This window comes from Panthera tigris, chromosome B4 (assembly GCF_018350195.1).
Source record: "Panthera tigris isolate Pti1 chromosome B4, P.tigris_Pti1_mat1.1, whole genome shotgun sequence".
Classification (NCBI taxonomy): Eukaryota; Metazoa; Chordata; class Mammalia; order Carnivora; family Felidae; genus Panthera; species Panthera tigris.
In genome coordinates, this window is record NC_056666.1 from 100,651,692 (window position 1) to 100,723,780 (window position 72,089).

Below are 72,089 nucleotides of genomic sequence, written 5' to 3' on the forward strand. Positions count from 1 at the left end.
CATCTCAGCATACATCTAACTACTTCAGTTAGCCTTTCTTGAGTTCCCTGACCAGTTTAAAATTCCCCACTTTGTATTTTCTTAGCACCATAGCCATTATATACTTCAGCAGCATTGTAGGCTTCTTGATAATGGTTTACATAGACTCAATAAAGACAGGGTTGCAACCACCTTTTTGCTCTCCATTTTTCTGATTGGTACATAGTAGGCACTCAAATATTCATTGAATGAATAAAGATTGAGTGCTTTCATCCAGGATATAACTGTTTCTTTATTCTTCTTTTCTGCCCCCAGACCTTTAAGTCCTGGAAAGGAAATCATTGTGTTCACTGAACTTAATCACGTAAGCTCAGCAGTCTACCAGTAAAGATAGGCTAGGTTTTGCTGCAGTAATAAATATTCCCAAATGATAGAAGCTTAACACAACAAAAGTTTGTTTCTCTCTTGTTTAGTACATAGCCCTAATGACTATAGCATATGGGTTCCAGTGTATATATGGGCTAGACACAAAGAAATCAGTTGACCAATAATTCACAGAAAAATCAGAGGAGAATTCTTTATTTAGGTAACAATCTAAGGATGACTTTCATCACTTTGATACTACAAAAGGTAATCACTTAAGGACATGTCCAATAGGTAACACAGCCATGTGGGAAAGCGCACAGGAGTGCAAAACCAGCACTTGGAAAATTACAGCTTTCAAGGAACTGCTAGAACCCAAGGAAAGAACTTTAGGAGTTACTCTAGACTTCCAGACAGCTCTAAATTGCATGTTGACAGCAATGTGAGTTATGCTGGCTAAAAATAAATAACAGTCCTTGGTCTTCTTGTTCTCTGCTCTTCATGGGTTATTAGACAAAACAGGAAATTAAACATAGGAACCAACCCAATGTTTTCACTTTACTGGATTCATCACACCAAAATGATTTTACCAAATAAGATTTGTTTTATTGTTGCTGTTGTTGTTGTTTTGAAATATTTGTGGGTAATAAAAAATTCTCAGTGTAGGTGGAATATTCCTAAGTGCTAAGAGACAAGAGGAAAGATACAGCATAGTCCTCACTTTTAAAATACCACAAAAGTGGGGCACCTGGGTGGCTCAGTTGGTTAAGCCACTGACTTCAGCTCAGGTCATGATCTTGCACTCTCTGAGTTCAAGCCCCACATCGGGCTCTATGCTGACAGCTCAGAGCCTGGAGCCTGCTTCAGACTCTGTGTCTCCTCCTCTCTCTGCCCCTCTGCCTCTCGTGCTGTCTCTATGTCTCTCTCAAAAATAAATATTAAAAAAAAATTTAAGTAAAATAAGATACCATGAAAGTACCAGAGAAAATGGTTATTTGAAGGTAACTTGTAGACAAAGTAGAGTGCTATGATTAGCACAAGAAAGGTAAAAAAAAATTAGTGCCAGGGGAAGAAAACAATTAAATTATAGCCAGAGTTTAAATTAATGGTTGCCAGGTCTACACCATCATTTCGTTTGTTGTTATTGGTTTAAGCTGAAAAACATACTTTTTAATTACAATCACATATTTATTCAGATGGTGTTTAAATCAAAGAAGATTCATACAAATATTAAAGCCCTTATATGATACCATATTTGCTTGTTTTTCTGTTTTCCTACAAAAGTATGAAATTCTGATGGGTGTATTCTCCTTTCTCTCTCTGTATATAATTTTCAAATAAATAAATGAACATTTGAGTGGAAAAAATGAGAAGGAAAGTCAGAACAGTAGATAAATTTCAATTTCTTCACAATTTGCCTAGTTCTGAACTAGTCCTAACTATCATTACATATGTTTGCATTCTGATACAGACCCACATCAGAATCAGGAAGTTTTTCTTGCGAACTGAGAGAGTCAGAAGGTATTTTAACTCTTATTTTTTAAAATTAATGCTGTTGAATCCTGGTGGAGATAGAGAGGATTGGGAGCCACAATAGATAGCGAGAGAGAGGCAGAGATAAGAGTGAAGAGAGAAATAAGCCAGAAAATTAGTGTTGAAGATTCACAATGAGGAAATAGATATTTCCAGTGAGTAAGCACCTCCCATTTGATATCACTGTTAGGTTTATATAACTAAGTACAGAAGAGGCTTCCAGGTGTAGTCACACAGGAAGTTGAGTCATGGCACGTTAAAATTGAAAGCAGTAAAAATTATTATCAAAAGCCAACTTCGTCTCCTATTACCATTTCTTCTGTCCAAATCCTTGTACTTGGAATGAAGAACTTCTCTAAATTTTAAAGCTTGTTTTAACTTTTAAGACAACAGGATGTGAGCATTTTACATTACATGAAAGAGAAAGAGCTCAAATAGAACACGCTTTAAATTTTTTTCTTTGAATACATTTTCCACTTGTATAAAGAAAAACTAAACCTTAAGAATAGATTTGAAAAGTTGTTCTTATAAACTAGCCAGTGTCAGTTATGTTTCTTTGATTACAAGCAAGCAGAACTTGATTTTGGTTATCCTGAGCAACAACAAATGTATTGGGTAGCTACCGGGCAGCAGGGCATTCACTCAAAAGAGAAGCCAAACAACCAGGAGTCTTAAAAAATAGATCAGAGGATAGTTCCAATACTTTGGGTTGCAAGAAGAAACAATAAGATTATTTTGGACATTGCTGTTGAGATAAATCAGAGCTCAACAATTTTTAAAAGTAATGTTTGAGGTAATTTCAGACTTACAATTTTAGAAAATTGGCAAAAATAGGACAGAATTTCCATACGTCTCTTCTTTATAGCTCTGTACCATACTGCATCTATTAAAACCAGGAAGTGAACACTGGTGTAGTGTTAACTGAATGAGATACCTTATTTGAATTTGACCGGGTTTTCCACTGATGTTGTGTGTCTATTCCAGAATTCCATTCAGAATCCCATTTTATTTTAAAATGAAAAAAACAACATTTTATTTCTCCTTAGTCTCCTCCAGTTTATAAGTTCCTTTGTCTTTTCTTATCTTTTATAAGTCTCTCCTTGTCCTTCATGATCTTGACACTTTTGAAAGTTATCAATTAGTGATTTGTCGAATATTCTTGAATTCATGGATGTCTGAAATTTTCTCATAATTGAATTGAAGTTATATTTTTGAAGTATACCACAGAAATGATATGTGTTCTCCTCAATACATCGTATCATGGAGTTCGTGATGTTGATATGTTTGATTACTAGGGATGCTGACCTTGATTGGTCGCCTAAGGTGGTTTCCGTTAGGTTCCTCCACTGTAAAATTACTGTCATTTCCTTTGTAATTAATAAATATCTTCAGGAGTTACTCTGAGACAAATCCACTTTCTCTTCAAATTTTTGACCAATAATTTTAGCATCTATCAGTTGATCTTATCTGCAAAATGTTATTACTTTGGTGTCTGTCAATGGTGATTTCATATTTCTCTCTATGTTACTCATTGAAATTTTGTGTTCAAGAGCTATCTTTTTTCCTAATGTGTTTATTTAATTGTATTTATTTGTATAAATATGGACTTGTGGATTTTTTATTATTCCACAAATATTTGTTTTATTGAAGTATATTTGACATGCAATATCGTAATAGTTTTAGGTGTTGATAATAGTGATTCAATATTTTACACATTATTAAAGGATCCCCATGATAAGTCTGGTCACCATCTGTTACCATGCAAGATTATTACAATACTATCGACTATATATTTCCTATGCTATACATTATATCCCCATAACTTATTTAAATTATAACTATATCCCCATAACTTATTTATATTATAACTATAAGTTTGTACTTCTTAATCCTCTTTACCTATTTTGCCCACCTCCCTAAACTCCTATTCTGGGAACCAACCGTTTGTTTCTAATATCTGTGAATCTGTTTCTGTTTTGTTTTGTTTTGTAGATTCCATATATAAATGAAGTCAAATAGTGTTTGTCTTTGTTTGCTGTGTTTCACTTAGATTCATCCATGTTGTCAAAAATGTGAAGATTTCCTATTTTTTATGGCTGAGTAATATTTCAATTTTTATATATACCACATTTGTTTTATCCACTCACCCATCAATAGACACTTAAGTTGCTTCTATATCTTGGCCATTGTAAATAATGCTGCAATGAACATAGGGGTGCATAAGTCTCTTCAAATTGAGGTTTCATTTTCTTTAGATAAATATTCTTAAGTGGAATTGTTGGATCATATGGTAGTTCTCCTTTTAACATTTTGGGGATATTGATTTTTTTATGGGTTATAATCTAATGTGTGTGTGTGGCCTCAAATATTTGGGCTTAGGCCATCAGAAACTTACTTAGATTGGTGCCTATGTTTTTGACAAGTCTCTATCTTTTTTTTTAAACACTTTCATACTATCTGTTAACATGTGTTTTTCAGGTCCGTCTTATATTTTCACTGCCCCGGTCCTGAAACCAACTATTTCTCCGAGGATCCTTGGTTCCTTTTATTGAAGGGAGTGTTTAGAAACCAGATCTGGGTGGGGCACCTGGGTGACTCAGTCAGTTAAAGAGTCAGACTCTTGATTTCGACTCAGGTCATGATGTCACAGTTGCTGAGATTGAGACCCATGTTGGGTTTTGCACTGACAGCACACAGCCTACTTGGGATTTTCTTCATCTCGCTCTTTCTTTCCCTCCCGTGATCACGTGCATTCTCTCTCTCACTCAAAATAAATAAACCAAAAAATAAAGAAACCAGGGGCGCCTGGGTGGCTCAGTCGGTTAAGCTTCCGACTTCAGCTCAGGTCACGATCTCGCGGTCTGTGAGTTCGAGCCCTGCGTCAGGCTCTGGGCTGATGGCTCAGAGCCTGGAGCCTGCTTCCGATTCTGTGTCTCCCTCTCTCTCTGCCCCTCCCCCGTTCATGCTCTGTTTCTCTCTGTCTCAAAAATAAATAAACGTTAAAAAAAAATTAAAGAAACCAGATCTGGGCATTATGTGTGCTCATTGTTACTGATACATCATTGCTTTCCACCTATTTTCAGACAGAGGTAAGGAACACATGTATGAATACTAATTCAGGCACACTCAAATATTTATGTATCTATCACTTGGACATATATTAAAGACCATGAGTTTTCACTGAGCTATTGAATTTTTAATCCAACAAAAGCTTCATTTTTGGCTTTCATCCTTTGCTTTTTATCTTTGTACTCCAACAGTGACAAACCTGGCTCTTACTACCTACCATATGTTTACTTATTTGTTTAAATCTAGTATACTTAAGAATTGTTTCTGAATTTCTCACTCATATCTCTGTAAGAAACATTTTTATCACTGGATCACAGCACTTATACACAGTTTTTTTGGCCTTGAAGTATCCCAAGTTATATACGTAAGTTCTTTTTTTCCTACCTCTCTCCTACTGCAAATAAATGTGGTTGGTCTTCATATGACTCATATAATAGAGTTCATTTGTTGTTATTCTATTTTGGGTTCCTCCCCAACCTCACTGGTTTTCATTTGTCTCTTTTTTGAGTATGTGAAACATTACTATGGATCTATACGTCAGAGCTATACCAAAAAATACCCTCAGAGAAGTGTGATTTAGTCCTGTTCCTGCTACCCTGTTGCTTTCCCACCCCCCTTGTTGCCATCCCTTTCCCTCACTCTTTATAGGTAATCAGTTCTTCTTAGTTTCTGGTTTGACCTTCCAGTACTTACTTTGCACAAATGAGCTTATAAATGTGTATTTTCTTAGATCCCCTGTTATCTTATGCTTTGTGTTTTTCACTTAACAGCATATCCTTGAAGTCATTCCATATCAGTTTGTAGATGTCTTCCTAATGCTTATATTACAGCTATACAGGACTTGCATCATGTGGATGTGCTAGAGTGTACTCAACCACTTTCCTATGTATGGATGGATGTTTATGTTGTTTCAGTATTCTGTCCTACAAACAATGAATGACCTGATGCATGTGTGTTTATTCTTGGTGGTGTCTTTTTACAGCAGATTTCTAAAAGTGTGATTGCTAGGTTGAAAGATGTATGCATATGCAGTTGTGTTGCGTATTGCTAAATTTCTCTCCAGAAGGGCTGTTACATATTTGCATTCCTACCTGGCAATTTCCCGTGACAGTCTCACTGACAGAATGTTCTCTTGTATTTTTTTTTTTGCAGTGTGATATATGAAAAATGATATTTTAGCATTGTCTTAATTTGCGATTCTTTCATTATGTGTGAGTTTGAACTTTTTTTCCTTGTGTTTGAGGAGAATTTGTGTGTGTGTGTGTGTGTGTGTGTGTGTGTGTGTGTGTGTGTGTTGACAATTGTCTGTTCATATCTTTGTGACATTTTTATTGGGTTGTAATTTTTCTCTCAATTTTAAGAGTTATTTATATGCTAGGGACATTAGCTGTTTGATATACATTGTGAATAATTTCTCTCAGTTTTCTTTATACTTCATTTATGGTGGTTTTTTTCATGCAAATTAGAAAAAAAAAGAAAACAACTACAGTCAAGTTTACCTATCTTATTGCCTCTGGATTTTGAGACACAGTCAGAAAGCCTTTGCTTATAATGAGGTTAAAGAGGAATTCATCTTTGTTTTCTCTTATTATTTTTTTGGTTTCATTGTTTAATTATATTCCTGATTCATTTGTTGTTTATTCTTGTTTATGGTGTGAGATACGGATCTAATTTTATTTTTTTTCCAAATGACCCCTTACTTGACCCAGCACTATTTATTTCAGAATGTCAAGCTTCACAGCGCTATCTTTGTCATATTTTAAGTTTCCGTTTGTGTTTGTGTCCAGTTATGGACTTTCTATTCTAATCTAGTGATCTATTTGTCTAGAAATGTACAGTAACACACTCTTAATTATAGAGACTCTATAAGAGTATGTTTTAATATCTACTAGGCTAGCCCTCTCCTCATAAATTTTCTTTAGCCATATTTTCCAGATTATTCCTGCATGTTTGCTTTTCCATATGAATTTTAATAGCATATTATCTAACTGCAAAAATAGCTTATTTGCATTTTTATTTGGATTGCATTAATTTTATGAATCATCTGACATCTTTATTCTGAGGCATTCTATTCAAGAACAGGACATGTCTTTCCATTTTTCATATCTACTTTATGACTTTTGGGAGTATTTTATAGTTTTCCTCATAGAAATTTTATACATTTGGTATTAGATCTATTCCTAAGTAGTCTATTTTATTTGATGCTCTTTTAAATGTAATTTTCCCTCTACCTTTATGCTTAACTTTATTACATGTGTATATGAAGGATATTGATTTTTCATGTTAATATTTTGTTTCTTCACTGAATTATCTAATTGTTTGAGTTAGTTTTATCTGATTCTCTAGGGATTTTCAAGTGCACTATTTATCTGCAAGTAAAGATAGTATTCTTATTTTTATCCTTTTGTTGACTTCTCTTGTCTAATTATTTTGGCTAATAATTCTAGTACAATATCAACTAACAGAAGAGATAGTAGAAATGCATGTAGTATTTTCCCATTTAAATAAGATAATAACTTAAGTACGGTATACACACACACACACACACACACACACACACACATTTTAAAAAAACATGTATGTGCAAATTCTTACTTGGGTTTTTTTTTCTTTTTTTTTAAATAATGGGTGTTGAATTTTGTCAAAGGTATTTGTAGCACTTATGAATATAATTTCCCCTAGAAATATTTCCCCTAGAAATAATATAATATCTGAAATTAATAGATTTTTTAATATTAAGCCAACTTTGCATTCCTAGAATGAATCCTACTTGGTGATAGTGTATTATTTTCTTAGCCCTAACCTCCAATATTTAGGATGTGATTCTAATATTTGGGCCTTTAAGGAAAAGATTAAATTAAAATGAGCTCACAAGGAGGATTGGCTTATCTCTTCTGTCACTAGACCCTCTTCCTTACCTCTCCGACCTCATATGCTACTCTGCTTACTCACTTCACTCCAACTATACTGGCTTCCCACCTATTCATTGAATACATGGGAACATAGATTTCTCAGCACTTTTGTAATTGCCATTCTGTGTTCATGGAGACATCTCCCCCCATACACACAGGAGCATGGCTTGCTTTTTTACTCTGTGGTAGTCTCAGTAATGGCCCCCAAAGATATGTGGTTTCTAATCCTTAGGACCTGCAAATGTTCTTTTACAAGGCAATGGAGTTTTTCAGATGTGATTAAACTCAGGATCTGGAGATGGAAGGATTATCCTGAATTATCCAAATGGGTCCTAAGTATAATCATGAGTGTGCTTATAAGACGATGCAGAGGGAAATGAGATGCAGAAAAAGCAATGTGATCACGAAAGCCACATACTGTATTTCTGGCTTGAGAGATAGAGGAAGGAGCTCTGAGCCAAGGAACGTAATCTAGAAACTGGAAAAGGTCAGAAAACAAATTCTTCCTTAGGGGCCCCAGAGGAAGCGTGGCCCTACTGACACCATGATTTCCTCCCAGTGAAACTGATTTCAGACTTCTGACCATCAGAAATATAAAAGAGTAAATGTATATTGTTTTAAGCCACTCGATGTGTGATAATTTGTTACAACAGCGATAGGAAACTCATATACCAGTATTTGCTTAAATGTCATCTTGTCACTGAGCTCCTCTCTGGCAGCCTAATTGAAAACTGCAACCTCCATACCCCCTCTCTATTCATTTTCCTGGATTTTAATTTTCTCTATAGCCTTTGCCATCCTATTAAATAATTTACCTGTTGTTTTGGTTGTTTCTGTCTTTCCCCAATGAAGGTATGTTATATGAGGGAAGACTTTGGTCTGCTTGGTTCACTGCTTTGCGTGCAGCACCCAAATAGTATCTAGGAAATAGAATTTTCATTCAGGAAATTACATTGAACAGATATATATCTCTTAGCACAGGGTGTGTGCAAAAGAAAAGGAACACAAATCAAGAATTTATCAAAGATATAGTAGACTCTGAACTTGAGAGTGTGGCAGTCCTGAATAGCCTAAAATGAAAGAGGGAATTTGCCTATAGGAGGATTGGATGGATGAATGGATGGATGGGTGGAGAGATGGTTAGATGGATAGATAAATCCTATTAATTCTGTTTCTCTGGAGAACCCGAGTGTGTGTGTGTGAGGGCGGGGGGGGGGGGGGTGTAAAATAGATCTAGGAGATCTGCGATAAGGACTTGTATCATGTGACTGAGGTTGAGAAGTCCCAAGATCTGTATTTAGCAAGCTGGAGACCCAGAAGACTGATCATGTAAGTTACATCTGAGTCAAAGTCCTGAGAACCAAGAGAACCAATGTCTCATCTCTACCATCAGGCCAAAGTAGTACCTTTTTACATAGCTTTTTTGTTCTATTTAAGTCTTCAACTGATTGGATGAAAGCCATCCACCTTAGGGAAGGCAATCTCTTTTACTCTATCTACTGACTCAAATGTTAATCTTATTAAAAAGCACACAGAGATACTCAGAAGAATGTTTGCCCAAGTGTCCAGGCGTCCATTTTTTTGTCCTTTGTTTTTTTGAAAATTCAAAACTGTGCATTGTATGCAGTGTTGGATATTGTGACCACAATCTTCCCAGTATTAAGAAAATCTAAAGATCTTAACGCAGCTTTATGTGGAGTACAAGCTATGATTGGTTTAAAAGTGGGTGTTTCAGAAAACATATTTAATTGAAATCTATTTAAAAACAGATGCAAAATATACTCAGTATTTTTGTTTGGGTTGATGAAAATTTGCTTACATTAAAATGGATAAAATTACATGTTAGTGAAAAGCTTTTTAAAAAAGTTGACACATAAAATTAACCGTCACAGGTTCATCTCTTTTCAAACTGGTACCCATACACATCTCCTTAAACCATATTTAATCTTCAAATAGAGACAATGACAAGGTCATAAATCTGACTAACATGATACAACTATTCTATGTCCTACATCTGCTTTACCCAGTCTACTGATTCAAATGCTAATCTCATTCAAGAACTCTCACAGACACACCAGAATTATGTTTGACCTAATGTCTGGGCATCCAGTGGGCTTGGCAAGTTGACACATAATATTAATCATCACAGGGTATAATAAACTCTCTGAATGTAGTGGACTAAGATGGGGTGGGGGACTGGATGTGCTCAAAACTAAAGGTCTCCACTTTTCCTTCTTTAACCGTTTTGTCGGGACTCCTTACAGAAAGATTAGCTCCAGATGGGGAGGATTAGGATACATTCTTTGGGGGCAAAAGCAAAAGAGGCAAAATAATTCCTTGTAGCTCCATTTATTTTTTATGAGAATGTGATGGGAGAAGTACATAATTTCCGTAACAGAAGAGCCCAGCATGCAAGTTCTCTTTTGAAGTAGCAGAGAGAGGAACAACTGCATTCCTTTCAAGACTGGTGCAGAACTCCTTCTAGGGAGAGAAGAGTCATGTTTGGTTATAAATATGAGGATGAGGCCCTTTAGGCATGAGCAGCTGTTTTGCAATAAAACAGAGGGCCAGCTAAATTGTTCTGCAACAGAAATTATCTAAAACATTGGGTGGGAGCTACAGCCGAGTGAGTTTGGTTTGAGGAAAAAGGGGGCAATATGGTGCAAAGCTAAAATCCTAGTAAAAAAAAAAAAATGATCACTGCAAATTCCCTGGATAAGCTCAATGACTTTTAGGGCTAGAGATGTCTAATAGTCAATGTTGTTTTTCCCGTGCAGCTAAGTAAACCTACCTCTCCCACTATTGTCTCTAAATTCTTAAGTAAAAACTGAAATATTTGTCATCTTGGGCTGGAGGAATTGGGGAGAATAAATGTAATCAGTCTGTGACTAGAAGAGGTTGTGGGGTATAGAACAAAGTATTATATACATGGTAGACATAATTTGGAATGGATATTGACAAGCAAGCTGAAATAATATGGAGAAATGTATCTTGCCCTCCACATCTCTACCCAAATAATCATAAGGGATTTGAGGAATTCAAGCCAATGTCCTACAAATAATTAAGGATCTAACCACCACAACCAGCTGGACAAATTAAGCATTTCTAGATGTTTATATTACAAGAAACATTCCTATCACAGTTCTTTATTTGGCTTTCTAAAAAACATTGTTGGCCTATATAGGAAGCCACACCTGGGGTGAAAGTCAAAAGGATTATGAAATCTTGCATGGGGTATTTTGGTCCCCATTCCTTTCTTTCCTATTAAAAACTAAGCTCTGGCACATTTGTTCTGGGTTGTTTTCTCTTCCTTTCTGTGGCTCTGTGTACATGCTGTTGCTTTTGTATTTGTGCTCAGTGCTGTGTTCTCTGAAACTTGTATCAGTCAGAGCCTTCCTTTCAAAACAGAACTGACGTGGAGAAGATCTGGAAGTCCACATTGGGGTCTCACTTGGAGACGTGCTTGGAAATCAAACAATCAATGCAAACCATGTTATTAATCAAAATAGGCTCAAAGGATATTTGCCTGGCAGCACTGGAGAGCAGTAATAAAATTATATAAATGCCTGTGGGTAGTTACAGATGAAAAAAATATTTCTTTACTTGTACAACGAGAGATAAATGGTAAAGCACATTAGGGTTTGAAGGGCCCTTTTGGAGAAGAGCTGTCAGAATGGCCATTTACATACCTCAGCTGGTTGTCAGAGTCTTCTGTGCATCCTAATAGCTCCTCTGCTGTGACTGCCAGGGACTGTCATTCACATCTCATAAAATAAGCTAAGAGTCGGCATCTCTTCATTGTTTCAAACTGGAGGCTAAACATTCTTCAAGGCAGTGACACCTGGAAATGAGAACTAAGTATTATGCCTAGGATTTGGAACACAGCTGGGTCTTAGTTTTTTTGAGTCTTTCATTGGTTCATTCATTTAGCCAACAGATTCTTCCTGAATTCATCATAGGTACACACTTCTGCAGGATACAAACGTGACTTAGATGCATATTCTTACATAAAGGAACTTCCATTTCAAAATGAGAGAAACAGTATGTACACGTATAGTCAAAAGTGCCACAGGTCAGAAGTTAAATGTTATGAAACTATCACTAGGTGTATTATTTTAATGACTGTCCTTATTTTGTCTTAGGGACTGCCATGGATAAGGCACTATAGATAAGAGGTCTATGCTTCCTGCCCCCAATTTTTCAACTTTTACTGATTCCTCAACCCACTGTGATCTGACATTCACCCTCACCAACCCATAAGAAATGTTCTTTACAAACATCATCAATGACCTCCTAATGCTAAAACCTTCAGTAGATCTTCACTCTTCAAGCAACTTGATATTCATATCTTCACTTCTTCCTTTATTTTCTGCTCAGTCAGTAGTTACAAGATGGACAGACCTTTCCATCAATAAACTGGTTTCACCCTCAGCTTCCAAATTGGGCCTGTCCTAGTATTTCCCCCTGGCTTACTGACTTCTTTTTTCTAGCTCTCTCCACTGGTTCTTCTCCCTAGGTCTGAGATGACAATGAAAGTGTCTCCCCAGTTTTTATCTTGGCATCCTTTCCTCCTCTCTACTCTTTCCTGCTCCCCTTTCCTTGGAAAACCTCACACATGAACACAGCTTCTTCTATCCGCTTTATGCTGTGGACTTCCAGATTTCTATCTTTAGTAGTAGAATTTTTGTGTATTCGCTATTTCTAAAGTTCCCAGTGAGTACATCCTCCTAGATAATTCTCAGGCATCCCAAACCCTTAGTTTTAAAATTAAACTCATTGAATTCTTTCTATCTGTACTCCCCATCTGCCCCAATCTGCCCCAATCCTATCTCCCTTATCTCCAAATGATTCTACCATAGTGATAGCAATGGTTAAGCCAGAAAGCTAGGGGTCACACTTCCTTCATTCTGCTTGACTCTTGTCAAATCATTATCATCTGAACCCACTGCATCTTCGTCTACAGAGTTAATCATGGCCCTCGTTATATTTTACTTAAACTTTTGAAATAGCTCGTAGTGAATCTTTTTATTTCTTAGCTTCTCCTCCAACCTGCCCTTCACACTGTAGCAGAATTATCTGTGAGAAATTTCAAATAGTTGAAGTGGCTGCCAAGTGGTTACCTATGTCCCTATGTCCTGGTGTTTCTTTCCAGAACAATACAGATCAATAAGGAGGGAAGAATAAAACTATACCAAAACAACACCTTCAGCATAATTTACAGAGAATAATAAACTTATTTATAATAAATAAATTCTAAGAAAGCCAAAACAGTAAATCCAAGTTGAGATTTCTAACACTGCCATTCAGTACCTCCTACCCCAAGGCCTTGCAGTAAGCAAAGGAGGCCATGAACCATTATGGAGGGAGAAGATGGGAACTAGAGTTAGCCTAGAGTTGATCTAAAGCTACTGTGGGAAATATCAATTCCCCCTAGAAGGTCTGAAAATACTAAACTTTTGCCCAATAGATCCGAGTGTAGACCGCAAGAAGGAGTTTGAACATTTGTGAGATTTTGGGGGGCAGTCTTTGAAAGGTATAGCTTCTGGGGAGAAAAAGGCAAAAGGGAAGGTAGAAGTGCCACTTGGCGGTTAAGTGGAGTCTTAGTTTGTTCAGGCTGCTATGACAAAATCCCATATACTGGGTGGCTTATACACAACAGACATTTCATGTTTATAGTTCTGGAGACTGGAAATCTGAGCTCAGAGTGACAGCATGGTTGGGTTAGGGCCCTCTTCCAGGTCACAGACTTCTTGTTTTATCCTTTCATGGTGGAAGAGGTAACATCTGTCTCTCAGGGGTCTCTTTTATAAGGGCAAGAATCCCATTCATTAGAGCTTTACCCTCATGATCTAATTACCTCCCCAAAGCCCCACCTCCTAATTCCATCACTTTGGGGTTTAAGATTTTAACATTGGTATTTTGTGGGGGACACAAATATTCAGTCTAAAGCAACATGTGTAAAAATTTCCTCTCCAAAATAGCTATCTTTTTCATCAGATTTTCAGAAACATCCATCAGCCCAAACAGCTTAAGAACCTTTGCTTTTGATAGAGGTAGGGAAGGTCTGTCAAGATATGTCAGTGCCTTGGGAAAAGAACTATTAGAAAAACACCATATGTGCTTTGGAAGGAAGTGAATCAGTGGGAGCATTTATTTCAGATGGTCAGGCAAAGAATAAATATATCCACGATAATTAGACTAAAGGTTTATCAGTGAGGACTGATACTGTGTAGATTACCAGATTAAGTCTAGATTATTCTGCCTGGAGAATGATGAACAATGAGGGAATAATTTCAAGATACAAGAAAAATACTGAGAGATGATTTATTTCTGAGCTAGACTAAATGATGGAAGGCTGACAGTAGGCATCCTATATTATTATACAGAAAGTGCATAATAGCATCAGCTATTGGACTATAGCCACAAGGACAGACTGGGCTATTTGTGGTATCCTACCAGGGAATGAAATTTACCCAAAAGATGAATCAAACATAGCATATTTGTTTTTGAGTTTTTGTTTATTTGTTTGGCTCCATGTGGAAAGTGCTCATTAATCTACCTAATAGCAGGGTTACTATTATTTCACAACAATATTTTGTAGATACCAGAGGCTTGGCTATAGAATTTCTGTATCTAGTTTCATTATTATCATCATTATTATCAGGGCTAACATTTATTTGCTCCGTGTTTCTTACTGTAATATGAAATTAAATGCACTATCATATTTAATCCATAACAAAAGTCCTCACGTGATATATGCTATTATATCAGTTTCAGGGAAAGGAAAACTGAGCCTGAGAATAAGTAGTTCAGTTTCCACAGGGAGCACACACCTAGGTCTGTGTTATGCTGAGACCCATTCTGCTATGTTTCTGGCAGTTTATTTCCATTTTACTTCTGAGGGAGCATTGGACAAGAGAATTAGCATTAAGAGAACTTGGCATCATCTCTTGCCTGGAAACAGTGATTCAGAATGATGTATACTCTAAAAAAGAATGAAAAACGTTGATGAGGATTTGCATCAAACCTCAAAAACATTGCAAAGTAGCACAACAGAGCAGTCCCAGGTGAAATTGCAAAGGGAGGGGGAAAGAATATGGAGACTTCGAGAAAAGGAGAGAAAGGAGGATGGAGAAAATAGAAAAAGGAGAGTCAGTGAGCAGGGACTGAAAACGTCTAAGAAGAACAGGAACATGCTGCTTCCCCTTCGTCTCCACCCACAGAATCACTTGTGCTGAACTGTGTGAAAATCTGTGAAGGATTGAGGAAAAACCCACATTTTATTATCATCTCTTCTAAGTTATTTATTGAGAATTATTATAGAAATCAAGAAAACCATTTCCTTTCCTATATAGTTTTCTGCAGTTTCCTAGCTTTTGGACCTTTTACTTCATAAATTTTTGTTCATTTATGAACTCTCCAAAGCATAATTGAGCATAATTTTTAACTACTGGCTTAAACTGTTTTTCCTACATATTTTGTGTGTAACTTTTAAAAATCATTTCCTTTAATATTTGATCAGTACAAATAGAATAAAGGAATTTGCATATTCCAGAATTATAGATAATTCCTTTGTCAATGAGTTTTAAATAATAGAATTTTCTATCCCTGGCAATTGGCTAGCAATAATAATGGCAGCTTCTGAGTGCTGACAATGTATCAAGCACTGTGCTCAGAGTTTAACATGTATTAACTCATTTAATGAGGAAATCAGCACTACAATCCTTTGGGGAACATTGTGGTAGAGAAGGCTGGTTGCCTACAAATCTACTTTTCCTTTTTTCCTTTGCATCCAAACGTTATCTAAGTGACACAGCCCTCGCTAAAGGACTCAATTTCCAAGCCCACCTTGCACCTTCACGCACCCACATGAATGAGTACTGACCTGCAGGGTGTGCACAGATCTGCTGTGTGAAACTTTAGGCCATTGGGAGATCCTTCTTTGTGAACACACCCTTTACCCCCACTTCCTCTTTTTTAACTCTTTGAAATGCAGCGATGATTGCTAATGGTTCAGTCGCTAGTATGGGCCATGGTAGCTTGAGGATAGAAGCCAGTGCTGAGCATAAGTGAACAGACAGATCAAAGAATTCTGGGTTCTGGATAACTTTCTGGAGCCATTGTACCAGTTGTAAACTGCTTATATCTGTACTTCTTTTACGAGAGAGATTTAACCATCGATGTTTAAGCCATTGTTGTTTGGGAGAGTCTTTTACGTGCTATCCCACAGGATTCTTAATTGCTATGCAGGTATTGTTATCTCAGTTTTATGGAAGAAGAATCTTATAGCTTAACCATGTTATGAGGCTTTTATAGTATTTGGGTTCAAACTAGAGTCTATTTGACTCTAGAACCCAACAATTTGCTACTAGATTAATATTGATAGTATTAATTTTATTAATAAAATTAATTTTAATGTCAATACCCACATCATGGACAATTCAACAGCATTCTTTTCAAACCAGTAATAGTACTTTATGCAGGGGTAGAGACCATAGCTAATCAAGCCAAGGTCGTGAATACCTTTCCCAAGGAAGTTGGACTTATTTCAGTAGCCACAATCTGTTGGTGCCTTTGGCTATTCCTCAGCCCATGCCACAAGCTGCCTAGTAATCACAGAGAAAGCTGGATTAGGGTGTGCACAACTGCTCACCACCAGTGAAAAACAACCTAGAGTACTGCCCATGAGGCACTGCATATGTGTGTGTTCACCAAAAGATATGTATTCTAGACATGTCAATCAGTTCACCTGCTGCAATCTACTTTTCTTTCTTACATATCCTCGACTGTAACCACAGCCATTTACTTCAAGACCCTCTCTGCCCTACTCCTGCTCCAGAGGCTAATTTGACTATGGCAGCACTTAATATTAGCCAAGCCCTCTGTAGATCAGGCTAAGTCAATTAGATTGTCCATTCTAACAAGAGAGACCATAGCCTTCCTTGTAACAGCCTAATGGTTGTGTAATTTCCAGATTTGAAGTCATCTGTATTTTGTGTCTCTGTAAAACATAAATAGCCGAAAGAAACTTCTTAGGCAGAAGAATGAAACACACATATAAAAGAAGGGGTTTAGACAACACACAGTTGTGCTAGTTGAAAGTTCATAGCACCACTTGCATGATTACCTTCCGTTTATTCTCAAGATTCCAACCTCTGCTTCATTTCTCAGAAGCCTTTACTATACGCTCAAAATCAACTGAGCTCTGCATCTAATATTTCTACTCTGTACAATTTTCCTACTTTTAAAGTATTTTCAATAACTGGCTAATGTCTCATTTTTCTGCTGCTTAGACAGTGCCTGGAACATAGAGGTTACTCAATATATATGTGTTGGAGACACTATGACCTGAGAGAATGAGGTAGTTGTCTTAATCCATGACGTTCTTGTCATGGTCCCAGTTAGATATAATCGTACTTTGGTTTCTATTTCTGAGTGTCCAATAAATTACAATGTTTATGATTATCATAATAACCCTACTTTCTCTTTCTGTTTTGGCTTAATATATATCTGTTTCTTGAAAACAAAGGAAATATAATTAGAGAAAATGTGTATAAAATAAATAGGCGATTAGGTAAACAAAGAAGGGAAAGACCAAAAATTTAGAAAGTGGAAATTGCATCATGTGAAATAGTAGAGATATTTGGTTCATTCATTAATACATGTTTAAGATGAGTATAATTATGATTCCTATGATAACATCATATCAAACTTCCATTTAACCAGCAGTTAAAGAATATCCTTTGACTCCACACTATTTTTAATAAATGGTGACATTCAAATTGAAGAATGGTGTAGATTTTCTTCATTGATCTTTTTTTTTTCTTATCCCAATGAGGGAGAGGTATAAGAATTAGCAGTGCCAGAAATAAGTGAGGAAAACTTATAGGAATTGATGTTTATTAGAAAGTTCATGTGGGTGACTGGCATGCCCATGAGAACTTCCTGACTGAGGAAAATAATGGTTTAAAAGCTTCTGTTCAACCTAGCAACTTAAATGTGAATTTCCATTATATTTTGTAAATTCATTTAGATATAAATGATAAATAATAAAAAGTCATAGATCAGGGTGGCAGACAGGGAATAAACAGGTTTGTGTCTAGCACTTTGGAAGAAGAGGTTGACTAGAACAATTTAAGCTAAGAGATGCCACACCATTGCTTTTCTTGAAATCATGCTTCATAGGTAACAGATGGCACAAAATCAATAGCTGATTAGAGAATAACACTTGGCATTCTATCTTGTGGGTGGGAGGAAAAGGGTGTTTAAATTTTAAGGAAAAAACAGCTCATAAGCAAGATTGGCATACAAAGACTGAGAAGAATGCTAAAGGAAAGAATCACTTTCTTTCCATTTAATGTCCAGAAAAGAAGTGAGCAGAATTCTGTTTGTCACAGCTTAAGTCAAAATAATTTCCTATGGGCTTATTTCCTAGAGCTTATTGTTTAATTTCAAATTATTGGTACTACTGGGGCCACATTCCCTCTTTCCTTGGGTAAACTTACATGACCATTTCTTTATGTGATATTGTATATGGAAAAAAAAAATCAAGGACTGAGGAGACAAATCGTGCTCAAGCCCCATTAAGGGACCTTATTGTCATTTCACTAGCCATCTTGTTATACTAAATTATACGTCTTCAGGGGAAAAGTTCCATGAACTCTTGTCTGTCTTCCTCTTCTCGTCTCAGGTTATTCATGCTGAGTTTATGTAGACCCGCTCTCTCAGGTGTGTTGTGTCCCTTCCTCTTCTACCTTTCATCATTGCCAGATAGCAAATATAGAAGAGAATGTTCAGAAATAGTGATAGATGGCCTGTGGACTTGCTTGTGTGTGTGTGTGTGTGTGTGTGTGTGTGTGTAGAGACAGACAGAGAGACAGAGATTGAGTTATGGACAAGGTTTGAAGTTAGTTGATACTAAGACTAAAATTCAGCAAAACCCAGGAGTTTATATAAGAACCTTGAGTTTTTGAAGATGTATATGGCAAATTAGCACAGACTTTATAAAGGAAATATTCATTACCTCTGGAAAAATGCAAAATCAGATTTCCAGTCTAAGAAATGTGGCAGGCAGCCAGACATTTGTCTGTAAAAGTACCAATGAGATGTTCATCTCAAACCAAGATCGGGGAGAACAAATGGACAAGAAATACATGGGTGTGTGTTTGTCATTACTGCCATTCCGTTTTCTTCAGAAAAGCTTTTATGACAAAACTTCTAATGCTGTTAATCTTACAGGCAGAGGACCAGAATGAGGGAAGTCATTACAAGTTACTAGAGCCAGATGGGGGTCCAGGGCCAGCCCCCCTGAAGATCTTTAGCTTTTGTTGGAGGGACCAAAAACAATGTTTATCATTTTGAAGTTGAAACTGTCCTGCTTGTAGGTCTTCTATTAATGGCCTCAGGTATGAGATCTGAGCCCATCTGTAAAGAAAGGTAATAGAAATTCCCTAAAAGAACCTGGAGCTACATCTTAGTGTGGGATAGGTTCTAAAGTTAAATTTAAAGTGAAATTCTCATATATCCAAATTTAGGCAAAAGTAGTTTTGGATTTTTATGTCAGTCAATTTAGATTATGTTGTCCTGCAGTAATAAGTGGCCCCAAATTTCAACCATTTAAACACAAAGATTTATTTCTTTTTCATGTTAGATATTGGTTAGATTTACTTGCAGGTTGATTCTATGGGTCTCCTTCATTCTGGAATTCAGATTTCAGGAACGGCTAACTTCTGGTACATGTTATTTTTCATGGTAGAAGATGAAAGAGCCAAGGGGAAACCATTTGATGACTCTTTAAATTCAGTTATAAAAAATTTCACCCCTGCTTGTGTCCCACTGGCCACAGTAAGTCACATGGCCAAGGATGAAGATGATGACAGTGGGAACTATATTGCTTCCACTGGGAAAGATGTGGCAAGTCACATGCACTGAGTGGGGGTGTGTGATGCTATTATTGGGAGTTGCAGAGAACAACAGAGAACAGAATGGAAATCTGTAGCACAAATGGGATCAACACAATCGAAGCACAATGTCCCTTTGGAAGGTGTCACTTTGGCGATATATGATGTCTTAGTATCGAGTGATGTAAGATGCCTTAGTTCCTCCATATGTATACCTGATGAAGCAGTTGTATTTGGGGAAGTGGAGCATGAGCCTTAACACAAGAACCACACCCACTTCTCTGGGAGAAGTGCTGGTTTTGGGGAGGCAATTGGGAACCAAGACTGACTAATTTATGGGAGATTCACATTTCTCACTTTATATTGATTCCAGGACTAATCTCCATTGATTGGAACGGCAGCAGAAAACTTCCACGCTATTGAATTTGTTTTCCTTTTCCTGTCTCCTCATTCTTGGTCCATGTTACTGCTTCTCTGTCTTGCCATTTCTGAAGCCAGAAATGTGGGACTCATCTTTTCTACTTCCTTCTTCCTTATTCTTCATTTCCATCTATTTTCCTCTATAAATAAGCATTTTTATCCCTCTCCACTCCCACTAAATTAGTGCACAGTGCCATCATCTTCCTGGACTAAGCAAAAGTCTACTTCATGGTCTCTCTGCTTCCACTCTTAACAATCAATTCTCCACACAGCATAGAGAGAGGTTTTCTTAGAGAGGTAAATGCTGTGATAACATCTCCTTGCTTAAAACCCTCAGTGATCCCCTATCACTCTTAGAGTATGGTCTGAGCTCCTTAATGCCACCAACAAAGCCCTCCTGATCTGGCCCCTCCCAGCCTCATGTCAGACTTTTCTTTGCCATTGCTTTCTCTAGCTTGGTCACAGTGGCTTTTAGTCCATTTTTCAAGGTCTTCCTACTGCCTCTTTCTTCACAGTTTTCACACCCAGTGTTCCCTATGGCTTGATCAAGATTTTCCTTACCCTTTCCACCTACTGCCCCCACTTAGCTGATTTATATTAATTGAGAAAAACATAGGTTAAAAGTCAGTTCCTTAGAAAAAACTTCCTTCCTTGCCAGCTACGATGCCCTTGGATAATTCTTATGATTTTCTTCTCTAGGACTTATGCAAGAAATATGCATTTAAATGATTTTTGAAACCTACTGGATATATGAGTGTGGTTATTTTTTGCCATGATTTAAAATAAAATAAAAGGAGTCCCTCAAAATCTACCTTCAAACCTTTCCCCTCTTGGATATAAAGCTCTTGTACGGACTCCTCAAAGAATTTGTCCTGAATATTGCAGGTTCCTCAAAACAAATATTTACTGGATGCCCAGATATAAACTTGTATCATTATATTTATTTCAAAATAAACCTTTTAACAGACCAGTTTAAAAACAATTAAGACATGGTAGCACAAATAATTTCTAAACAGGCATTTTCTGTTCTCCTGATAGTGCTTACGTGCTCGGGAACAGGGGAAAAATTAAAACGGATTTAACGTAGTAGCATTACAGCATCTCCTTGGCTTGTCACTGGGTTATAAAAAGGAATCTTCTGGGTACATTCTGAATTGTCTAAGGAATCAAGTGGAAAGAGACTCTTGACTGAGAGTCTCTAGGTATATGGCTCCATTGTGCTCCTTTTATAATTAGTAGTCACTTTTTTATAGGCTCCTTGTAAAGTATGAATTTATATCAATCAATAGTAATATAATTTATGGGAATTTTGGATATGCCTACATTTTGTTTCCCAAAGTAAGAACCCATTCCTCAGGTTTAATGCTAACAAAAACACTTTTAATAACACGCACTGGAAATACGGTGTGAACTGGTATGAATTAATGCTCATACCCTCTTTCTCCACATCCCCCTCATTTCTGTTTGTTTTTAATGAGAAGAACTATCAAGAAATATTGTTCTTCACTGTTCCCGTGAATATGGGAAATGGGTTCAAAAGTTGTTCTTTCCCAACACAGAAGTAGCAATATTTCTTTTTTTTTTAATTTTTTAATGTTTATTTTTGAGAGAGAGGGAGAGACAGAGTGTGAGCAGGGGAGGGGCAGAGAGAGAGAGAGAGAGACCCAGAATCAGAAGCAGGCTCTGAGCTGTCAGCACAGAGCCCGACGCGGGGCTCGAACTCACGAACCACGAGATCGTGACCTGAGCCGAAGTCGGACGCTCAGCGGACTGAGCCACCCAGGCGCCCCACAATTAGCAATATTTCTGAACAAACTTTTTGACTTCTGAGAAATCACTGTGTACCAAGATATGACCATAAAACCAAGGTAAAGCATACCAGAAAATTACATCTTTAAGACCTGAAACTGCAAGTTCTGAAGTAGAGTTCACTGCAGGAAAGCCGACGAATTAGTCATTTTAGGACATGCCCGGCAGACACTTGGTGAAGAGGTTTCATAGCCAAACTATATTGCCATTGTATTTGAAAATTATTATCCCCAATATTTACTTCTCATGGTAAAAGACTCACAGCATATGCTTTCTTCCCCCTTAAATAGAATATTCCGCTGATTTTCTTTCTAAGTACACAAGTCAAATGTTCTTGTAACAGAAAGTGACTAAAGCCTGCGAAATCTTTAATTGGTGCTTAAATTCAAGCAGCTGTCTTTCTGCAGATAGGCTGGGCCTGGGAGAACCTGACTAATGTAATGTTCGGGCTTTGTTCAAAGCAGCCTCCCCCACTCTATCTCTGGAGCTGAGATTTGCATGTTTTCCCCAAGTTAGCGTCCTCTTTTAGAAACCAAAGTGTGTGTGAGAAGCTTCTAATATAAAATGCCCATCTTGTTTCCTAAGCTGAAGTCAGTCTTGGCTGAAATATTATTTCTTGAGTTTGTACCTGTAAGCTGATGGTGGACAGGGTTTAGCCCTTAAGCCCAACAGATTTTAGAAATTTGGACGCTTACTGCCGTGTGACCCTCACTTTCACTGTAGAACAATCATAAGAAAGTGCTTCCTAGCGCTTCCTTTTTTTTTTTTTCATTTTGACAGGCTTTCAAATTATTATGCAAACCATGCTTTTGTTGTCTTTGAGCTATAAACCACATTGATTTAGGAAAGGGTTTCATGCAATCATAGGAATGAAAGGGATTTATTCCATCATGCTGGCCTGAAGTGAGATTCCAAATTACTCTGCTGGACTAATAAAGTTTCTCCTGCTTTAAAGATGCTCAGGGAGCCAATTTTAACCCCTTAAACCACAGACAGGATCAGCAGTATCAGCTCCACCTGATAGCTTTTTAAAATGCAAATTACCTGACCTCTAGAATGTCAGTGCTGGCTGCATTTGTGTTTTAACCAGTATTGTGAGTGATTCTTTTGTCTGCTTAAATTTGGGATGGATGGATCAGCTATACGTTGTGGATAGGTCAGAGTGTAGACTGTAGAGTTTAGATCATCTGAGTTCAAATCCTTTTTGGGGGTCTGAAGTTTTCCTATATGCACTAACATTGTATACATTGCCAAAATGTTCTGCTCTGATGGATCTTTTCTTTTTATTGAATCTTGGTAACCAAAAGGGCCAATTATCTCCTTTGGAAAGTATTTCTTAATAAGCTGCTGCAATCCAAAGCCAAGCAAAATGAAAAGTGGCAATGAAATATAATGTATTCTAAAGTAACAGTTATTAATAAATTCTTTGCTGAGATACATGTATCTACTCTACTCTTTTAGAAAAAAAATTGTTTGAAAACAGGATCTATTATTTGTTAATGGCATATAACTATCAACATAATTCACAACTAGTTGGGACAAAGCAGTTAAACCACTGCAACTGATAATCACAAATTTTAGAGAGTGATTATATCTATATAATATAAAATTTGTGATCACACACACACATATATACATATACATATATATATATATATATATATATTCATGCTGTAAGAGTATTTGTAAACTTATGGCAAGCAATATGGTTTTGGAGAAGAAAAAATTTGACATAATTTTGGTTAACTTGGTATACTGGTATTTGCATACGAACATTTTTTTATTTCTTTAAGTTTCAAGTGGAAAAATAAAAATAAACATATCATCTATATCTTTGCCCAAGCCACAAAGAAGAAAAACAAAAAACAAAGAAACCCAAACACAACAACATGTTAGTAGATCAAAGTAAAGAACTGAGTTGTGCAATATTCCCCCATAAAAGGTGTCTGTGTGTGTGGGGGGGAGGGGGGGCGGGATCCCTTAAATGAAATAAATGAAGTAAGCTTTAAATAAAGTTAGCCTGCTATGACTTGTTCCATTTTTTCACAAGTCACAACACTTAAACAATTAGGAAATTTTTGAATCAGAACCACATAAATTCTGACTGTAGGTCAGGTAATACTCAGAATATAGATACCATGTAAGCAGTGAGGGCATTTCTCTTCTCACTGATGTTGCTCTAGCACCTAGGACAGCGTCTGGCACAGAATGGAATTACAACAAATATTTGTTGAAAAATGAATGAAAAATCTATCCCTGTTTTCTTTTTAAAAATAGAAAATCGTCATTTGCCACATTTCAGATTTCCTGCATCATTCCCAATCTCTGTAATTCTAGTTTTTAATATTTATAATATTTCAAGGGCATGCACACAAAAGCATACAGTATGAACATCAGTGGGCTTACCGTCAAGATGATAAAATAAAACATTACAGATATTTTTGAAATTGAACTAACCGCTGTGTTGAATGTTTTTTTAATCTAATTCATCTTTTAAAAATAGTTTTACCAAATAATATGAACACATAAACATATATAAGTTATTTGGTTTGATTTGAATGTTTTATAATTTTATATAATTTGTATCAAATTATACAGGCCTCAGGCAACTTCCTTTTATTTTCTCTCTTTCAACATTGTATTTGTGAGATTTATCTGTGTTTATAAGATGGCTCTACTTTATTTTTTATTTTTTTATTTTTTTTTAATTTTTTTTTTTAACATTTATTTATTTTTGAGACAGAGAGAGACAGAGCATGAATGGGGGAGGGTCAGAGAGAGGGAGACACAGAATCTGAAACAGGCTCCAGGCTCTGAGCCATCAGCCCAGAGCCCGGCGCGGGGCTCGAAGTCACAGACCGCGAGATCATGACCTGAGCCAAAGTCGGCCGCCCAACCGACTGAGCCACCCAGGCGCCCCTAAGATGGCTCTACTTTATTAATTTTTACAACTATGTGCTATCCCATTGTATGGGTACTCCAAATATGCTTCTCCTTTGATAGATTGGACTTCAGTTTTCTGCCATTATAAACAATGCTGAAAAAACATTCTTGTCTCTGTATTCCAATGATAAGTGTGTGAGGGTTTCACAGGCATTTTTAAATTTATATTATTGCTAAATTACTCTCCAAATAAATGGCACCAATCCATACCTCCTCTATGAGGACTACGTAAATGTCTCTACTCTCTTAAAAACTTGTATAATCTTCAGGTGGCTTAAAATTTACTAAACCCTTTTAAAATTTTTATTTCGCATTTTCAGAAAAACTGAGTAACCCTTAATTTACTTATTGAACATTGTGGATTTCCCATCTTTATTGTCTGTCCATATTATATGCTCAGTTCTCTATTTTATCTTCATTTTCTAATTAATTTGAAAGTTTTAAAAACATTTTTTGGTAATAATGCATTATCAGATGAATCATTGCATATGCTTTCCCCTGTACTGTTGTCATTTCCATTTCTTACAGTGTCTTGGATGTGCAGAGACTTATCATTGTTAATGTAATCCAATTTATTAGTCTTTTACTTTATTCCTTCTGCTTTTTGCTTCCTGTTTACTCAAAAGCTTGAAAAATGTTTTGTCTTTTATCAGAAACATTTCAGGGGCGCCTGGGTGTCTCAGTTGGTTAAGTGTCCAACTCTTGATCTCAGCTCAGGTCTTCATCTTAGGGACATGAGTTAAGCTCCATGTTGGGCTCCATGCTGGGCATGAAGCCCACTTTAAAAGACAAAAAGCAAACAAACAAACAAAAAACTGAGGCACCTGGATGGCTCAGTCAGTTAAGCATCTGACTTTGGCTTAGATCATGATCTCATGGTTTGGGAGTTCGAGCCCTGCATTGAGCTATCTGCTGTCAGCAAAGAGCCCACTTTGGATCCTCTGTCCCCCAATCTCTTCGTCTCCATCCCTTACTTATACTCTCCTTCTCAAAAATAAACAAACATTTTTAAAAATTAAAAAAAAACAAAAAGAAACATTTCGGTGTTTTACTTTATACAATTAAATATTTATTCTATTTTAAAGCTATATTCCTATACAGTATATAGGAATATAATTACTATTTTTTCCTTACAGATGAATTATTGTGTCAAGATCATAACACATCCTTGGCTCACTACTTACTAATGACACTTCTACCATTTATAATTTGTGAAAATATGAATACATGTTTCTAGACTATTCTGTTGGTTTTCATTTAGCCATATCCCTACAACAATGGCACATTGGCTTAATGTCTCTAATTAGGTCTTGATAAGTAGTAGGGCAGGACCCCCAACTCTTGTTTATTTTCCTTCTCAGATTTGTCTTGACTATTCTTGGCTTTTTACTCTCTGACATTAATTTAGAATTAGCTTATTAGGTTTTGTGGAAAGCCTTGTAATTTCGATTATAATTTCATTAAATTTATAGACTGATATTGGAAACATTATTTGCTTTATGATACTGAGAATCCTTCTCCATTTGCAATATCTCTCCACTTACTTGGTATTCTTAAATGTCAGTCAATAAAATATTTTCAGTTTTCTCAAATAGGTCTTAAACATCTTTGCTGGGTATTCTTATATATTTTATGTTGACTTTTTACTAATGTACATATCTTTTTAAGTAATTAAAAGTTTTGTGTTTCTTTGTGGTATATAAAAATTATTTTTATATGCAAATTTTATATTCAGATTACTGGCAGGAATGGTTTTGTTCTTCCATTTTTTATTTTTTGTTAATTCTCCTAGACTTTCTTTTTTCATTCTAGATTTTATATGCAATCTTGTAATCTAAATGCAATTTTATATGCAATCATATAATCTTTAAATAAGTTTCCTCCCAATCCTTAATACCATCATCATCAGCACATTTATCATGCTTCTCCTTCTTCTCATTTTAGTATGATGGGTAAAATCTCTAATATAACTTTGACATGAAATGGCTGTGATAGATTGATATAAAATGATCCCCAATGAACAAATTCTTCTCTGTACTCACACCTTTGTGTAATCTCCCACACTGAATCTGGCCTAGTATTTAGCTTAATTTAGATTTTTTTTTTAATGTTTATACTTTTGACAGAGACAGAGAGAGAGAGAGAGAGAGAGAGAGAGAGAGAGAAAGAGAGACAGAGCGTGCATGAGTGTGGGAGGGGCAGAGAGAGAGAGGGAGACACAAAATCCAGAGCAGGCTCCAGGCTCTGAGCTGTCAGCACTGAGCCTGAGGTGGCCCGAACTCACAAGCTGTGAGATCATGACCTGAGCCAAAGTCGGACTGAGCCACCTAGGCATCCCAGCTTAATTTAAGCTATAGAATATCGTAGATACAGTGGCATCTGAGTTCAAAAGCCTACACTTGAAAGCTTGCAGTTTCTGCTTTTGTCCCCTGAGATTTCTGAGATGTGATGTAAAGGAGCCTGAGCAATTCCACTGAAGAGGTCACATGGAGAGAAGGACACTAGGGAGTGAAAGCCTATCCAGGGAGAAAGTGCCTACAAGTAGCGAGAGAGGACCCTGCTATCCCAGGGTAGGAACTGGGCATGTGAGTGAGACCATTTTGAGTTCCTCCTGCCAGACTAAAGCCATATTAGCAAGCCCAGCTGGGACTTAGGTGGAGGAGACAAATCATCCCACCTGAGCTCTGCCCAGTCAATTCACACAACCCTGAAGATGAGTAAATCATTGTTTTCATAAAGCACAAAGTTGCGGGGCCATTTGTTCACAGCAACAGGTAACTGTTACGGTGGTAATGGTGAGATTCTTCTCTTCTGGTGACTTTAAAGAAAATCTTTCTCCTGTTTTACTTCTAAGCATAATGTTTTCTGTAGTTTTCTGGCAGGTACCCTCCAACAGGTTAAATAAGGTTCCGTTTCATCATAGTTTTCAAAAAGTTAATTTTTTCCAAATCTCTTTCTCATTTCTGTTGCAATTATGTTTTTTCCTTTCATCTATTAGCATAATTAGTTACATTTTCATATATTAAATAATCTTTGCATGTGTATGGTAAATCAAATTTTATGATATTTTTATGTACCTTGCTTCATTTTCTTTGACAATATTTTATTTAGGATTATATTATCTATGCTCATAAATAAAATTCTTGCACTGTTTTTTCCCTCAGTTGTTTGTATCTAGACTTGTATTAAGGTTTTATTGTCCCCATACAGTGATTGTTAATATGGGCATCCTTTGTTATCAATGTCTAATATGTACCTGGATATATGTTAACCTGAACATTCTTGCATATTCTATTTCAATTTTTAAATGGTACACAAAATGCATTCTCAGGCCACCCAGAGCCCTTAGTCAAGTTACTCCACATACCACTAAAACCTTGATATAAGGCTTTTTGTATAATAGAAAGCATCTAAAACCATTTATTCCATTATTTTAACTGTTAAACAATGATTCAATATCAGATGGAAATGACATTTGTAATGTATACATTCTAATAATGCATACATACATTGTATGTTCTATAATATAAATAATCAACGAAATAGTAGGTTATAGATAACTAATTCCAGCCAGATCCAGGTTGATACTATGCTAAGTTGCTCAGTATAAGCAAACCATAGTACCCAGGGAATATATGGGGATATGTAGCAATTGTGCAGAGCCATTTAATGTAATAGGAGATCAAAATACTATCCTCGGGAGACAATCCAGTATAAAATGAAGCCACATTGCCTTCTATGGCCTTGCATAGTGTATAAATTCAATACTTTTTCTGGTATACAAATATGGATTTTTTTTATAGGGAGTTTCAATTCAGGTAGTAAATTTGGGCAAAAATTTGCAATTTATCGTTTTGAATATTCATATCAGGAAAAATTATGTAGTGGGGTATACTTGTAAAGCTCTGGCTTGTTTAATAACTTTAAACACGCAGCATTTTCACATTTGAATATTTTGAATTTATTCTAATTTCTATTATTTTTTAAATTTATGAGCTGCTTAAAAAGCTATTCATACTTTTCAAATGTGTGTGTGTTTTTTAATGTGTTTCCTAAGTTATTTAAAAATAATGTATACCTAAATGAAGTTCTTCATCATTAAGAATTTAATCTATATGATACTTATTTTTGGTATTTGTTTGAAAATCATTTTATTGTTTGGTGCATGATAAGTTTTTTTGTACATGTATCATGTGAGTTTACAAAAATTGTGGAGTCTTTAATTCTTGGCATGGATAGTTCTCTATATGTGTCATCAGACCAAATTTGTTAATAGATATGTTCAAATCTTTTATATTCTTATTGACTGTTTATCCACTGAATATTCCAATTCCTGGAGGAGGTATTTAGATATTTCTGTCTATGATAGCAGAATTTCTAATTTTTCTAGATAATTATCTCAACTGTATTCTGAGATTTCTTCTTAGGTATATGCTGATTTTAAATTGTCATATTTACCAGTTAAGTATTATTTTTATTACTACATAGAGACCATTTTTTATCTCCTAATTGTGCTTTCTATCTTAAAGCATATTGTGCTTGTCATCAGTGAGGTCATGCCAGCTCTCTTCAGGCTAACATGTTCACGGTATTTTAACATCTTTTTAAAATTTTGTATCTTACTCTTTTTGCCAACCATTCATTTTTATTGGTCACAATTAGGTTCTAAATAATCTCCCTTGGATAAGTCCTCCTCTCTTCAGGAGTTTTAATTTTCAGCAAAGCTAATATAGAACCTGTAAGACCCTCTTTTTCTACTCAAATGATTCTTTCAACATACTACTAAATCTTACTCCTGAGAGAGTTTCTTATTCCCCATTTGGTGGCCCTAATCTTAATTTTGCCCCTAACTCCAGGACTAACCCTGTGATCTAACCTCTAACCCCATAGCAAAACCTCACTGGGGCAATCATTGCCAATATATATACATATGCATACACATATATACATATATATACATAAATATATACATAGGAGGACATATATGGATATGTATATATACACGTATATACATATATATACATATATATATATATGTCTCCTAGATGTATGTATGTATGTATATGCATATATGTGTGTGTATGTACATACACACACATATAGGTGTTCTTCAGTAATCATTACTTCTTAAGACACTGGGTTTTTTAGGTGAACATGAAACAATTCCATTCTTTGTAGGTCTGTATGTCCTTTTAACACTGTATTCCCCTCTTACAAAACTCTACAAAGTCTACACATCTATTTAAATTGTTTTTTTCTTAAAATTTAACATTCACATTACTTGGGACCTGCACAATAATATATATTTGCATCTGGGTTATAAGTGTAATTAATGATTTTTGGTCCAATTGGTTTCTCATATGACTCACTAGCACCTCCCACACTGTTTTCCTTCCTTGAATATCATAGCCACTGTTTTCCATAGTAAATTGATTTACATATTTATCTAGATGTTTTTCTCCTCCCTCATCACATTTAGTTTCAGTTCCTCTTGATTAGTTTATCTAGCCTCTGGGCAAACACATTCTCCAAGGAAAAAACAGAGCTTGATAAAGCTTGGAAAATAAGATGAAAATAAGGAAGGCATTCTAGGTAAAATGGATGGTGCAGAGGTAGAAACATAAATATGTGACTAGAGGACATTATGTGAATAATTGCAGTATTTATGAAAGAACACTAGGAGCTTAGGTAGAAATGGTAGGTATAGGCCACCAAAATAGCCTTGAATTTCAACTTAGAAAGTTTAGATTTATCCTGTAGATTTAAAAGTTTTATCTGAAGTTAAGCAGTGTTGCTCAATGACATCTAAATAAATTGCTGTGCAAATGGCATGTAAAAGACATAAGGGATAAAAACCAGAGACACGGATTTGCATAAAAATCCGGACTGCTATTCTAGAGAAAATGAATAATAAGTGAGGAATTGAGAGGTACCAGAGTGGCTTAGTGGGTTAAGCGTTCGGCTCAGGTCATGATCTTATGGTTTGTGAATTCATGCACCCGCCCCCCCAAAACCCCACACCAGGCTCTGCACTGACAGCGCAGAGGCTGCTTTGGATTCTCTATCTTCCTCTCTCTTTTCTGCCCCCCCCCCCCCCACTGGGCTCTCTCTTTCTCAAAAATAAATAATACACATTTTTAAAAAAGTGAAAAATCAAAGGGATAATGAGGAAAATGGACAAGACTAAAGTGAAACAGATAAGAAGGAAGAGACTTTGGTAAGATTTTTAAGCCTTTCAACTTTGGGGGAAAATAGTATCACAGAGACACATAGGAGGTTACATAGGAAAAGTAATCAGAGGTTAAAGGATGAGCTTATATGTGTTACACATGGTGAATTAGAGGCATATTCAAGTAGACTTGGATGAGAAATCTATTAAACAAAGATGCTTTGTACCAGATAGAGTTTGAGAGACAAACTCAGGGTTTTCTGTATTAGGAAGCACAGATGTGTGATAGTCTAAGAAGGATGACAAATCACATTTTCAGTTGCAAGTGATGGAAACCTAACACAAATTAGTTTAAGCAATAAAGAAGATTTACCGGAAGGGGACTGGAATGGTTCGCAATATGAAGGAACAACTTAAGGACTTGAGCACTTCTGGAGGTTTAAGGAATAAAAACCGGGGCTTGGCCACAATCAAAACTTTTCCCTTCTCCCTCTCTACCAACCCGGGTCTCTCTTTGACTATCTCTCTTTGATGGTTTCTTTCTATAATAGACAAGTGTTTTCCTTGTTGTAAAAATTAGGGATTATGGGATAGTTTTGGAAGCATATTATTAGAGACTTTTTCTAAAGAGGAACTTCTAGCCTTGGGTCCATAAAATCTGGCAAAGGGCTGATTGATTTAGTTTGGGTCATGAACCTATTTCTGGGCTACTTACTGTGGTCAGGAGCAAAGGACACTATGACCAACATTTATCTTTGTGAACAGGAAGGTGGAATATATCATTATGGAAAGTGATGGGGGTGGGGGGACATGATGTCTACTGGAAAAAAAAACTACAGATGGCTCAACTTGCACTATTTTATGATACGATAATGATTAAAACATATATTTACCTCTTTATCACTGTGCAGGATGTTAATACCAATGCATGCTACACTAGGTAACTAGCAGCAACATCAATAATAATTAAAAGAAAACAAAATGAAAAGCTGATGGACTGACACAGAAGTAAAAAAGAATGTAAATGAAATGGCTATGTACTGTGTCTTAGAGCACATCTATATGCCGCTTAACCAAGTAAGGATATCATCAAAGGCATTGTCTTTTCTTTGAAATAATTAGGATCAAACATAGGGAGACATCAAAGAAGAGGTTTCAGGATGAGCAAAAGAAAGTCTGCCTTAGGAAGAAAATTGCTTGTTATATAGCATTAGAGTAGGATGAAGTCAAAAGCATGAAAACAATAATCCATCAACCTATGATAGCTTGGCTCTGAACAAGTCAGAAAGCCAATGATCTAAGTTAGACTCATATGTAACGAAAGCCATGAAGCAATTGATGTCTATGAAAAGCAGAAATCATGGAGAAGATTAAAGGCAGTTAGAAGCAGAATAGAAAAAAAAAAAAAGAAACACATTGGAGAGAGAAACAGAAATGGAACTATTGAGTCACCATTATGTCAGGGCATGAGATATTTGAGTTAATTGAGGTGCTGCTGAAGTTGTTTTTATACATTGAACGGCATCTCCGTTCTCCATAAGGTCTGACTATATGGCAGCTGGGATTGCTTCCTTTAGTTCTTACTTTTTCCCATGTGTCCTTAGAATAGACCTTAGTAAGTGGTATCATTATATTTTACTTGTCATTGTTTTTCAAACAATCTAGGGTTTGGGGAGCCTAAGAAACAAAAGTAAATTCTCCACCTGAGTTCTGAACAACTGAGGTATATGGATGAAAGAGTACAGCAGCATTATTGATAAGACTGATATTGTGGATGGTGGCTTAGAACTGAAGGAAGGTGGAATATCTAATACAGAACCAGAGAATTAGATAGACTTAGCCACAGGCAACCCTGGCTTTAGGGCCAGGCATTCATGCTTAGGGTGTGAACATAGAGAAGCAAAGCAAGTATGTGTATCCTGCAAACACTGTGGTTCCAAAGAGAAAGAGAAGGTGAAGTGAGTGAACTGCAAAATAAACAATAATTTTAAGTCATCATTTACACCTTGGGAGAAGTGAGTCATGGAACAGAGAAAGGCTAGAAATGTTACCCTATTGGAGTCTCCTCCATGAGAATGGGAACACCAGAAGAATGAAAAAGTATCCTCCCCACCCTCTCCCAAATAAAACACATTTATTTACTCTGTTTTAGTCTTATAATTTTTTTATAAGTCCTGACTCTGTCTTGTATTTTTGACATGAGCAATTGTCAGAATATATCATATTATTTTGTAGATATAAAGACTGAAAGACTAAGTCTAACAAAGTATTAATTTCTTTTTCATATTTTCAAAATAGGCATAATTCACTAAGTAATGAGGAGAAAAGTAGATCGTTGCTTGGAAAGAAAACAAAAAGATGGTGGTGGTACTAGCAGAATAGAAGAACTGCTTTTGCTATGTGGGCTTTGGAAAGTTTAAGAAAAGAGTGTCAAAACGTAATGGTCTTGGGAAGGTCTATTATGAAGGAGAGGGCAAGCCCATAGGCAAGCAGGCCAGAGTGTCTTCCTGAGTTCCACTGTGCTCATGCATGGAGTTTTCAGAGAATGAACTGAACCTAGATAGATCATAGGTAGTAAAGTACAGATGGGTAAGTTAAGAGATATCCCCAGTTCTGAATTTTCCTCCTTTGGAAAATTCACCTAAATATGATAAATTTGGGGCCAACTTTTCCTTACCAAAAGCTGCCCAAAGATCCCTTTCCTCTAAGGCCAAGACTCAACCAAGAGATGGGTGCTAACAGACTTTTGAGTGGGTAACAATTTGTACACAAACTTCAGGTGGTGTGGAAATTTATGAGAGAACCATCGAGAGGTAATGTTTCAGTAAAGTCTGGTATTCATGCAATGCCAAGTGGCTAACAACTATAAGTTGCTCTTTGATTGTGATATTTCTAGATTCACTGAAGCTTGGTGCTTCTTCCACCTAACCAATGCTGTTTTTTAATAATTTTTGAAAATGTGATTAGATGGTGAGATCACATCTGAAGGAAGCCTAGCTTCAATGGAATAACCTCAGTGATGTAGTGTTTCCATCTCAGATGTTTTTGGCAATTGTTAATAGGCAAGTCTTGGCACAGGTGGTTAATACTGACCGTAATGGCTTAAGTTTCAATTCCCTTCCAGTGAATTCAAATCAAATGTCAAATTCATGGAGAAGAAATTGAAAAAATCCCAAAGGGTGGAAAAGATGAATTAAGATCTAGGGGCACCTGGGTAGCTCAGTCAGTTAAGCATCGAACTCTGGCTCAGATCATGATCTTGCAGTTCATGAGTCTAAGCCCCGTGTCAGGCTCTGTGCTGACAGCTCAGAGCCTGAAGCCTGCTTCAGATTCTGTGTCTCCCTCTCTCTCTGCCCCTCCCTCTCTCTCTCAAAAATAAATAAATATTAAAAAGGTTTTAAATCTAAATTAATGTTCTGCAGGATTTGAGGGTGTTGAGTTGTATGAAACAAAGATTGTGTTTTTTAAAATTTTTTTTCAGTGACAATAAAATTGTTAAGTAATTGTTGTATCCTAACAGAATAATTGGGTACAGTTTGCTTCCCAGAAATTATCTGGTACTTATTAAAGACGAAGTTGTGACCACTCTAGAAAAGAAATACTGCTAGAAAACATTAAATTTTTAAGAGAGTTAGAAGAAAATGTTTGTCACTTTTTAAAACAAGACAAAGTGATTTTTACTTGTATTTTCCTTTGCTGATCAATTTAGGACTCTAGTTCTTTGGTGTGACTCATGGTCTTTGTTTTAGAAATGTACTGTTTAGATATTGTTGGGATCTTGGGAATTTTCTTGGAGGAGCTATTCCTAACAACTACATCGAGATCAAAAATCATTATATACTTTCTTCAATAACTTTCATTTTGATGACGTTAAATATTTCTTAAAAGACTTCTTTGCCTCCAATAGGACCCAATAACGTTTTCCAGAAGGGGCTCTCTCAAGAATTTCAAGAGGGTCTGGGGAAGTATCTGTTATGCATCGGTTCTAGTTTATATGAAAGAATATTAGATATTAGTCTCCTATGTAAAAACTAATCATGGAATATTTACGTTTATCTTGCTATCTTGAGAATTTAAAATTCCTAGTTTCTAAAATATCAGTCTTCAGGTATACAAAGTTGAACTGACGTAAATGAGGATACCTGGCTGATTAATAATGCATAACACTGGCCTCTTGATGTATGTAAAGCATTCTCCCTGATGAAACTTCTCGTTAATGTCAGTTGAGAAGGTATTTAGCGCTCAGACCTCTATTCTTTAAAGTTGAGAGGGTCTTTATTTGGGTGAAAAAAATCAAAGAATATCTTTGCCGCATTGTTGTGCTATCTTGGCTGCCAGGTGAGGTAATTTTGCTAAGAGGATACTGATTCAGAGTCTTGCTTTCTTTCCTCACTCTTCCAAGAGTAGTGATTTTTCATAAGCCCAAATAGAAGACTGAGATAGGTGGGTGGGTTATCAACCTCTACTTGTTGTACTTTCATTCGTTCATCAAGCAGTTGTGAATGTTTTGTTTTGTTTTGTTTTAAGATAGAGCAAGATCAAAATACCACAGCCTTATTACTAATAAGTTGAAATAGAAAATGTGCTTCAGATATGTATCTACAATCAGACTTCCTCATATTTTTCCTTCAAAATAAAATCCATACACTCAGAAATGCAGACATCTCAGAGGCAGATGCCTCATTGACAGAGGCAGAGCCTACTTTCAGAAAGCAGAGAAACTGTGCATCTTGAGGTGAAGCTGCTAGAAAGAAATCTTGGGGCAGGGATTGACAGGCTCAGTTTCTTCCCCCTAATTAACCAATTAGATGTGTCACTATCCTCCTTGGGAAGGCGCGGGCTCCATGTGCTTCCATGTTTTTTTCTCTACTAGTTGTGCACATTTTCCTTCATTTGTCTGAAAAGTATGAGATAGAGACTTGACTTCACCTCCTCATCTCTGCCCTCTTCCAAGTATGTGTTCCAAGTCGACAATTCATTAGGTGTTGTGAGAGATGAAGGTAGGAAACTCAGATTCACTGCCCCTAAAGCAATCTGGTATAGAAGGGAACTTGATGCCCAAAGTGCAAAGTGTGAAAGAGACATATGTTATTACTTCTGGCATAAGAGGGACATCAAGGTAGGGAGAGCTTTTAAGCTGGACTTTGAAAGATAAGTAGGATTTAGTCAGGAAGACATGAACAGAAAGGCATTAAAAAATAGGAACAAACACAAAGTAGTAAAAAATCAGACAATAGTTGAATTAAAAAAAAAAAAAAAAAGATGGATGAGGGGTGCCCGGATGGCTCAGTTGGTTAAGCATCCTACTTCAGCTCAGGTCATGATATCATGGTGCATGAGTTCAAACCCCGCATCAGGCTCTTTTCTGTCAGCACAGAGCCCACTTTGGATCCACTGTTCACCTATCTCTCTGTCCCTCCCTCACTCTTTCTATCTCTCAAAAATAAATAAACATTAAAAAATAGTTGAGAAGATGGATGCAAAGCACTTTGAAAGAAAAATAAGTTATGCAACAGAAATGGGGAGAATAAGATTATATATATGTATATATATATATATACACCTATATATATATATAGAGATATATATATCTGCACACACAATAAGAGTGAGTTTTAGAATGTTGGTATGCTGGATTTCATACTGCTGGATTCAACTATTTAAGAACTACTCACAAAATTTCATGGCAATTCTAAACGGCGTTATTTCTACCTCATAGGTTTGTTCTGAATTTCACAAGTGTGTATGCATGTAACACTACTTAAAATAAATATTGATTGTGTGGCCTATGAACTTAGGGTTCAGATCATTTAGCTAAAGACCAAACCCACAAATCACTTCCAGAATAATGGTTGATGTGAAAAGAGTTTAAAATAGTCTACTATCCTCAAACCAGAAAGTTAAGATTTTGTGCCCTCAAAAGGCTCTAAGAATACTGAGTCCCTCTCTGCAAAATTTTAAATTGTGGCAGATGAGAATGAGGAAAATAGAACACCACATTGAACTTTCTTCAGTTCTCAAACACACACTTTTGTTTCAATCTCAAACCCTAGCTTTCTGCCTGGAGTGCTTTTACTTTAACTGTTTCATGACCACCTCCTACTCCTCATTAATGTCAAAACTCAAACAATACTTACTTAGAAAATCCCTCCTTGAATACTCTGAAGTTGTTTCCCTCCTATCTTAGACACCGTGTTACAGCATCATGTTTTATTGTCAATCAGAGCACTTGGGAAATTACCATCTTTCATCGTCAACTAATATTTTTTTTTTCTGTCTTCTTCCTCTATGCAGAAATTCTTTGGGGTTAGGTAATGTTTCATTTCCCTGTATACTACTTTATTCCTGGCACACAGAAGAATGCCTATGAATCAACATATTATCAATAAATATTTGTTGGATGAATGAATAAATGATTGAATGTATGAATGGGCCATCTACTTGCAGAACTGACAGGTGTAAATCCTACACCTTGACTAATTTGGGAGCAGTAAGTTCATCTTTGATACATCCTTATGGATAAAATGAATCCTTAGAGTAATTATCCTACATGGTTCATTTTGTTTTCAAAGAAAGATGTTGAAGTAAACAGAAAGGTTAAAGAAAAAGCATTTCTATTGTTCTCACTCTTTTGTAATTTTCCTGTTTTTGTCTGTCAGAGTCTTGTTTTGCTTTGGCAGAGGTAGTTCCTAGTGTATATAAAGAACTGATGGTTGATGGCTATATCAAGAAGCACCACCTGGATATAGAAAAAGCCAACCAATGAGTTGCTTTCCCAATGATGCCATGCAACCAATGAGGCGAGTGATTGCTCTAAGTGGCCACATTTCCTTGATTCATCAGGGCATAACTGCTGTCCTGTGCCCTTGCTGTAGAGTATCATCCCCTGAGAAAGATACCAGAGAGTGGATAAAACTCAAGGAAAAGAGTAACAACAAATAAACAAAAAAGTTGAGCTGAACCTTCTAAAAATTTGTACTGCTGTATTATCTCTTGAAACAGTTGTGAAAAACATGAGACCTTTTAATGGAACTTTTAGGCCTGTGTTACGTATCTCTGCGTACCCGAACTCCTATGACAGTAAGGCCGATTCCAAGTGGAAAAACAAACAGACAATCAACAACAGATGGACCTGGAAAAAACTGAGCAACCCAGCATTTTTTACTATTTTGTTAGTCATTTCGAATTTTATAATAAGCATTCATTATTTTTAAGTTCATTTATTTTTGAGAGAGACAGAGACGGAATGAGTGAGGTCGGGGCAGAGAGAGAAGAGAGAGAAAATCCCACGCAGGCTCTACACCGCCAGCACAGAGACCGATGCGGGGCTGGAACTCACAACTGTGAGATCATGACCTGAGCCAAAACCAAGAACCAGTGGCCTAACTGACTGAGCCACGCAGACGCCCCTATTAATAAGCATTTGTTTAAAAGAGCCCAAACACCCACACTAATCCTCAATAGATGAATTCCCAATCATATCGTTTTCTGTTGCTTTTCCCACTATACTAAGAAGTTGAAGACAATTGTGATTCAGAAGCTACAAGTAAAAAATATTTGAAACTAAAGTTTCATCAGGAAAGACCTTTATATATGCTGAGCGCAAAAAGGTTTCTGTTTTAACAAAGCATATTTTTAGGAAACAAATAGTAGTCATTTTAAAACATTTTCTGATGCCTTAAGTTTTTAGAATTTTTTTTTTTTTGGCCACTATAATTGAAGATTATTAACTCAAGGTTATTGGGTAACTATTGTTCTAAATTCTCAAAAATAATGTTTGTGCTCTATCCAAATGTTACACTATCCTAATATGACATGGCGTGAATTCACATGCCTCAGAAAAAAATATCATATATGTAATTATATGTATAATCTGTTACTTAGATATTGGCAAGGAAGAATAAGTGTTGGAAGAAAAAGAAATAAATTTTAATGTAAGATGCCTGAAGAATTTCAAATTTAATTTCTATGTCAAAGGACACTAAAATATTTATTCTTGGAATATAATAAATAAGAATTCCACATGGAAGCTTAAATGTTTCAAAAACTATAAAGGATAATACAAAATACAAAATAAAAAAGTGTTTTTGGCCAATGCAATTTTAGGAACCAGTGATGGAATTACAAGTGTTTATAATTGGCATAATGTGTTATTTCACCATTTACTATTTTTTCTGTAATAAAAAGGGAGATGACAAAGCATGGTTTCCAAAGAATGAATTTATTGCATTCATAGAAGTACTCAATTACAAAATGTTTGCTAAATCCAAGTACCTGGAGAGCTAAAGTCAGCTTTTAGTTGTTCATACTCAGTATCCATAATAATCTTTGAGATCAATTGCAATTGTGATTCCTAAGCAAGAAGGGTTTGCTGGGAAACGCAGTTTAGATGAGAAGTCTAGAAATCAATATGCTAGCATTAAATCAGGTCTCGTCTCTTTCCTGAGATTTTGTTTTCTTTTTTCCTAAACTTGTGGTTTTCCCCTTGGCTTATGATCTCACTGCATTCGCAGTTTGTTTTTTGTTTTTTGTTGTTGTTGTTTTTTTTTTTTAGAAAACAATATTATTGTTCGAAGAAACACTGGTATGCACATGGAGCCCTCCTGATTCAGTTATGCAAGCTTTGGAATGTCAGCCTGCTCTCAGCTCTAAAATTGTATTTGCCTCCCTGCATTATTTCTTTTTCGCAAGGGCCCTCGTGCCTTGGGATCCGGCCCCAAGATGGAAGTTGTGAAAGAGCTAATCATGAATCATAATAGTCAGAGGAGTTCAGAATAAATGGATGAGAACCTATACCAGCACCTTAGTGTTACCATAGAAAAGAAGTGGTCTTTGGGTGTTTGGTTTGATGTCTGATTCCTCCATTGACTGGTGACAAAACAGTCAGTAGAGCTAGAGTGTAGAAAAAGAAAACGGAAGTTTTGCCCATAAAATCTTGACCACTTCAGGGAAGAAAGTGCATTTCCTTTAGTATTCATGGGAAGGAACTCTGGCTTGCTCTAAGACTGGTTGTTATTTTACAGTTCATTAATCACCGAGGGTAAAGGGCTCTGGAGGAGCGGAGGGAAGCTGGGGTCAGCCAGCCAGCAGACAGCCCACGGTAATGACAGTGTTGTGGAGGTCTCCGGCTGAGGGCAGCCAGCCCAGGCACGGGGACTGTTATGATTAGTCACCGTAACCGGTTTGGCTCCGTGCGCCCTCTGCTTTCAAAGAAAGCAACGCTTAAACTTTCAAGTCCCCTGATGTAAGCATCCAATGCAAATAGATTTCTCAAAGTTACAACAGCTGAGAGGGATTGAAGAGATAACGAGTGTATCAAAAGGTACAATAATGTTCCTTTTCCTTAAAACAGTTGCCAGTTGATCTGCAAAAACGTTGCAGATTTGACAGAATAATTATCACTTGTTCAATATTAAACATACAGGTATTGTACCACAGGTATATTCTTTTAGTTTCCCAATTTTTTCTTCTTTCTCTTATTCCTCCCTGAACTCAATCTGCAGTAAACATTATATAAACTTGATTTGCAGAGCTCTTATGGTCAGAAATCCTGGCCAAAATATAGGGAAGAATTGCACTGTAACTCGATCAATATAATAGTTGAGTATTATTTACAAAAACAATAAAAAAAATCTAACACTTTCTTTGTAAAAGCCTTAAAAGAAACACATTTCTTCTTTCAGGTAAAAATTCTTTATAAATACCAGGAAAGTGCCCAGAATTGAATGCCTTTCAAATAATATCAGACATTTTCTGATATATGACGGTTTTATTTAAAGCCTTTAGTGATAGTTTTCATGTTATAAATTTTGCCATCAATAATTTCTATTGTTTTGTGTCCTTATATAAAGAGCATTATATTAATAGAAAACTCAATATTACACATATTTGAGATTTTAGTTGAGAATGCATCATCTTTCATTTAGCACCGAATAGGAAGCTTGCTTTTGCATTTTACGATTAGAAGTTTTGCTAAAGAAAATGGATTATTCAAAGTGAATTGTTAAGAGAATGTGTTCTTTAAATTTTTTTTTAAACATTAAATTTAAGGGAGCAGAGGGAAAGAGAATTTGATGTAGGCTCCACGCTCAGCATGGAGTCCAGTGTGAGGCTCGATCCCACAATCCTGGGATGATGACCTGCTTCAAAATCAAGAGTCAGACACTCAACTGACTGAGCCACCCAGATGTTCCACCAAGAAAATGTTTTAAAAGAACTAAAATATACTGAATTTTGTGTTTGGAAACATAAAATATAGAAGTATGCATTTACTTATGAATAATTGAATTCCTAACTATAAACCCTTTATAATGTATTTTAAATACCTATAATGGACACTGTTAACCTTTTGCAGTCATTCATTATGTTTGAAGGAGATAATTTTTTGATACATGGTAACATAGCATCCCTCTTTGGATTAATTTTTTTCCTCATTGAGCATTCAATAAGTCTATGGAGAGACACATTTAAAACTTATTTTGATGTTTATCTTCCCTGAGGGAAATTGTTTAACTATGACAGTGATAGGATATATTATCTGGTCTTTGCTTCATTTTTTTAGACATTCTTTTATTCCTACCATTTTAGAATAATGCTCCATTAGTCAGCTTGGCATAGATTGATAACAAGGAGCCTCCAAATCTCAAAGGCTTACAACAATAAATAATTTTTAAAATCACATGACATGTTGCCTTCACTTCGGCTGTGACTCTATTTCACATCTTCAATCCAGGACAAAGTTGGAACAACAGACTTTAACATCTTAGTACATGAAGCTCATTTGACAGAAAAAAACAACAGAAATGAGAAATGGCAGAGCCTCATGAAGGATCTTAATATTCTGCTCAAAAATGCCATGTGTTAGTTTCACTTACATTGGCCAAAACAAATAAGATGGCCTGATGTGGGGTAGAGAGCATCTTTTTTTTTTTTTAATTGAAGTGCAGTTGACATATATTATTAGTTTCAGGTGTACAACATAGTGATTTGACAATTATGTACAGCACAAAATGCTCACCATGATAAGTACAGTTACCATCTGTCACCATACAAGGTTATTACAATATTATTGACTATATTCCTTTTGCTGTCATTTTCATCCCTGTGACTTACTTATTTTATTGGTCTTTGCTTTCTTTTTAAATTTTTTTTTTTACATTTTTATTTATTTTTGAGAGACAGAGAGAGACAGAGCACAAGTGGGGGAGGGAAGAGAGAGAATGAGACACAGAATCCGAAGCAGGCTCCAGGTTCTGGGCTGTCAGCACAGAGCCCGACGCGGGGCTCAAACTCATGAACCATGAGATCATGGCCTGAGCTGAAGTCGGACACTTAACCGACTGAGTCACTCAGGCGCCCCTTGGTCTTTGCTTTCTAGTTCTCCTATAATACTATATGGATCCTAGAGGACTCCCTCTTAGGCAGCCTCAAGCCTTCAATCAGATCTTCTACCTGCCAGAACTCTGTCTGATCAACCACAAAGGCACATGTATCTGATAGAAGGGAATTTGTGAACTTTAAAGTTTGAAACTTCATAGATACAATGAGGGGCTTAATAAACCAAGAGACATGCAGATTTACTTAGGAGATGAAGATTACATAGACCAAAAAGTGGCACCTAGACCAACCTACAGCAAAGCTGGTCAGTAGAATCAAGCTGCTTCCAGATGTAAATCAACTCATTTAGTAGAATTCTTATTCTTGGTTGGAAGAGTTTTGTTTGTTTGTTTGTTTTTGTCTGAGCTACTCTTTGCTTCTCCTGTCTCCCTGACAACTATTCAAATTGTTTGCTGATGTCTGGGTTAATTCTTATATAACAGACCATAACGAACATTAGTGTCTTCCAAGTTTTGCCTAGAGTAATAGAAAAATCCAGCAGATAAATTATGGGTAAGGGAGACATTACATTTGTAAAAGGTTTCACCACAGGAATTCTTTAAATATTGTACTTCTCTAATGCAATTGAAATAATTCAATTAACTTTAAAAAAGACTTTCAGAAAGATATCCATATTTAGTTTTAGTTAATGCTTGTCATGTAGCTATTAGCACAGTGGTAATGTTTTGAAATTACACGAAAACTGAGGAAGCTTTCCAAGTCCTCTCAATGTTTATAATTTGTCAGGTTTAGAAATTTTGTGGAATTAGTCAAAAATATTTGTGGAGTATTTATCATATAAAAGGAATTGGCAGATTGAAAACATATATATGCATATACATATACACTAACATTAACATTTGGTTTCTTGTAAAATATACATATATTTACTTTCATTTCATTTTTGAAAATAATTATGAAAAATCACTGAAAATCCACAGGACTGGAGATTTGTACGTGTGAAAACTTTTTCAAGAATAGTACAGTAGAGGTTTTAGGTATCTTAAAGAAGAATAAATTAATGTTGATTTTTGGCAAAAAAAAATTTAGAGTAGATGATTAAATGTTTTTCCTACCAGCTAATATTTTGTTTGGTTGCAAGTAACAGAAATTGGACTACCACTACTTAACCTAACAGCGTTTTATTTTATTTATTTTTTGCAAAAAGACGTCTCAGTCTAGACATTTATGCTAACTCAGTGATGCTGAGTGATCTGGGTCCTTCTGTTTCTCATCCCTCATTTGTAGCTTTCTTCCTCATATTCCTCAGATTGCTGTTCTACTTCCAGGCATCACGACTGCAGAAGGTGTTTGCCCGCCATGTGGATTCCTTTTCATCCAGAAAACAAAAGCAGAAATTATCTTCTTGCATCTCAAGAGCCAAGACAATATGACATAACTATCTTCCAGATACACGTTACTGCTTCTCACCTAGTGCTCACAAGTTGACCATTATTACGTCTCTGCTTTGCTTTGACCAAACTTTAGTCTGGCTTCTGTCTTCTCCACAGGGCCCTGAACATCAGTTTGACCCCTAAACAAGCACTAAAATGCTGAACACACTCCCCCTATCAGCTTAGGCGGCAAAGTAGCTGACCACAGCAAGACAGGTACTCTGTCAAACTGCACAAAATAGGCAATCTCCCTCCTTTTGCCAACAACTTCCTTACTTCCTTACTGCCAACTTCTTCCCTACTTCCTTCCTTCCTTCCTTCCTTCCTTCCTTCCTTCCTTCCTTCCTTCCTTCCTTCCTTCCTTCCCTCTATAAGAAAAGCTTTTCTCTTTTTGATTTTGAAATGCTTCTAGATTTCTGAGATCAGGGAGCTTTTTCTAATGGAATAGTCTTTCTTCTAAATAAAGTCTCTTCTTATCTAAGCCTGGGTTTGTTTTTATGACACTTGGCTTTCTGGTTTGGGTGAGTAGAGAGAAAGAAAGGTAGTGATATTGGGTATTAGATTGACCATGTAAAGTATCTACTGAAGTTTGTAAGTACTTAGCAGTGTTAAAGCCGAAGCTGGCCTGTTTGGCAGCATTGTTATATAAGGAAATCATTCATACATTGAAAAGAGGCTTGACCCAGATGATCTGAGTGTTCCTCTCCAACTCTAGCAGAGTACAATTCTAAGCATGATTCACATAAACCCCAAAATCAGCTTTCAGGCAGAGATCATATCTAATTCTAATCAATTGAGAAAATATTTAGGAACAATACAATTTAAATTGGATTTTAATCATGTGTATAATTTTAATAGTTGAGACAACAGCGGTGCATATTTAGTCAGGAATATATTCAGGATTTATAGTTCATTGCCATGAAGCTGTCTGGATCCTGTATTTAACCACCAATGATTTTCCAAGCGCCTAGCTTTTATAAGGATAATAACTACATTCAAGGTTCCCATACAGGCCAATATTTGACCCCCAAATATACTTCTTTTGGTGTAAAATATTGTGCTTATTCCCATTTTAGTTTAGTCTGGTCTTGGAGAGAAGATAAAACAAGTATGCAGTTTTCTCTCCTTCAAGGAAGCAATGTGATAAAACTATATCTTGAGCTCATTGAAAGTAATTTAAGTCATCTAAAAGTGTCAAATATCTAATAAAATTTGGAACTAGGATAAGAAAAAAAATCCTTCACTAATTCTCTGGAAAAATAATCCTGTTTTATGTATGCTGAAAGGTGTTAATGCAACTTTCAGGCAGAAGATATATATGGTTCTGTGTCTTAGCAGAAATGAATGCAATATTTATGAAAAAAATAGAGATTGTTAAAAAATACATTGGGAAAACTTGAAAAATATTATTTTTCTCAAAACTTACCTCACTTAACTTCAGAAGCACTTTTCAGTCACATTAGCTTATTTGATTGCTTTCTGATTGGTTAAAAAATATCACAATTTTATCATATACTTGAGAGTCTATATTGACATGTCATTTTAATAAAAGGGACAGAAAATCGCTTTGGTAGTTTTCACTTAAGATTTTAATCCTATTGTAATATTTTCCTACTTGCTTTTAAATAGACTTTCATATTTTCTGGCTTCCAAAAGCAAATATTTTTGGGCATATACTCTACGAAACATTTCTGCTTGGTTCTAGGAATGAAATACTTGTGTCCAACTTGTATTTATGAAAATTGTTAGTAGAAAATTTATGTTGTTGAGTCATGTAGTAGAATATATTTTTCTCTTCAGAAACATGAAGCTCCTTTTATTGATTTGTTTATGTTTTGAAAAATTAAAAAAAATACAGCCAGGTACAATAAGTAATATAACATAAACCAGTATGCCCACTACACAAAATTGGCCAATATGGACATGTTCTGCTTTCTGTATAAATATGAATCTGATTTCTATCCACTTATTCATCTTTTGTATACTTTAATATATTTTTTTCTTTATCTCACACAATTTTTGTTAAACTTCTAATAGGTACCAAAGGTAAATAGAAATTTCTTTGCTACTGTGAATGTTCATGTCTAGTATAGCACTTACTAATTTGTCATTGCTTATTTATAAGAATTCTAATGATTTTGGTATGTTGATATTATATCCAGCAAACTTACTAAACTCAGATTGTCTAAGATTGTGTAAGATTGTCTTAGATGTTCTATATAAATGACTGTTCTGTAACTCCTTTTTAAATTTGTATGCTTCATATTTATTTTTCTTGAATTAAATATTGGCCAGGACATCCCATGCAAAGTTCAATAATTGAATGATGATAAAACACTTGTTTTATTTCTGACATTAGTAGGAATGACTCTTACATTTTACTTGTAGGGATAATATTCCTAAAGATTTTTCATAGTACTTTATTAGGTAAAGATGTGCCCTTCTACTCCTAAATTGCTTTTTAAATAAATGGGTGCTGAATTTTCTAAATGATTTTTTTTCTGCACCTATTTTTTCTCCATCATATGATCTATCAGTTTAACAGAGCCATATTTTATATTGAACTGCTTTTTTTTTTTTTAATGTACCAACCTTGCATTCCTGGAATAAACATTCATGGTATTTTTGAGTTCTTTTAAATTCCACACTGAGTTGACTTTGGTTTCTATATTTTCTTTTGATTTCTTCATGTATTTTGAAAGGTTAGATTTAACTATTATACTCTTGCCTAATTCCCATGTATTCTATTTTAGATTCAAAAATGGGTAAGGTATTTTTCCATAATTTTTTGTTTCTAAAATAATTTGGTAGTATAAGGATTACTAATAACTTTAATATCTGGCAAAACTGACAGGTACAATGCTCTGGATCTACTGCCTATTTTAGAGAAAGGTTTTTAGTTTATTATTTTTTTTTCCAACTAGTTCAGTTTATTCATGGATGCTGGTCTAGTCCACTTTTTGACTTATTAAATCAATTTTAGTAACTTATTTTTATACAAAATTGACTATTTCAGCTATCTGTTCCAATATGTTCACATAAAGTTATTTGTAATATTATCTTGTGATAGAACAATAATCTCTAATGGACTATTACCATTTTGTTTCTTGAAATTGCTAATACTGTTTATCTGTACCCTCTTTTTTTATTACTATTATATATATATATATATTTTTTTTTTTTTCCGTAATCAATGTTGTTACTGGAACCCATGCCTAAGCCTGTCATGCATGTAATTTTGTAGCCATAGTAATTATTTCAGGAATGGGCACCTGCCCTAATATGTGACCGTGGCAAAGGGGGAGAGGTTTTCTGGACCCCTTGGAAAATATGGGCTTTCCCTCAAGAGATAGATACAAAAAGAGGTGACGTTTCTTCTGAGCATTTTTGGGAAGATTTGTGGTTCCAAACTGCTCTAATCCTATTCATATCATCCCAATCAGAAAAGGCGCTGAAACAGGATGAAATAGTCAAGCAAATATCAGGGAGATTTAGATTCAGCTACTAAATTAAATCAACAATTCTATCTCTGAGCTTTCAGATAAGTGAGGCAAAAAAAATTTCTTACTGTTTATGGCACTTGGAAAAAGTTTTGTTTATTTAAATCCTAACTCTTGGACCTCTATTATTTCTTTTCTGTTATGTCCTTTAGCTTTCCTCTATTTTTTTTTTTTCCCTTAGCAATCTTTGTTACAGTTTCCACATAGTTGCCTCTATACCATAATGTACATTCAGAAGTTGGTCAGTAAATGTTTTCCATGGGAAAGAAGAAAGCCACAATTTTTCTTCCTCCCTAACTCCATATTTGTAAGTTCTCCATCAAAATTCTCCGTCAATGTCCCTCAAGGCCACTGGCTGTTCTCCTTGCCCAGTGACACCACTATGGGTGGCCAACAACATCTCTAGTTTGGGTGATCACAGGCCCCCAGAACTAGACTCCTTGACTGGCCACCCTCCTTCATGTTACAAACGGCACAACTAGACAGATTGTCCTAAACTGCAAATCTCTGCTACTTTTCTGCTTATAATCCTTTAAAGGCTGAATTGTCAGGAAATTTGTTGCAAATAAGAGCAACCAGCTGTGGCTAAGACTATCTTACAGGCACATTCTTCTCTGATTGACTGAGTTCAACCCCTCATAGGACCCTAACTTTCCAGGGTTTGGAGGAGGGAATATCTCTATGCCTTCCTTTTGGGAATTCTACCAAAAGGAAGAATGTTCATATGAGGCAATGTCAAATTGACAAATGAAAATCAACAGTGGTCCTCAAATTCTCCAGTCCAAACTGCACAACATGACTTATAAAAGAAATAAATTGAGCTGCCCATGTTTTTGTTTCTTTGGAAATGTTCTTCTGGCTCTCATTCACCTTCCAGTTCTCAGCTTAGAATTTGCTTCCTTTCACTGGAAGCTTTCCTAAAACCCTCATGTCCAGGTTGGGAGTTCTTGTGTATTCTCATAGAACAAGTTGTACCTACACCATCTTTATTATTTTAGACATAATTCTACATCTCCTTCACTGGACTTCACACTCTCCTTTATTTCTTCCTTGCACATAAAATGATGCATAGCACAACTACACACTCATTAAACATGTATTGAATAAATAAATAATGTATATGCGAGCATTCAGTGGAATTCCTATAAAATAGTATTCAGTGATGCTCTTTCTTCCTTCTTTTGTTTTTCTCCTTCCTAAGGTTGAAGTTGAGATCTGTTGCCAACATGAACACAAACCCTGATGTACTAAAGGTGAACCTGGGACAGGAACTTTGACAGCCTTTAAAACTGACCACAATAATAATTTAATCCCAGTAATGCCTGTTAGGATTTTATTTTCCATCTAACCAGAAACCCTGGGTGTGATGTCCAGGGTATACCTAGGATGCTTAATATGTTGCACGGTGTGGTAGCCTGTATTCTTCGCGATTAGAGTTGCGTCTTCGTGTGCTGGTGGAGACACATGACAACTGTGTAGATTTCCTTGATTTTACCGTCTTGACCCCAACATGCCTTGCATGATGGATTTACAAATGATGGTCATTTTCCATCTTACTTGGTGATAATTGAAGTTTTTCGCTTCTACATAAAATAATTTGGATATTTTTTTTCAGTCAGAAACTATTATTTTCAAAATAGAACTTCACTCTGTAAGTTTGAGAGGCAGGCTATATGGTGAAAATTACCTCATCTATGTATTCAGTCGATCTTATGTTAATTTGCATGCTGGGGGACCTACTAAGTTTTAGGCACTGGAATAGGCACAAATGGTACTGAGGTAAGTAAGGGTCAATCCCTTTCTTGAGGGAGACAGACACATAAACCATTCATCCTAAAACAAGCAAACAAAACAATGAGTAAAATGGAAGTACTGAGGAGAGGTATCCCTGGGTAAAGGCAACAGTAGAAATTCTGTGTTCTTGATAGTCAAAGAGCGATAAGGCATAACAGAATTTAATTGAAACACTAAGTCTTTCCTTGTTAAGTTCTCTAGTGCAAAAGAGGTCAGCTGTGGAGAATTAGTTAAAACAAATGTCAGCTGTATTCTACCCATGAAAATCAGACAATAATTGTGAAAGCTTTTACTCAGAGGTATCTAGAAAACAGAACATTTAAAATCATAGTAACTGTGGACATAATTTCTAAAATAATTATTATAGATATACTTATGAGCCATTAGGCATTAAGTAGAGGAGTTAGGGAGAGTTTCCTAAGAATGACTCAAGATCCATGTGTTCCTTACTAAAAAAATAAAAAAAGGCATGAAAACATAAAAGAGTGGCTTGTGTTAATAGATACACAGTACTAACAAGAGAATGACTTATAGGCCAGGAAGCATTTATTTCCTTTTTAATTTTTTTTTAATTGAAGTATAATGGGCCCCTTTAATACATGTTCATGTGTCTGCCGGTCCACACATCCCGCCCTTGCACACACAGCATTCAGTCAAGGTCTCTGGCAACACGCATATCCAAAAGCCCACTGCAAACTTCCAACCACCTCTTTGGTGGATGGCGCCTTCAAGGAGGTAAAGCTTTCCAACTACAGAGGGATTGGTCCTCTTTCTGTCTGTTTGCATCGTGGAGATTGTCATTTTCAGAGAGCATGCTGAGGACTTCTCCGAGCTGGGCTGGGAGGTGCTGGGGGTCTCTGTCTACTGAATTCACCCACCTGTCTTGGATAAACATTTCAGAGAAGGAAGGAGGTTTGGGCCTCCTGAACATGCCTCTGCCGGCAGATATAACCATAAGCTTACCCCAAGATTATGGCATACAGAAGGAAGATGAGGGCATTGCCTACCAGCCCTCTTTATTATCCCCAGCAAGGGTGCCCTTGGCCAGATCACTGTCAATGATTTGCCTGTGGGGTTCCATGGACAAAGTTCTGGGACTGGCCCGGACCTTTCAGTACTCAGGTGACCATAGGGAAATCTGTCCCACTGGATAGAAGCCAGGCAGCACCACAATCAATCACGACGTGGTCAACAGCTAGTAATACTTCTCCAAACACAGCTAGGCTGACAGGTGGAGACCTTGGGCTCTAGGCCCCACCTCTGCCCCTACGTGGATACGGCTGCTGACCCAGGAAAGGCTAGATCTTCCCCTTCAAACCCTGACCCAGGAAGGCTGGGCCAAGGCCTTCTCTTTCTTGTAGCTGGGAGCTGGTGAGTGGTGACCCCCTCCCTCAAGCCCACTTAGCTAGGCACAGGCCTAGAGGTGACCAATGAAAAATTAGGACAGACATAATTGCTATCCAGCCAGCTGGAAGTGCAATGAACATGTAGTGTTAGTTTAGTTTTAGGTGTACAATATAGTGATTCAGCAATTCTATACATATCTTAGTGCCCATCAAGCTAAGAGTACTTTTTTTTTTTTTAAGTTTATTTATTTATTTTTAAAAAGTGATTGAGAATACAAGTAGGGAAGGAACATAGAGAGACAGGGAGAGAGAGAGAATCCCAAGCAGACTCTGCACTGTCAGCACAGAACCCAATGCAGAGCTCAAATTCACAAACCATGAGATAATGACCTGAGCTGAAATCAAGTTGGTTGCTTAACCCACTGAGCCACCCAGGTGCCCACGATAAGTGTACTCTTAAACTCTTTTATCTATTTCACCCCTCCCCCTACTCATTTTCTCTCTGGCAACCACCAGTTCTCATTATTTAAGAATCTATTTTCTTTTGTCTCTTTCTCTCTCTCTCTCTCTCTCTCGTTTGTTCGTTTTGTTTCTTAAATTACACATGAGTAAAATCATATAGTATTTGTCTTTCTCTCACTGACTTATTTCACTTAGGATTAATAGTGATATATATGTATGTACATATGTACATGTGTATATACACATATACATACACACACACACACACACACCTCACATCTTTATCCATTTATCTATGGATGGACACTTGGGCTGCTTCCATATCTTGGCTATTATAAACAATACTGGAATAAACATAGGGGTACATGTATCTTTTCAAATTAGTGTTTTCATTTTATTTGTGTAAATACCCAGCAGTGAGATTACTGGATTACATGATAATTATATTCTTAATTTTTTGAGGGGCCTCCATCCTGTTTTCCATAGTAACTGTACCAATTTCCATTCCCACCAACAGTGAATGAGGGTTCCTTTATTTCCGTATCTTTGCCAACCCTTGTTATTTATTGTCTTTTTGATTCTAGTCATTGTGACAGGTGAAAGGTGATACCTCATTGTGGTTTTGATTTACATTTCCTTGGTGATGAATGACCTTGATCATCTTTTCAAGTGTCTGTTGGCTATACGTCTTCTTTGGAAAAATGTCTATTCAGGTCCTCTGCCCATTATTTATTTATTTATTTAATTTATTTTATTTTATTTTTTATTTTTTTCAATATATGAAGTTTATTGTCAAATTGGTTTCCATACAACACCCAGTGCTCATCCCCAAAGGCGCCCTCCTCAATACCCATCACCCACCCTCCCCTCCCTCCCACCCCCCATCAACCCTCAGTTTGTTCTCAGTTTTTAAGAGTCTCTTATGCTTTGGCTCTCTCCCACTCTAACCTCTTTTTTTTTTTTTTTTTTTTCCTTCCCCTCCCCCATGGGTTTCTGTTAAGTTTCTCAGGATCCACATAAGAGTGAAACCATATGGTATCTGTCTTTCTCTGTATGGCTTATTTCACTTAGCATAACACTCTCCAGTTCCATCCATGTCGCTACAAAGGGCCATATTTCATTCTTTCTCATTGCCACATAGTACTCCATTGTGTATATAAACCACAATTTTTTTTATCCATTCATCAGTTGATGGACATTTAGGCTCTTTCCATAATTTGGCTATTGTTGAGAGTGCTGCTATAAACATTGGGGTACAAGTGCCATGAAAAGATGCTCAACGTCGCTCCTCATCAGGGAAATACAAATCAAAACCACACTCAGCTATCACCTCACGCCAGTCAGAGTGGCCAAAATGAACAAATCAGGAGACTATAGATGCTGGAGAGGATGTGGAGAAACGGGAACCCTCTTGCACTGTTGGTGGGAATGCAAATTGGTGCAGCCACTCGGGAAAACAGTGTGGAGGTTCCTCAAAAAATTAAAAATAGACCTACCCTATGACCCGCAATAGCACTGCTAGGAATTTACCCAAGGGATACAGGAGTTCTGCCCATTTTTTAATTGAATTAATATTATTTTTGGTGTTGAGTTGTATAATTTTTTTTATATTTTTAAAATATTAACCCCTTATCATATATTTCATTTGCAAATACTTTCTTCCATTCAGTAGGCTGCCTTTTTGTTTTGTTGATGGTTTCCTTACATAGAAAACAATTGTTCAATTATGCTAAAATTGTAGAATCTTTCAGTATATAGAGTTTAAACATTAAATACTCTATGTTGTCAATATTTTATAACATTTCCATGAATGCCATAGTAAACTGTATTATTTATCTATAATTCCTCCTTTCTTCTCCTCCCTAGCATGATTCATTGTGAGCCTAGTATACTTCCTTGTGCCATTGTCTTTGGCTTGGCCATGTGACTTCATTTGGTAATGAAATGAAGGTGCATTGAGAATATACCAACCCTGAGTCGAAGCCACAAGAAACATTAAATACTTTTGCTCGCTTTTCTTGGAGTCTTCCATCTGAAATAAAAAGCACTTGACCTGAGTACATATTTAGTAGACTAGAATGAGAAAAATGTGGTCCTGAATCTAATCTTCAGTGTGAAATAGAGCTTTCCCAGCCAACCTACAGACCTGTAAGCATGAATTAAATGCTTGTTGCTCTAAGCCATGGAGATTTGGGGACAGTTATACAGCATATGTCAACAGAAACATGACAAATACATATAGCTATTTCACTGCCTCTCAAATATATCTTTGTATGAGGATGATGAAAAGTATTAAGCCGGTCCTAGATACTGTTTTAGACACATAACATAATTATCTTATTAATAGTATAGCTTAGTGATTAAAATACCAGTTCATTTTTCAGCTTCATCACTTAACTACCTGTGTGTCCTTGGGAAAGTTAACTTAATATTTTAGTGTCTAGTTTCCTTGTTGATAAATAGAAAAATAATAACAGATTTTATCTCACTAGTTCTTTTATGGATTATATGAGATTTAAGGAAAAAAAGAAAAATTGCTAGATACATAATAAGTATTCACCAAATGTGAGCTAGTATTATCTTAATACTCCGTCATAGACCAATGAGGCAAGTTTTATTAAACAGATTATAAAGATTAAAAATTGAAGATTTGTAATAATAACTATTCTTGCATGGTTTTGAACTCAGGTTTATTTTATTATAAAGTCCACACTTACTGCACAGACTTGTGAGTTAGAAATCTTTTCATCCTACAGATTCTACATTTAATAAAATATCTTAAGGCTTTCTTTTTTGTGTCAAGTTGCTTTTGGACAAATGTATCTAATTATATCAAATTAATCTAAAATATATGGAAAAATCTAAAAAATGAGGAATAATTCCTATGAGAAAATGTAAAAGGAAGAATATTTAATCTGAGGAGAAAAGGAGAAGAGGAAATTTGGGATCTCTTTCTGATTATATAAAGCATTTTAAGAACTTGTGTTGTTTTTTTAAACATAAAAAGGTAAAGAGTATCATAAACCCCAGTATACCCATAACCCGATTTTAATAATTATTATTTTCAAAGTATTTTTAAATATAAATGCTAATCACAAGATGTGAAAAGACAAGTTAATTCTACTTTGCTAGGGATAAAAAAAAAAAAAAAGTGAGTTGTCTATTGCCATATAGCAAATTGACCCAAAGCTTAGTGGCTTAAAAGAACACAATTATTATCTTAAAATTTCTCTGTTTCTAGAAGCTGAGCACAACTTCACTGGGTGCCGCTCCTAAAGGTCTCTCTTGATGTTTTAATTAGGCTGTCAGTTGTGGTCTTATCTGAAGGCTCAAGTGGGAGAAGATTTACTTCCAAACTCAGTAATATAGTTGTTGGTAAAATTCAGTTCCTCACAGGATTTAGTTGTTTGATGGCTTGTTGGCAGAAGAATTTCCTCATTGTTGTTGACAGGATTTAGTTCCTTAACATTTGTTGAGCAGAGACCTTCTTCATCTCCTCTCCATAGGGCAGCTCACAATGTGGCAAATGGCTCCCCTGGGAACAAATGAATGAGGGAGCAAGAGAGAACAAGCAACAAAGTGGAGACCATAGTCTTTTCTACAACTTTATCTCATAAATGACATTGTTATTAATTTCAGTATATTCTACTTGTTAGAAGGAAGTCAGTAAGCCTAGCCCATACTCAAGTGACGCAAGGGTGTGAATACCAGGAAGCTGGCTGTTGGCAGCCATCTTGGAGGCTGCCTTCCCCAGGTTAGGTATAACTTTAAAGCAGAAGATGCCTAAAACACCAAGTCTATAAATATAGGAAGTGGAAATTAATAAAAATTCTTCTCTGACTTATACAAATGTGTGTTTAACAGGTGGCAACAGGATTCTGGCCCTGGTTGGGGGATCCACATTCACAAAGCTCTTTATGAGGACATCGTTTTTTTATCTTAAATCAACTAGGCCAGTGTTTTTCTATTAGGTATCCTTGAAATCCTTGGATGTTGAGAAATGCTTTCTTGATTTTCTGCTTTTAGAAACATGAAGCTAATATGGTTTATAAAATCTATCCTTCTAGGCCATTTAAACAGTCAAATCTTAAAAAAAATGTTAAATCCTTGAATGAGTGAATAAATGAAACTCATTTGCCTATCAGACATGCTGATATGATAGGTGTCATTTAGGATTCTTAGCTCTGACATTAGTTATCTGAAAAAGGAGGTTCTTCTTGAATGAAAACAAAATATGTTGCCTTGTACTTTCTTACAAATTTTCCATGGACTGCAATATCTAGGAATTGACTTTGTATTAATGTTTTTTTCCCTCTAAAATAAACACTAATATTCTATTTGCATTCCTATAAGTTCTCCTTAAAATTGTATTGATATTTTGGTTACATTTAACTGACTTAAAGATTTTCTAAGAACGGTGAAAGGAAACATTTTACATCCAGGCTTCAGTTATGTTTTCCCAGTGATTGATGACATTGTGAAGTTAGATTTTTACTTTCCTGTGCAAAATCAATTTTTCAACTAGAGTAACCTGCAACTGTAATGAGTTTGGAAAAATCTTTCTGGTTTCATGCTGAGATTCCATTAGCTGCATTTAGAGATAGCTATATACACAGATGCACAGTACTGATGGAATGCTGTTTTTCTGTAGTTGCCCCAAACCATTCAGTGGCATAAAGTTTGAACAAGTGTCCTAAAATTACAGCCTTTGTAGAGCTTTAAGTCTGGAACAAATGTTGTGGTGTCAATTAATGCAGTTGTCTTCAAATCCATAAGCTTATTATTCCAGAGTAAATGGTTTACTTGGGTAACTTCCAGAAATAATAAGCTTCCAGTACCCAGTGAATTCTCCCGCTAAAAATGTCCCTAAAATGTCTGTGGTTGAGAGGAAGCCAATTCTTCATTGTTTTTTTGGAACATCAACAATGCCAATGCAAAATACATGTATCACATTTCATAAATTAGAAGGAAGTTAGTGTTAAATTTTATTTGAAATTTACCAAATTTTAGCAGTAATAATTTTATTCATATCGCCACATACTCTGGTGTGAATTAGTTCATTTAACAACTGCAGCTGAGTCAATCAACGATTTTACTAGTAGCATTGATAGTAACATTTATAAATGTCATGAAAGAAAATTGAGAAGTAAAATCTCAAATCTCTGTAGTTACAATACAGTATTTTACATAAATGTTTTTCATCTCTTTTCAAGACTCTCTCTCTTTGGTTGCATCCTCTTTCAGTAGCATGTGTTTAAAAGAAAATAAGTTTTTTGATCAATCCCCTTGTTTACATCTTGTTTACATAATGACAATAATTCTACTAATTTTTTCCACAAAACTTCTTAAAATCACCAATATTCTCCATCCCATATATTCACAGACTTAGAATGTTTAAAAATTTGGGGGCACTTGGGTAGCTCAGTTGGTTAAATGTCACACTCTTATTTTCAGCCCAGGTCATGATCTCACAGTTACTCAGATCGAACCCCATGTTGATTTTAGGATTCTCTGTCCCTCTCTCTGCCCATCTCCTGCTTATGTTTTCTCTCTCAAAATAAATAAACATTAAAAAAATTGTTCTGAAGATGACAAAAGGGAATTCAACTTAGTATCTCTGGGGGTGGGGAATGGCAGTGAATAAGTCTTGCACAAAGCATGCAACATGAAAGAAAATTTGTGAAGAAATGTTAAAATATCCAGAGGTGAGAGCAGAGAGAGAATAGTGTATGACCTTGCATTATCCATCCAACTGTATAGCAGGGCCGCACAAAATGCCATTGAAGTTTCCCACTGGATACAACTCCATCATATTGCCTATTAGGGTGGTGACAGGCTTTCTACTTAGGTTGCCCTTGTGAGAAACCCCTTAGAGTATTAAATTCAGACTTGGACAGCACGATACTAGAGAAATAGAAAGACTGAAGGGGGTTTTAAGAAAACAACACATTGTAGGAAATATCATAGGATCATAGGGCTGAGAGAGACCCAGAAAGGTCATCTAATCTCTCAGCCTGCCTCTGGGCATGATTGCATTTAAACGATTGAATCTCCTTCGAGAAAGGAAATGGTACAAGATTTCTACTGTTTTTAATATTTCGGATGCGTATTTGGGACATTTAACCTAAACTCATCGACTAACTTTTTTTTGTTAAATTAAAAAAAATTGCAGTGAAGTGCACATATTTTATGTTTAAAGCTCCACGAGTGTTTATAAATGAATACACTAGTGGAATTACAAACCAGATCAAAACATGTACATTCTCAGCCTTCCAGAAGCCTCCTTGAATCTAGTACAAGTCAATAGCTCCCCCATATAAACACACTGAAAGTAACTACCATTTTATTTCTATTACTAGTAATTAGTTTTCCTATTTTTGAACTTCATGTAAATATAATTATTTTTGTTAGTCTTTGTTTCTGGGTTGTTTGGTTCAACATAATGTAATTCTGTCTTGAATGAAGGAATTTGCTTTGTTGTTACTGTTCTAGGACATTCTGTTAAATGAATATAGCACAATTTACTTATCCATCCTCTCGTTGATGAGTATTTATTTTTCCATTTTGTCTACTATGATTAAAGCTGTTTTGAGCATTCCTGTATATGTCATTTGGTACAACTATCTATGTGTTTCTATTGGGTAAATACATAGGAGTGGGATTGCTGGATCACAGGTTATGCGTATGATTAATTTCAGCAGTATCACCAAACTCTTTCTCAATTTATATTTTCACTATCAGTGCATAAGAATTTCTGTTCTTTCAGTCTTACCGCTACTTGGCATTGTAAGTTATTTTTAAATTGTAACCATCTTTGTAGTATGCACTGATATCTCATTGACGTTCTAACTTGCACTTTCTTGATGACTAATGAAGTTGAATATCCTTTTATATCCTTACTGTATATTTTGATAGTCTCTTTTTAAATACCTACTCATGACTTCTGCTATTTCTAATTGTGCATTTAAAAATCATATATATATATATATTTACATGTGTATGTGTATGTGCATGTATCATTTTATATCTGAGCCTATCTTTGATATAGGACATCCAGATTTGCCCTGGGGGTTACTCCATGAGAGTCAATCTAAAAAAGAAAGAAAAGGGGGGAGTGGGAGAGAAGGGAAAACGGGTGATGGGCATTGAGGAGGGCACTTGTTGGAATGAGCACTGGGTATGGTATGTAAGCCAATTTGACAATAAATTATATTTAAAAAAATAGACCTGACAACCAAAGTCAAAAAGAAATAAAAAAGAGAAAAAGGAAAGAAAAAGAGAATGTAGGATTGCATGAGAACACATTTCTAAGGAAGGCCTGAAATTGATGTATATCACTTCTATACACATTTCATTGGTCACATTTTAATTTAGCTACAAGAGTACCATTAGTTCCAGAAAAACATAACCTTATTGGTTAACCTTGATATAGAGACTATAAGTTGTTTGAATACCTAGTCAGTCTCTGGCTGGTAGTGAAAAATATTCTGCAGAAAAATTTTTAGCAAGCAAGGTATATTAGTGCCATGATTAAATCAACCTAACTTGCTAACTGGAATCCAAAACCATGTCTGTGTTTACCATTCATTGCTGCTTTTAATCATATGTAATATATACTTTTTAATGAATGCATTTCATCTAAAATTTTGTTATATTGAACAAATGTTATATAAATTCTTGTTATATTGATTTCTCAGTCTTTTATAGAATCCCAGAGTTGAAAAAGACCACAGAGGTCATCTGGTACAATCCTTATCCATGCATGAATCCCCTCCAGCTGGTTAAACTAATTTTTAATTCCAAAGCTATTCTCCAAGCTTCTAGTCATTTCATCAGCAAACTTAATTAACAGGGACTCTATTCAATCTATTGACTCATGAGGCCAGCTTAACAAAATTAATAAATATATAATTTGGCTGACTGCACAGAGAGGTGAAAGATGTGGGAGTAATGTGCATTACTTCAATGCCTATAATTCCTTTCATAACATTACGAAGCAATATTAGATAATCTTCAATTCACTTTGCCATTAAAAAAAATGTGTCGTTACAACAGCATGCTGCTGGGAGATGAAAAATAAAATATTGTCTTGTAAGTTAAAATGTGCTAGATGGTGAATTAACATTTCAGATGAACCATAGTAAGCAAAAAACACTTAATTCAGTAACTTTATGACTTTTCTCTTGAAAAAATGTACCATTTTTAGAAAAGTTATTATGCTTATCGATGATCATTGGCCAAGCTGCCAATCTTAGGTCGTACTATTTATATAAACTATAATATGAAAAGTATGCCCTGGGGTCGTATAGTTCACTGACAATTTTTCTTCACCAGTTTATTCATATTCAAATCTCAACAAAGAGTAAAATAAAAATTTGGATATGTATTATGCAACATTTGAAATTTAAATATAGTGACAAAGATCCCATTGAAAATATCTGAACTCCAGTTATACAGTGGGTTGGATAACTTTATTTTTTTTTTAAGTTTATTTTGAAAGAGAAAGAGTGTCTCAATCAGTGCAAAGCCTGAAGTGGGGCTTAAACTCATTAACATGAGATCATTACCTGAGCTGAAATCAACATTTGGGCACTTAATCAACTGAGCCACCCGGGCACCCCACTTTATTTCATATTAATGAATATATCTTACATGAGCATCATGACAGTTTTCAGAAGTCATACCATATCCAGTGAAGATCACTGACTGATCAATTGCATGTGAAAACTTGTTTCCTTGCAGAGGCACAATAGGACCCATGCTATGATTGATAATATCTGTTACAATTTACCAATAGTGTAAATTGGGATTATGAAAAAGTAATTTCACCAATTTTTAAACTTTGTATTGTTAAAGTATATTTTTGATGGCTTCCAAGTGGCTTTTTCAGACACAAAAGATTATTCAGTGGTCAATTTTGGTTTTAAAAGCTATATTTTATTTATAAAGAAGCTAGGGGAAAAAAGAAGCTAGATCTTCCTTAAGGATTTAATCTTAGTTTATAAATATTGTTATTTTGTTTGTAAGTCTAGTAATTGCGAACAATCACTTGTAAGAAGACATTTGATTAGTATGTTATCACTTTTATAAACTTGGAAAGTTAAATGCTTTTAAACATTTTAAGTTATAAGGCACCTGGGTGGCTCAGTCAGTTGAGTGTCTAACTTCAGCTCAGGTCATGATCTTGCAGTTCATGAATTCTAGCCCTACATCTGGCTCGCTGATGTTAGCCTGTCAGCACAGAGCCCACTTCAGATCCTCTGTCCCCCTCTCTCTGCCCCTCCCCTGGTTGTGCTCTCCCCAAAATAAATAAATATAAAAAGAAAATACTTTAAGTTATAATTATAAACTTTAAAATATCAACTAAGAGATTGAGAGATAAATCTTGAGAGATAAGTCTTAAGAGAGAAATTCATTCCAAATAATTTAGGAGTGTCTCCACGGGACAAGTTTTTTAGAGTTGCCTTTTTAGTTGATATTATTTATCAACCAGAGTCTAATCCAGGGATATATCATCCAGGTGCTCAAAAGTAAGGGGATTTTTGTTGTTGTTTTGCATTCTCTTGACTGCTTCAGTGAAACCCCTTTTGAGAGCCATTTGCTACTGAGAACGTTAGTCAGGTAGCACAAAATGGAGGACTTAAGTCTTAATATTGTCTAATTTAGAAGTCAGATTAGAGTCTCTAAACTTCAGTGAGGTAAAACTATGCCACCAGTTGGATATAACTAATGTGTTTCCTCAGTCATTCAATTCTGAATTGTGTATACTTTTCTTTCTTATCTGTTGGAACCATAATTTCTACAGATAATAAGCATATTAACTAACATTAGATATTTTTCACAGATATATTTGTACCTTACATTCACAACTGTTAAAGTCATCCTACTGAGATAAAATCAATTATGGGGATTAAAAGGTAAAAACATCCACTTATAACACAAATAAGTCATGAGGATATAATATGCAGCATAGAGAATATAAATAATAATATTGTAACAACGTTGTACGGTGATAGATGATAGCTACATTTATTGTGGTTATCATTTCATAATGTATATAAATAATCAAGTATGTTACTATGTTGCCTCACCGAAACTAATGTGATATTGTATGTTAACTACAATTCAGTAAAAAAAGTTTAAACTAAAACCCAATATGTACTAATTTTACATACAATTATCTGATGTATTCATTTCATATTATATGCACAAAGGTTGGGGTGGGGGGAGGTAGGGAGTCGGGATACAGAAATGAAGTCACTCTTGATCACCAAACACCTCCCAGTTACTATTTTTAGATTTGGCTGGTATTTCATCTCTCTTATTGTTCTAGCTATATCTTGCAGTGGACTTTCTTAAAGTAGTAGGAGTTTTCTACCAAGCAGCAATAACAGCTAGAATACATCCAGAAAAGACACCTCCTTGTCTATTCAGGGAAGGCATCATACCAAAGCACAGTTTGAATAAAGAAGACTGAAGAAGTCTATTCTATGCAGCCAATTCTCTGGTGACCTGGCTTAAACCAGGGGTGGATTTTAGAGCACTTGGACTCACGCTTTCCAAACTAGAGTACCTTCCCGATGAGACTCATGGAAGCATGACAATGAGTTTCTACACGTTACTGTTGTTTTCTGTAGTATAACCACAATGCATTTCACTTCAGTGCAAATTTTCCACGAGTATTTAGAGCAAAATGGTTTTGAAAGCATATAGCCTTTAAAAGTATTTTGATACATGCTCATATGCAGTCAGTAGAATCCTACTTTATTGTGTCAGCCAATCTCATAGATGTTTTTTAGCAGTGAGTGGTTTTGTGATAGTAGGGAATTCTATGGTATAGCTGTTGTCAGTGTGAACAGGGTGCACTAGTGTAGAGTAAACAGTCTACTAATGTATGGCAGGGATGATCTGGGAAGATTTCTTGCTGAAGTGAGAAAGCTAGAAGGGTGATCTTGAAAATCTCTTTTGTAAATGTTATCACCTTATGAAATCTTAAGTTCGTAAGGTGCAAACCTTTAGATCACCTTAAGTTTTGGTTTTAACTACCTGAAAATAAAACAAGTTGACTCTCAAAAATCCATTCTTTTTCCTGATTGTAGATCAGATCTTTTGGTCACATGTTGTATTGCTTGTTCTACTTTCTCATCAATAAGAGCATCAAATAGTCTGCGACTTGTGATTCGGTTGCATTCATAATTTTTCATTCATAACACTTCGTTTAAAACCTGTTAACTTAAAACAGTAATTCAGAGATTTAGAAAGTTGAAGAAACTTAGAAGTATGAGAATGAATCTGCTAAAATGTGTAACAACACCGTAAGTTTAAAGCAACATTAAAGTTTTAAGACAACAGCAAAGAAGATGCTATCATCATTCCAGTTATAACAGGTGACATGATGATAAGTGGCAATAAACAATTAATGAAAAGTAGGATGTGTTTACATGTTTACTTAAAATATGGATACCAAAGGGGTGCTTTGGTGGCTCAGTCAGTTAAATGTCCAACTCTTGGTATTGGCTTAGGTCATGATCTCTGGTCATGGGATCGAGTCCTGCATTGGGGTCTGTGCTGAGCATGGAGCCTGCTTAGGATTCTCAATCTCTCCCTCTCCCTCTCCCTCTCCCTCTCCCTCTCCCTCTCCCTCTCCCTCTCCCTCTCCCTCTCCCTCTGCCCTGCTCATGCTCGAACTCTCTCCCAAAATAAATAAATACTTAAAATATCAATACAAAGATGAAAATAAATCAGCCTCCTGAGAAAAAAATTATATAAATTTATGTCTTTTTGTAGTATATAAATGACAATGTGGACAATTTCAATAAAAACCATCAGAAGAGGGGCGCCTGGGTGGCTCAGTCGGTTAAGCGTCCGACTTCAGCCCGGGTCACGATCTCACGGTCTGTGAGTTCGAGCCCCGCGTCGGGCTCTGGGCTGATGATGGCTCAGAGCCTGGAGCCTGCTTCCGATTCTGTGTCTCCCTCTCTCTCTGCCCCCCCCCCCCCGTTCATGCTGTGTCTCTCTCTGTCTCAAAAATAAATAAACGTTAAAAAAATTAAAAAAAAAAAAACCATCAGAAGATTTTACAGATAAAGAGAGAAACATACTGTTTATAGAACACAATAAAATAATAAAAATAGCAAATAAAAAATTGCTTAAAACTTCTTGCCATTTTGTCCACTAAATTTTATTAATATATTGATTTTAGGAAGTTACATGATATATATCACAACTTAAAGAATTTTTAACAATTATAATCATAAAGTGTCAACGATTTTAAAATGCTTCTTAATTTCAAAAATACCAATATATTAATATAAACTATATATAGTTTATTATGGGAGGAAAAATCATTTTTAGAATTCAACATGAGATCTCAAAATATTGAAAAGGAAAGAAAACATTGCCTATTAAAAAATATGATACTTAATGTGGATTTTTCTTAATTCAGTCTTATTTCTGGAGTTGATAGATATGCTTGCAAGCATCTTTAATGAAACAGATAAGAAATTTTTAAAAAATTACTTTATGAAAATTAAGATAAAATCTTTGTGTTTTAAAATAAACACACAAATATATATTATGTAATAGAGCACAAAAAGATTGTAAATATGATACACCTAGAGATCTTTTGAAAAGACTTTGAGAATTACTGATTGTGAATAATGAGTAAATTTTTCATCATTTTAGAAATTATTTAAAATAATGATCTTTTAACATGTTTTGAGTGGTGGCTACTTAAACATTATTATATTCCCTGATGAGTGAAAATTTGTCTGAATAAGTGAGAGGAAAGGCTTTATAAGCATGCATGTATCCTTTTAGTTTCTGATTTTCATTAATTCAACAAGTATTTAGTACCTCTGTGCCAAATAGTATAGTGAAGACTAAAATTGTAGTTCTCCCTATACTACCTGGTGCTGAAGGTACATTGATGCAGCGTTCTTATTGCAAGGTATATAACATATCACAATGAGAGAATCAAGGGCATAAAATGTATGATTTAAAAAATTATGGGATAAAGGGTATAATGCAAAAAGAATAAGGTGGTGAGGATATGATAGAAAATACTCTGGTTCTCTCCAGAAGGTGAAATACCCTTGGCTTGCAGTGCTGTTGGTATCTTGAAGGCACAGAGATATAAGAAAACATGACCTATTTAGTCTGATACTTTAGTCTAGCTAAAGATGGAGAGCTAGAAAGTAGCATTGGCACAAAAACAGACATTCAGATCAATGGAACAGAATAGAGAACCCAGAAATGGATCCACAAACGTATGGCCAACTAATCTTTGACAAAGCAGGAAAGAAGATCCAATGGAATAAAGACAGTGTCTTCAGCAAGTGGTGCCAGGAAAACTGGACAGCCACATGCAAAAAAATGAACCTGGACCACTTTCTTACACCATAAACAAAAATAAGCTCAAAATGGATGAAAGACCTAAATGTAAGACAGGAAGCCATCAAAATCCTCAAGGAGAAAGCAGGCAAGGACTTCTTTGACCTTGGCCACAGCAATTTCTTGCTCAACATGTCTCCGGAGGCAAGGGAAACAAAAGCAAAAATGAACTATTGGGACCTCATCAAAATAAAAACTTCTGCACAGCGAAGGAAACAATCAGCAAAACTAAAAGGCAACCGACGGAATATGAGAAGATATTTGCAAACAACATATCAGATAAAGGGTTAATACCAAAATCTATAAAGAACTTATCAAACTCAACACCGAAAAAACAAATAATCCAGTGAAGAAATGGACAAAAGACTCGAAGAGACACTTCTCCAAAGAAGACATCCAGATGGCCAACTGACACATGAAAAAACGCTCAACATGACTCATCATCAGGGACATAAATATCAAAACCACAATGAGATACCACCTCACACCTGTCAGAATGGCTAACATTAACAACTCAGGCAACAAAAGATGTTGGTGAGGATGCGGGAAAAGAGGATCTCTTTTGCACTGCTGATGGGAATGCAAACTGGTGCAGCCACTCTGGAAAACAGTATGGAGTTCCTCAAAAAACTAAAAATAGAACTACCATACGACCCAGCAATTGTACTACTAGGTATTTATCCAAGGGATACAGGTATGCTGTTTTGAAGGGGCACATATACCCCAATGTTTATAGCAGCACTATCAACAATAGCCAAATTAGGGAAAGAGCCTGGATGGATGAATGGATAGAGAAGATGTGGTATATATGTGTGTATACACACACACACACACACACACACACACACATACACACACAAAATGGAGTATTACTCAGCAATCAAAAAGAATGAAATCTTGCCATTTGCAACTACATGGATGGAACTAGAGGGTATTATGCTAAGCAAAATTAGGGAAATACAGATATCATATGACTTCACTCATATGAGGACTTTAAGAGACAAAACAGATGAACATAAGGGAAGGGAAACAAAAATAATATAAAAACAGAGAGGGGGACAAAACATAAGAGACTCTTAAATATGGAGAACAAACAGAGGGTTACTGGAGGGCTGTGGGCTAAATGGGTAAGGGGCATTAAGGAATCTACTCCTGAAATCGTTGTACTATATGGTAACTTGGATGTAAAAAGAAGAAGGAGAAGGAGGAGAAAGAGAAGAATGGCCCCCAAAGATGGTCACATCCAAATCCCTGGAATCTTCAAATATGTAACCTTACATGACAAAAGGGGTTTTGCAGATGCAATTAAATTAAGGGTCTTGAGATGGAGAAGTTATCCTGGATTATCTGGGTGGCCTGATTACATTGGGCCTTTTACTTGAAAGAGGGAGGTAGTAGATCAAAATCAGAGAGAGATTTGAAAGTGCTACATTGCTGGCTGTGCAAATGGAGAAAGAGGCCATGGACTAAGGAATGCCGGAAGCCTTTAGAAACTGGACAAGGCAAGGGGACTTTTCCAGCGATTCTCCCGTAGAGCATCCAGAAGGAACACAGCCCTGCTAACACTTTGATTTTAGTCCGTTTAGTCCATTTCAGTCCATGTATTATGTAAGATAATACATTTCTGTTGTTCTAAAAAAATAATAAAAAGAAGAAATAAAAAAAATAAGACAGAAAATTGGATTGTTAAACAAAAAGAAGAAGAAAAAAAGAGAGTAGTGTTACAGGGATAATCACAAGCCAGGTTAAGTTTTACAACCATGTCAGTGAATTGTGACTTTACAATGTAGCCTTAACAGGGCTAAAAGAAGTGTAGTAAAAGATAACAATGAATATGATCAGATATTGCAGGTGCTTTCAAGATCTGTTAATACTGAAATTGGCCCATGCACCAACAGGTCTTTGTTTAAAGAATAGATGAAGTGTTCTTTTGTGAAGTAGATTCCCCCCCTTCTTTTTTACCATTCCATTTAACAGATGAGGAAACAGACTTCAAGAAATTAAATAATTTATCCATATTCACATAATTATGAAAAGATGAATCTGGTATTTAGTGGGTGAGAAATCCAGAACCTGAGTCCAGAGCCTCTGCTCTAATATTCCCACTCAACTGCACACCCTAACCAGAATCATTGGTATCATCTGAAATTTCTTTGGAAATACAAAATTTTAGGCTTACCCCAGCCCTGCATTTTTACATCTTCAGGGAAATTACATGCACACAAAAGTTTGAGACCCACTGCACGCTGCTTCTGCATCCAAGACACGTTTGGGTGGAGGTAATTCTGGGTTCATAGAATGCCTTATGTTCCTATGGCTTTTGTTAAGATTTTTTAGTCAAGGTCAGAGGTTACATCCAAGCAATATCAATAAATCTGGATGAATATAAGAAAATTCATCCTGAATATTTTGTTCCCACCCTAAAATGATTGTCATGCTTCTGCTTTATAGAGACACCAAAATTGGAAGTTCTGTAGACTTCACAGATCCAAATGAAAACATACAGCGTTGCTGTGTAGATGTAGAGATGTAGATGTAGAGATAGTGCTGGATGTAGAGAGATCTGTGAGGTGGTACATGGACACAGTGTTTCATAGCAGTGACTGAGAACATGACTCCATGTCCAGTTGTCTCTCAATCCTCTGGTCAACTAAGATCAAGCGTTTTGGAGACTTCGTCCTAACGCTTTTCTCCTACTCTCTCTTTTACAAAGGGAGAAATAGCTTTTGACAGACAAATATAACAAAGTAGGTTTTTAACCATTGTTTTGTTTTTATTGCACTTTTACTTATAATTATTTTTTTTTAATTTTTAATGTTTATTTATTTTTGAGACAGAGAGAGACAGAGCATAAAGGGGGAGGGGCAGAGAGAGACGGAGGCACAGAATCAGAAGCAGGGTCCAGGCTCTGAGCCATCAGCCCAGAGCCCGACGCGGGGCTCGAACTCACGGACCGCGAGATCGTGACCTGAGCTGAAGTCGGACGCTTAACCGACTGAGCCACCCAGGCGCCCCTATTTTCTATGTATAGTTTGAAAGTGTGGTAGATTTGAAACTGCCTTTAATATACATTTTAAGTAAACAATTATCAATTTTAAAGAAAGTGAGACAATAACAGTAGAGTTGATACATGGAGAGGGCAAAAACGGTGATGAATGTGTGTTAATACTGAAGTGTAAGACCACTGATGTCTAGGATCATCAGCGTTCAAAAAAACATACTAAACACACAAACGTAAGACAGAATTTAGTCTCCAAGAGTTTTAAGCAAGTTTAAGAATTCTTTTCAATGTCTTTTATTTCTTCCCTTTGTTTACAGTAGGGTATAAGCTGAATGCCCTTCTAACAGGGTCTGGGTCGTCCTATGACTCTCCGCTCTTCCTTCCACCAAGATGACACCTGGCTGGAAGCGGAACACAGTGCACTTGGTTGAGATCAGGACACATATTTCCTTTTGACAGGAGCACAGATTTTCCCCTCTCTGAGAGGATCCCTAAAGACAGCAGCTAGTGACTGCTCAGCCTCACCTCTACCACATCCCTGACCTTGTCCCTTTTGGAAGAGGGCTAAGAAATTCAGGAATGAGACAAAGCTAGAGGATATACTATAGAAAAGATCCTTACAATTGAGAAAGTGCTAAAGAAAAATTGATGAGATATATTATCATTGTTGTAAGAAGAAAATTATCTTCCCCATATTTAAGTACCAAATAGAATAAGGGAGAAAATTTGGACTCTAATTTATAATTTTTTTTCTTAATCTAAAGCTTATTTAAATAACAACTAACTCCTATTTATAGCCACAGAGATCTATAAATCACTATATTTTTTAATGCTGAGGAAAAGAAAAGATTACTTCTAAGTGCTTCAAATCCCAGCAGTGTTTTTAATGAACCAAGCTTGATTTTAATCAATACTTAAGCTATGAGGGTTTTATTTTTTTTATTTTTTTATGGTGTTGCTTTTAGATTTGTGTGCTTGCAAAGAGATAATAGCAAATGTCATGCCTGGAAAAAGGAAGTGACTTTGTTGCTGCAAATCAATAAGAAGCATTGTTCGGCTAAGTAGGACAGATAAAAATGAAAACAAATGCCATTTCCCAATCTTATAAGAAATCGCCATTGTGATGCGTCCTGTGCAGGTGGGCACTGGAACATGTAGACTCTGAGCCTGGAGCTTTAGGATGTTTGCAGAAATCTTTTCAGGTTAACATGAATCTAGTGGAATGCATTCCAGAGCTAAACCTGTCTTTAATTGTTAATCTCTTTTATTTGTAGACCATTTTATTGTGTACCAAGTGCTTTTACCTCACATTACATTGTTTAGATCTTACAACGATCCCGACAATCTGGTAAAGTGGGGTTTATTATACTCATCCCACAGATGGAAAATTGGAGATGCAAAGATATTAGGTCATTAGCCCAAGGTCATAGATACTGGTATACTGCCGTACAAATGGCAGACCCCAACGAGTACATAATTCATGTGCAATGTGAGGAGAGAGAATGTGTCCTTAAATTTCCTAGCCAAAATTTTCTCAAAGGTTATGTTGAAGAGTAGGGACTAATAACAATTGCACTTAGTTTCACATATAAAACTAATTAGATGTAAATTAATGTTTTTAAGTCAACCTAATCATTATTAATTTATTCAACTAATATTTATTGTATGCTGACTACTTGCTAGACACAGTTCTGACATTGAGAATAGGGCAGAAACCAAGACAACAGCAGTCCCTAAGCTTGAGAAATTTAGTCTAACCAACTACGATTAAGCATTTTCCTTGAAAATTTGTACCTAGTTTTCTATTGAGTAGTTTGGCATAATACATTCATATTTAAAATGAATAGATTTACTCTCTACTTTTAAGCAACTCTACTTTTAAGAATTTATCATAAATAATCAGACATACACATAAAGATGTATACACTAGATGTGCTCACAATTTTATAGTAACAAAAATTTGAAATACGTGCATCAGTATAGGATTGTTAAATGTGATACAATTGCACAGTAAATATTATTTCATTATTATAAATTATTCTCTTGATTGATGGTTATGGATATTAAAATTTTCCCATAAGTGATAATTATTTGTAACAAGTTAGAGTATGTAACTTTTGTTTTATAAAATTTATGTAATGTTCTTAGTATGTGTAAACATACTGGATTTTCTGAAAAAATAACCAAATGTTAGCTATTATCTCTGAATGGCTAGATTTCTTGTTTTTGCTTTCCTTTTAAGCTTTTGGTATTATTTCATTTTTTGGTAATAAGTATGTTGTATTTTATGATTAACAATAATACCATTTTACTTAAATCTAATTCATTATATATCAATTATTTAAAGAGCATGCAGTCTTGCAATGGAAAATAATTTTAGGGAATTTTGGAACATATCTTTATGATCTAAATATGCAGGATTTCTTATAATGCCTTGTTCAATTTTTCAGATAATTTTGTTACTTGAATTTGGAGTCCATTAGATTATAGCATATATTTTATGTTAGAAGTTTATATTGTTATTCTTTTATTTGAACTTGGTTATTCCATGGACTGCATTATGCTCTCTTCTTATGGTTAGTTTCTATCAACATTTTCTACATGGAATAAAAAGGACAACTTCTCTTTTCAACTACCATCAGAACCATGCTAAAACCTCTGTGAGGATTTTTGATTCAGTGTTTATATTTCTTTTCAAGTAGTATTTTCCCACAATTTCAGGTACAATTTATTCCACTCTGAGGCCTGGCCTTAATGTATACACAAAAAAAATCAGTTTTGTTTTGCCTGAGATGAATGCAGAAAAGAAAATAATCTGTTTATTTAATGACTTGACTAATAGAACACAAAAATCCTGAAGCTTTTATTCCTCCTTTGGGAATCTGAATTTGGAAACGTTGTTTTAACCTTCTACTCAGTAGAAACTTCTGTAAAATCTCATGTACAGTCTTTAGATTGCCAAAGGTGAAGGCTTGGTGCTCTTCTTGACATGAATGGACAGATGATCTTTATTGACATGGTACAACATATCACCAAAGATTGTCTACTATATCAATGCCAGGGGCTGGAAAAGGGGGACATAAATAACATTAGAGAAGTCATAATTTTGAGCTCTCAACCTCAGGACTCTGGTCTGTAAAGCTCTTTAATCTCTGTGTTGAGAAAAACACAGAGGGGGAAATAAATGTGTGGTTTGAATTCCCAATCTAAAATAAGGAGTGATGCCCATTTCATATTTTGACTTGGTCCAAAGGATCTCTGTTTTGAGGCCAACTTTTCCACATATTATATGTGCTTTAAATGGGAACCAGCAATTATGACTTGTCTTGGTCAGAGCCATTTAACCTCATATATACACGTAATTACCTTTTTAGAATGACGTTGCCAACATTTTGTACACAGGGATAGTGACATTGACTTGTTCATGGTGGCTGCTGGAGCCTGATGAGGAAGGCTTTGAGGGCCAGCAGGAGCTCATTGGCAGAATACTAAAATCCATCAGTGATGTCTGCCATCTGCAAAAACACCCCGCATTTGCCCTCTGTTGAAGTTGCCAACTGGCAGTCTACATTCTGGAAAGTTACACGAACCAGGCTTCCTTGCCTGGTTTAGAAGAGAAGTCCTTAGGAATTAAAGTATTAGTGAAAATTATTATTTTAGGGGGTAAAAAGAGGCAATTAGCTGTGGGGATTAAGAGAACAAGACTCAAAAAAAGAGAGAGAGAGGAAGGAAGGAAGGAAGGAAGGAAGGAAAGAAAGAAAGAAAGAAAGAAAGAAAGAAAGAAAGAAAGAAAGAAAAGAAAGAAAGAGAAAGAGAGAAAGAGAGAAAGGAAAAAAGAGGACTCCAACCTAGGTCTATCTAATCTGTGTGACTTGAACAAGCCATTAGAATTCTCTGGGTTGCTGTTTCTTCACTGGCAAATTGGGATGGTGATTGTCTTTCCTCAGAAGATTGCTGTGAGGATATTTTCAACCTTTCACTCTGAGCCACGTACTTTGTGCTACACATTATATTTGTCTTTAGTGAATAAACTGAGTTCTAATGGATAAAATAGATCTGATGGATTAAAAGTTTAGTGGTTGAACTAGATTTTAGTAGAGTAGCAAGAGTGGTAAATGGTCTTTTACATTGATAAGGCCAAGTTTGTCAGCCTTGGACAATTTTGGCCAAAGTTACATTAATATCTCCATAGCAGTGAGCACAACTAGTGCATAGATTTTGATTATGAGGGCTCTTGGGAGACATGACTGATTCTAGGACAACTCAATAAATACATATGAGCTGGAGCATCTTGTAATTCCAGAAAGTAAGGCAATATTACCACACACACACAATGTGATGGGGGTATGTCAAAGTGACACAGGAGCCAACTGTTCTGATTTTGGTGACTTTTTTTTTTTTGTTCTATGTCTGCCTATGTCTGAGATCTATAATTACTTTTAAATTATTCATCATTATGGCTTATATTTTTCATAGCTTTGACTTTCTGAGAGCTTTTGCAAATATCATCAGAATCTCTCTGCAGGCCTCATCCTTAAAGAATAATCTGGTTGATCTGCAACTTGACCATCTGGTTCAAGGAATGCTTTGGGGGCAGGGCTTTTTGCTGCATAGACCAGTGGCCATCCTATAGTTTGGTAGTCAATGACATAGCCAACATGACTGTAGGCAACAGGACAGTCAGGGATATTCATACCAAATAATTCTGAAGAAATTTCAAATTGATT

The 72,089-nt window shown here is 35.8% G+C and overlaps 1 pseudogene; it reads left to right on the forward strand.

Annotated features, from left to right (window-relative positions):
- Nucleotides 1–19,538: 19,538 nt before the first annotated feature.
- LOC102960360 lies at nt 19,539–50,384 on the forward strand (annotated as a pseudogene).
- Nucleotides 50,385–72,089: the final 21,705 nt, after the last annotated feature.